At 35.2% G+C, this 72,089-nt stretch overlaps 6 protein-coding genes across 6 annotated transcripts; 4 read left to right on the top strand and 2 right to left on the bottom strand.

The window, feature by feature from the left end:
* Positions 1–2,683: 2,683 nt before the first annotated feature.
* Positions 2,684–4,533, top strand: LOC112422083 (uncharacterized). The gene is made up of 2 exons (XM_024784826.2): positions 2,684–3,517; positions 3,607–4,533. Exons 1-2 carry the CDS (start codon positions 2,773–2,775, stop codon positions 4,434–4,436), a joined length of 1,575 nt encoding a protein of 524 aa, XP_024640594.2. The 5' UTR covers positions 2,684–2,772; the 3' UTR covers positions 4,437–4,533.
* A 5,135-nt stretch (positions 4,534–9,668) lies between these two features.
* LOC11431621 (lysine-specific demethylase JMJ25) lies at positions 9,669–15,396 on the top strand. Its single transcript, XM_039834671.1, has 11 exons — positions 9,669–9,998; positions 10,276–10,414; positions 11,061–11,127; positions 11,223–11,961; positions 12,094–12,411; positions 12,823–13,200; positions 13,356–13,428; positions 13,526–13,611; positions 14,185–14,304; positions 14,895–14,953; positions 15,165–15,396. Exons 1-11 carry the CDS (start codon positions 9,669–9,671, stop codon positions 15,190–15,192), a joined length of 2,337 nt encoding a protein of 778 aa, XP_039690605.1. The 3' UTR covers positions 15,193–15,396.
* An 8,149-nt stretch (positions 15,397–23,545) lies between these two features.
* On the top strand, positions 23,546–24,069 carry LOC11432576 (agamous-like MADS-box protein AGL80). The gene has a single exon (XM_003614238.2). It carries the CDS (start codon positions 23,562–23,564, stop codon positions 24,030–24,032), a length of 471 nt encoding a protein of 156 aa, XP_003614286.1. The 5' UTR covers positions 23,546–23,561; the 3' UTR covers positions 24,033–24,069.
* Positions 24,070–30,616: 6,547 nt separating this feature from the next.
* On the top strand, positions 30,617–31,086 carry LOC11436886 (agamous-like MADS-box protein AGL80). Its single transcript, XM_003614237.1, has 2 exons — positions 30,617–30,695; positions 30,743–31,086. The coding sequence occupies exons 1-2, from the start codon at positions 30,617–30,619 to the stop codon at positions 31,084–31,086; spliced, it is 423 nt and encodes a 140-aa protein (XP_003614285.1).
* Positions 31,087–39,002: 7,916 nt separating this feature from the next.
* On the bottom strand, positions 39,003–44,444 carry LOC11436429 (disease resistance protein RUN1). The gene is made up of 5 exons (XM_003614236.4): positions 43,740–44,444; positions 42,516–43,620; positions 41,687–41,962; positions 40,798–41,574; positions 39,003–40,091 (listed from the first exon to the last, which is right to left on the bottom strand). The coding sequence occupies exons 1-5, from the start codon at positions 44,210–44,212 to the stop codon at positions 39,579–39,581; spliced, it is 3,144 nt and encodes a 1,047-aa protein (XP_003614284.1). The 5' UTR covers positions 44,213–44,444; the 3' UTR covers positions 39,003–39,578.
* A 21,424-nt stretch (positions 44,445–65,868) lies between these two features.
* Positions 65,869–70,681, bottom strand: LOC11426677 (disease resistance protein RUN1). Its single transcript, XM_003614232.4, has 5 exons — positions 70,088–70,681; positions 68,870–69,974; positions 68,041–68,316; positions 67,152–67,928; positions 65,869–66,529 (listed from the first exon to the last, which is right to left on the bottom strand). The coding sequence occupies exons 1-5, from the start codon at positions 70,558–70,560 to the stop codon at positions 66,086–66,088; spliced, it is 3,075 nt and encodes a 1,024-aa protein (XP_003614280.1). The 5' UTR covers positions 70,561–70,681; the 3' UTR covers positions 65,869–66,085.
* Between the last annotated feature and the right edge of the window lie 1,408 nt (positions 70,682–72,089).

The raw sequence follows: 72,089 nt of genomic DNA, 5'->3' as shown, positions 1-72,089 counted from the left end.
TGTTATAATTAGTAAAGTCTGTATAAATTTATGTAAAAATTAATAAAAAAAATAACATTTATTTTACTTACATATTTGCCAACGGAAGTTGTGCATGAGCTTGTGGTGGTATCCTTGGCACGGGAGCTAAGCATGACATTCTTGACCACGCCCATGCTTGCAAGAGAATTGTGCACCCAGGCATTTCGATATTCCCATATATTGCACCGTCACACAAGGATCTATATAGCGTGGCCAAGCAAGCTGAACCCCAACTATACTGTCCAACCTCCTCAGGTGATTTATCCAACAATTGCAAAAACGATAAATGTACAAGATTACCACTATTATTAGGCATTATTCGAGAGCCTATCAAGTATAAGACATAGGCTCTAAACATATGTAGAGTCGTGGGTGGACCTGTCATACCAACACCGTTGATATATTCTTGAAGCCATGATAATCTTATACTCTTCCCGTCATGGCGAGAGTTTAATGGCTTACTTCCTAATATAGGTTCAACAATCTCCCACCCAACTTCTGTTTTACCGGTAATCGGTTCACCGTTAACCTTTAAACCAAGGAGCATATGAACGTCTTCCAACGTTATTGTACACTCGCCCGATGGAAAAAGAAATGTGTGGGTTTCCGGCCTCCATCTTTCACATAATGCGACAATTAAACGATTATCAACATTATATTTGTTTAAATTAGCAAAGTCCCACAATCCGGCTGACCTTAAGCTATCTTCAATGGTTTGGGGCGCCGGGGAAATCTTTCGATGACATCGAACTCGAAGGTAATGTTGGTCTTCGTTCTACAAAATATTAATATTGTTAATAATTAAGTCTTATTAATTATACATACAGAACATAATCTTAATAGAATTGATATACATAAATAATTAAACAAAAATAATTTTAATATAATTAACTTTCAATTAAAATAAAATAATATAAACTTACATTAATAGTTTCTGAAATATGACGAGATCTATGTTTGTTGCCTAAATAAAGGATGTCTCCCATCTTGATATTAGGAGGTAAGAAAAGCTTTACGGTATGCTTCTTTTGACAAGGAAAGAAATGTTAGATTGAGAGGAATTTTAAAACTGGTGTGTAGTAGTGTGAAACTAGAACACTGATTTTATAGAAGAAAAATTGAAGTCTTGAATTAATGTCTACAACTACTACTACTTTCAATTATTAAGTTTGGTCTTTTCAACCAATGCATGCATCAATTGTACCAAGAATCTTGAATTTGTATGCCTGTTCACGTTTGCAGAATTTGCCTTCCGTTACCGCCATTCCAAACGGCGGGAATGACCGTCCGGTCCAATGAAAATTGAACACGTGTCCTCTGGTTCAAGGAAGGACTGTTCACGCGCCTGAAAAGCCTGTACACGCGCCTGCAAAGCCTGCACATGCGCCTGGCAAGGACTGTTCACGCGTCTGGCAACACTGTACACGCGCCTGCAAAGCTGATTTTTACTGTAGCGCGTGCAGGCTTTTCCCTTGGTCCCGCCAGTCCAAATGGCGGGAATGGCTTGGCCCAGTAAAAAATTGACACGTGGCATGGCATTTATCAGTTATTCCTCTATATTATGGGCTCTTCTTAACACTTAGAAACAAGCAAAATTATTCAAGAAAGATAACAACAATGGCACCCACACCAGAGAATGTATTTTTCATTGTCCACTACAATGGAAAAGTTTCAAGAAATCAATTTGGTTCATTTTTTGAAAGTGAGCAAAGAAAATGTTTTTATGTTAGCATCAAAAGCAACATTGATCATTTGAAAAAAAGAATAGAGCAGAAACTACATCTCACTGAATCTCAGGTGATATCTAAAATTATATATCGAGCACCACAAGCCTTCGTTCAAGGTCATATCCAGTATAATGACACCGAAATATACGACAACGATGACATTGCAGATATGTTTGTAACTCACAAATATTTTAATGCGGTTGGTTCCATTGAGTTATCGGTTATTATTGAAAACCGGGAGATTTCACAACCGCGTCAAACACCACAACCGCGTCAAACACCTCAATTGTTTTCACAAACACAATATGAGTTTGAACACCCATCTTCATCACAACAATTACCATACACCGAGCTACTCTCACAAACACAATATGAGTTTGACCCCCCTTCTTCATCACAACAATTACCGTACACCCAACCGTTTTCACAAACACAATATGAATTTGAACCATCATCTTCACAACCACCACCGCAAACGCAACCACAAACACAAACCCGCCTAGAAGATCTTTTCACACGTCAGTTTGAAGACATCCCAGACACCATTCAAGATCAAGAAGAAGAAACTAGTAGTGAAAGTGAAAGTGAAGAAGACGAGGCACTTGAGCATGATGCGGATGAAGAAGACGAACATAAAAACAGAAATGAAGAAGAAAATATTTGGAGGAACATTATGGCTGGCACACAACCACAACCACCGCTACAGGCAGTGCCGATCAGAGCCGCTTACTGTCCCCCGTTGCATATGCGTAACGTTGACGTTGATGCTTATGATGCTCTGACTACCGACGATCACTGGAATACGAATGTTCCTGTCGATGGGGCTATTCAGGAAGGAATGACATTTCACAACAAAGAAGATTGTTTGCATGCAATCAAGTCTTTCCACATTCGACAATCGCTAGATTACGATGTTATACACTCATATCCAACAAGATATGTCATTCAATGTACACTCGAGACTTGTCAATTTAAGTTGAGAGCTTCCTTTAGAAAAAAGACTGGCAAATGGAAGATTGGGACCATGATGGGTCCACACAATTGCACATCGACTTTAATGTCGCAGGATCATCGCAAGCTCAACTACAAGCTTATAAGCCAAAGCATCAAGACACTTGTGCATGCGGATGCCTCGGTAACGCCAAAATTGATCATTACGCACATTAAAGAAAAGTTTAACTACACAACCACGTATCGAAAGGCGTGGTTAGCAAAGAACGCTGCCATCGAATCTATTTACGGGAAATGGGAGGAATCATATAATGATCTTCCGCAATGGTTGAATGTGATGAAGGAGACGATGCCAGGGACCGTCTTCGATTTAAAAACGCAGATTGGCGAGAATGGAGAGACACAATTTCATCGTCTATTTTGGGCCTTCTATCCATGCATCAATGGGTTTAAGTATTGCAAACCAGTTGTCCATGTCGACGGGACGTGGTTGTATGGCAAGTACAAAGGAACATTGTTGCTTGCGGTAGCACAAGATGGAAACAACAAAACGATTCCAATCGCCTTTGCGCTTGTCGAAGGTGAGACAAAGGAGGGCTGGAGTTTTTTTTTGAAAAATCTAAGAAGGCACGTCACAAAGGGAATATCTGTCTGCATGGTCTCCGACAGACATGAATCAATTAAAAGCGCATTCAATGACCCAAGGAATGGTTGGCAAGCAACTGGTTCAGCTCATGTGTACTGCATTCGACACATTAAGCAGAATTTCATGAGGACAATCAAGGATGGAGATCTTAAGGATGTTGTCAATAATATGGGTAAGAATATTATGTTACAGTTTTTTTTTATATCGTGTTATTATTAAATAGGTTCACTATCTAACTAATTGTTTTTTCTTAACATGCAGGATATGCCCTAAACGTACCCTTGTTCAATTACTATCGTGGTGTAATCCAGGAGGCAAATCAGCGTGCATTAGATTGGGTGGACAATATTCCGAAAGAAAAGTGGACTCAAGCATATGATGAGGGTCGACGATGGGGCCAAATGACAAGCAACATCGTTGAGTCGTGGAACTCTGTGTTTAAGGGAACACGCAACCTACCTGTTACACCTATAGTTCAATCAACCTACTATAGGCTGGCATGTCTCTTTGCTGATAGGGCTCAAAAAGCGTTTGCAAGGGTAGGTTCCGGAGATTTGTTCAGTGAATATTGCCAAAATGCGATTCAGGATGACATTGTTAAGTCCAACACCCATCATGTCGAACAGTTTGACCGAGAAAGGTATACCTTCTCAGTCCGTGAGACCGTCAACTACAGGGAAGGAAGGCCAATGGGAACTTTCAAGGTGGACCTACGAGCGGGGTGGTGTGATTGTGGGAAATTTCAAGCTTTACATTTGCCATGTTCTCATGTCATAGCCGCGTGTTCTTCATTTCGCCATGACTACACAACCCTTATTCCACCTGTGTTCAAAAACGAGAGTGTTTACTCCATCTACAACACAGCCTTCAAAGTAGTCCACGACAAGAGTTATTGGCTTCCATACGACGGTCCCGTGCTTTGCCATAATCCAAACATGCGAAGACTAAAGAAAGGTCGACCCAATAGTACCCGCATAAGGACTGAAATGGACGAGGAGGTGGTGGAGAGGACTCCGACACCGAGACGGTGTGGGTTGTGTCGGCATACCGGTCATATTAGGAGAAATTGTCCGAGTTTAAATAATCGGTAGTTAATAATGTTATGTATTATGTGTTCAAATAAATTAATATATTTTTTTCTATCATCATTATTTGTTGTGTTTTATTTTATGTAAAAAAATGCTATTTGTTCACAAAAAAAAAATGTAAAACAATGCTGCCAAAAAAATAAAAAGAAAAAACGAAAAAAAATAAATTATGTGCTACGGGAGGTCATAGTTTACATTGGCGTAATTGGTTTCCGCGGAGAAAGTAGTTTTTTTATTTAATATTTATCATTATTATTATTATTTATCATTATTATTATTATTATTTATTATTATTTATCATTATTTAATTTTAAAAAATAAAATAAAATATTCAGTCCCGCCAGATCAAACGGCGGGAACGAAAAAAAAAATTAAAAAAAAAAGGCACCTGCCGTCATGACGCGACTGCAGTCTGACCGGCGGCCAGTCCCGCCATTTCAGATGGCGGGAACGCGCTAGAAGACAAAAAAAAAAAAATTTCAAAAGTGGGTCATTTCGGTATTTTTTTTTCAAAGGGGGTCATATATGGATTTTTTTTGGCAAAAAGGGTTAGAAAAAAAAAATTCCAAGCTAAACAGTCATTAATTTTTGCGCAACACATGTATATATAATACTAGACTTTCCACCCGTGCTGCCGCACGGGTCATATACATTGTAGATATAGTAGACAAAAACAAATCTCAATGCATATCAAAGAGAATGAAATATGTGGTCCCAAATATATGCAGATGTTGGAATTCGAACCTCAGACACCACGCTTATTCACCAAAAAAATATTAATTTTTATCAATCGTGTGTTACTTCATTCTTTTGTTAAAATTATATGTCAATATTATATTATTGGTATGTTACTTCATATTTTTCTTTTTTTTTTTGAAAAAATGTTACTTCATTCTTTTGTAAAAATTATATGTTAATGTTATATTATGTACCTAAAAATAGTTCATTCTTAACCTCAACATGTAAAATGTTTTATTTAAATAATTTTCCTTTTATCGAATATTTGGCCTTTACCGTAAATGATACCCTTTAACTGTTTGTTGAAATGTTTCTTCCACCTGTTTATATAGATTGCAAAATTCAGGTGCATTTTGTGGTAAATATTTAACAAAGAGAGTTCATTTCTAATTTGGATGAAAAGTGTAATATTAACAAAAAAAAATGTTGCTATAATCTTTCAAAACCCTTTTATTCCAATAGGGCGATTTGTTTTGTTGAAGAAATAGGGCGATTTGTTTTGAAGAAATAGGGGAAATAAAGCGATGCCGATTTGCTTTGTTCATGAAAATAGGAGATTAGGTGTGAGCATTAGCGTTGTTCATGAAAATAGAAGATTAGGTGTGAGCATTAGGGTTAAAACGGTAAAATTATGCAACAGGGTTTAGGTTAAAATTAGGGCTCATGAAAATATGAGATTAGGTGTGAGCATTAGGGTTGTTCATGAAAATATAAGATTAGGTGTGAGCATTAGGGTTAAAACGGTAAAATTATGCAACAGGGTTTAGGTTAAAATTAGGGCTCATGAAAATATGAGATTAGGTGTGAGCATTAGGGTTGTTCATGAAAATATAAGATTAGGTGTGAGCATTAGGGTTAAAACGGTAAAATTATGCAACAGGGTTTAGGTTAAAATTAGGGCTCAAGAAAATATGAGATTAGGTGTGAGCATTAGGGTTGTTCATTAAAATAGAAGATTAGGTGTGAGCATTAGGGTTAAAACGGTAAAATTATGCAATAGGATTTAGGTTAAAATTAGGGCTTACGGGTTACCTTTAATATATAAGAAGATTAGGTGAGAGCAATAGGATTGTTCATGAAAATAGGAGATTAGGTGTGAACATTAGGGTTAAAACAGTAAAATTATGCAATAGGGTTTAGGTTAAAATTAGGGCTTACTTGTTAACTTTAATATATAAGAAGATTAGGAGAGAGCATTAGGATTGTTCATGAAAATAGGAGATTAGGTGTGAACATTAGGGTTAAAACAGTAAAATTATGCAATAGGGTTTAGGTTAAAATTAGGGCTTACTTGTTAACTTTAATATATAAGAAGATTAGGAAAGAGCATTAGGATTGTTCATGAAAATAGGAGATTAGGTGTGAACATTAGAGTTAAAACAGTAAAATTATGCAATAGGGTTTAGGTTAAAATTAGGGCTTACATGTTAACTTTAATATATAAGAAGATTGTTCATGAAAATAGGAGATTAGGTGTGAACATTAGGGTTAAAACAGTAAAATTATGCAATAGGATTTAGGTTAAAATTAGGGCTTACTTGTTATCTTTAATATATAAGAAGATTAGGAGAGAGCATTAGGATTGTTCATGAAAATAGGAGATTAGGTGTGAACATTAGGGTTAAAACAGTAAAATTATGCAATAGGGTTTAGGTTAAAATTAGGGCTTACTTGTTAACTTTAATATATAAGAAGATTAGGAGAGAGCATTAGGATTGTTCATGAAAATAGGAGATTAGGTGTGAACATTAGGGTTAAAACAGTAAAATTATGCAATAGGGTTTAGGTTAAAATTAGGGCTTACATGTTAACTTTAATATATAAGAAGATTGTTCATGAAAATAGGAGATTAGGTGTGAACATTAGGGTTAAAACAGTAAAATTATGCAATAGGGTTTAGGTTAAAATTAGGGCTTACTTGTTAACTTTAATATATAAGAAGATTAGGAGAGAGCATTAGGATTGTTCATGAAAATAGGAGATTAGGTGTGAACATTAGGGTTAAAACAGTAAAATTATGTAATAGGGTTTAGGTTTAAATTAGGGCTTACTTGTTAACTTTAATATATAAGAAGATTAGGAAAGAGCATTAGGATTGTTCATGAAAATAGGAGATTAGGTGTGAACATTAGAGTTAAAACAGTAAAATTATGCAATAGGGTTTAGGTTTAAATTAGGGCTTACTTGTTAACTTTAATATATAAGAAGATTAGGAAAGAGCATTAGGATTGTTCATGAAAATAGGAGATTAGGTGTGAACATTAGAGTTAAAACAGTAAAATTATGCAATAGGGTTTAGGTTAAAATTAGGGCTTACATGTTAACTTTAATATATAAGAAGATTGTTCATGAAAATAGGAGATTAGGTGTGAACATTAGGGTTAAAACAGTAAAATTATGCAATAGGATTTAGGTTAAAATTAGGGCTTACTTGTTATCTTTAATATATAAGAAGATTAGGAGAGAGCATTAGGATTGTTCATGAAAATAGGAGATTAGGTGTGAACATTAGGGTTAAAACAGTAAAATTATGCAATAGGGTTTAGGTTAAAATTAGGGCTTACTTGTTAACATTAATATATAAGAAGATTAGGAGAGAGCATTAGGATTGTTCATGAAAATAGGAGATTAGGTGTGAACATTAGGGTTAAAACAGTAAAATTATGCAATAGGGTTTAGGTTAAAATTAGGGCTTACATGTTAACTTTAATATATAAGAAGATTGTTCATGAAAATAGGAGATTAGGTGTGAACATTAGGGTTAAAACAGTAAAATTATGCAATAGGGTTTAGGTTAAAATTAGGGCTTACTTGTTAACTTTAATATATAAGAAGATTAGGAGAGAGCATTAGGATTGTTCATGAAAATAGGAGATTAGGTGTGAACATTAGGGTTAAAACAGTAAAATTATGTAATAGGGTTTAGGTTTAAATTAGGGCTTACTTGTTAACTTTAATATATAAGAAGATTAGGAAAGAGCATTAGGATTGTTCATGAAAATAGGAGATTAGGTGTGAACATTAGAGTTAAAACAGTAAAATTATGCAATAGGGTTTAGGTTAAAATTAGGGCTTACATGTTAACTTTAATATATAAGAAGATTGTTCATGAAAATAGGAGATTAGGTGTGAACATTAGGGTTAAAACAGTAAAATTATGCAATAGGGTTTAGGTTAAAATTAGGGCTTACTTGTTAACTTTAATATATAAGAAGATTAGGAGAGAGCATTAGGATTGTTCATGAAAATAGGAGATTAGGTGTGAACATTAGGGTTAAAACAGTAAAATTATGCAATAGGGTTTAGGTTTAAATTAGGGCTTACTTGTTAACTTTAATATATAAGAAGATTAGGAAAGAGCATTAGGATTGTTCATGAAAATAGGAGATTAGGTGTGAACATTAGAGTTAAAACAGTAAAATTATGCAATAGGGTTTAGGTTAAAATTAGGGCTTACATGTTAACTTTAATATATAAGAAGATTGTTCATGAAAATAGGAGATTAGGTGTGAACATTAGGGTTAAAACAGTAAAATTATGCAATAGGATTTAGGTTAAAATTAGGGCTTACTTGTTAACTTTAATATATAAGAAGATAACTTCTTAATAAAATAAAATTAATTTTTTAAGAGTTGGGGTGGGTCATGGCCCACCCTGGCCCATGAGTGGCTCCGCCACTGTTTGCCGGCACAATCATTTTTATTAAAACTCAAAGAAAAAAATGAAATAATATTTGTATAATTGTTTTATGATAACTTTGTCTTACATATTTACATTATATTTTTACTTTATCTCTTTATTATTTTGGTAGATTCACATTATATTTTTATTTTATCTCTCTATTATTTTGGTTTTCATATTAATATCTACTTTTTTCTTTGTAAATAAATGTGTTTCAAAAGTTGTTATTGTTCAAATAACACATCGGCTGAAATAAAAAATGAGTTGCCAGGGTCGGTCCTAGAATTTTTAGTGCCCTGGACGAAACAATAAATTGTACCATTTTAATTATTTTAATATTTTTTTCTTGCATTTTTTGTTGCAGAATATTCATTTATAATCAAAGTTATCTAAAAATATATTATCAATAAAATTAATCAAAGGGAATTAAAAAGAAATATATATAGTACTAACTACTAAATAAAAATAATAATTTTGATACTCTTAAAAAAATGGTGCCCTAAGCTGCCGCCTATCAAGCCCGCCCTGAGGGCCACCCCTATGAGTTGCTTTAATATATTGATTGGATAGATAGTTTTCAATCGGTCATATAAAAGATGCATTGCATCATCAAACAAAATCTATGGGTTAGATTTGAAAACCTGCCTTCCTCGAAAACACTAATTATTATTACTACTCAAGTGTCTAGTCTAATCACATTGCATGTTTCTATGTGTTCTTTTTAGATGAATCCTGTTTCTTTGTTAAAATCAGAAGAAACCCAAAGTTACCTTGCTTGTGCTAGCAAATCAAAAAAATAAAAAAAAACTTGAAAGAATGAGTAATGTAGAGAAGAAGGAGGCTTTAAGGAGAATGTTAGAGAATGATGAAGAAACTGATAAAGATCCTTCTTCTGCTGATCTGAGAAAGAAACGTGGCAGAAAGAAAAAAGTGAAGATGGAAACAGAAAATGTTGTGAAGAAGAAAGAAAAACGTGGTAGGAAAAGGAAGACAACAATTTCTGATGAAAATAATGCTGCCAAAGAGAAGAAGAAGAAGAAGAAGAAGAAGAAGAAAGAAAATTGTGGTAGGAAGAGAGAGATAATATTTAGTTCTGAAGCTGTAAAAAAGGAGGAAAATGGTGGTTTTGTGAAGAAGGAGAAGAAGGCATCTGATAATAATAATAATAATAATAAAGGAGGTTATGCTTTAAGGAATGCTGAAAAAATGAAACTTGATTGCATGCATAAGGTAACATCACATTACATGATCTCTTTCTTTGTAGTTATTGCTATATGCATGTTTTTGTTGATGCATGTGCTTTGTTTTGTGGTAATTTGCATTCATGTGATGAACTAGTCAAAATTGGTTATTCATATCATTTACTATTTTTATGTCTTCTACATTTGATTGAAAATATGATTCATCATCTTTTTCACTACAGGAGACTAGGAACAAGAAAGAAAGCAACAATGATCATGACATTGAAGCTTCCAAGTATATGCTGGAATACCTTCTTCCATATTTAAGACAATTAGATCTAGAACAAATGGCTGAGATGGAAATAGAAGCCAGACTACAAGGTGTTCTTTTCCTTCAAGAGTCTCTCTCCTTGCATTCCTTGTTCTTTCTTATTAGGCTTAGGGTCTTGTTAACGAGTGCCCATGAGCCCCATGGGCACTGGTTAAGGAAGCCAAAAGAGAAAATTTTAATTTAAAAATGACACTTTTTAAGCTTTTAATGCATTGATTACACAACTTTCAATGCAAATACTACCATATTTGATTCCTTAACCAGTGCCTGAGGGCACCGGTTAACATTTTCCTTAGAATTAAACACACTTTTGACACCTTAACTTTTAAAAAGATGCGATTTTGGCCCACTAACAAAAAAACAATTTTGGCCTCGCAACTTTTTGTAAAGATAAGGGGTCAGAAGAGTATATTTTCCCTAAACATAGGGGTCACTTTTGCCATTTTTTTTAAAAGGGGGCCAAAATCGCTACTTTTGCAAACTTAGGTGGTCAATAGCGCGTTTAAGCCTTCTTATTAATGCCATTTGCTTTGCTCATGATTCCTAGTTTTGATACTACTACATAATTGATAACCTGCAACACACGTTTTTATTGTATTTTCTTTTTTATTATTACGTGTTAAGTTTGTATTTCATTTCATTCTTAGTTTCATATATATATATTTTTTAATTTGCTTTTTGGAACGATCATTACAGGGCTCTCATCACTCTCTGAGCTAAAGATAAAAGGAGCATATTGCTCTAAAGATGAGTGTGCTTACTGGTCAGGACTTATACTTTAGCATGTTTTGGTTTTCTTAGTTATAATTATAATGCTATATTGTTGTTGTTCTTGCTGACTTAAAAAACTTTTTGTAGTGACAACTGCCAGAGCTCGATATTTGACTACCACCGAAGTTGTGCAAAATGCTCTTTTGACCTTTGTCTTCGCTGTTGCTATGAGCTTCGTCGTGGGGAGCTTCATGGTGATACTGGTCCAATTGAGTTTGAGTTAATCAACCGAGGGCAAGATTATCTGCATGGTGAGATAATAATCGGAGAAAATGAATCTCATACTGCCGCCCAGCCTGAGATTCTGGAACGGTCAAAATCTGAGTGGCATGTAGGCAGTGATGGTAACATTCGCTGTCCAAAAGCCAATAATGAAGATGATCATGGTTTCCTTGAGCTGAGACGAATGTTACCGCCAAATTGCATCTCTGAGTTGGTATGTAAAGCAAAACAACTTAAAGAAGCCGTTAATCTCGAAGATATCGAGGAGTCTCTTGATAATGTTTGCTCTTGTTTGAAACCTGTTAAGAAGGAAGATAATATACTGAATAACACAGGGAAGGCGGCTTTTTGTGAAGATTCCAGTGAAAACTTTTTATACTGTCCTAAGGCTATTGATCTACATAATCACGAGAAGGATTTAAGACATTTTCAATGGCACTGGAGAAAAGGTGAGCCTGTAATTGTCAACAACGTTCTTGAATCAAGTACATCTGGTTTAAGCTGGGAACCGATTCTCGCGTGGCGTGCATTTCATCAGATAAGTGATACCAATGACAATTCACTTTCGAATGTGAAGGCAATTGATTGCTTAAATTGGTGCCAGGTTTGTTCGATTTCTTAATCCTGAACTTCTCAAATTACTGTTTAATTTTACTAATTGTTCTTACTATACTAGTCGTGTCTATATGTTGCTGATAATTTCTAAATTTTTATTTGACTTGTTGATTCAATGCAGGGAGATATTAAAGTGGATGATTTCTTTACTGGGTATACAAATGGTCGCAAGGATAAGCTTGATTGGCCTCAGCTATTGAAATTGAATGATCGGCCTCCTTATTTATTCGAGAAAAATTTGCCTCGCCATTGCACCAAGTTCATATCCTCCTTGCCATATAAAGAATATACAGATCCTTTCAAAGGGGATCTTAACCTTGCTGCGAAGCTGCCTGATAATGTTCACGTGGGACCAAAAACATATATTGCTTATGGATTTCATCAGGAGCTTGGGCGGGGTGATTCTGTGACTAAGCTACATTGTGATATGTCTGATGTAGTATGTTTCAATTCTGTCTTTCCTGGACTGTATATTCTAGAATGTCTTACGAATCTTTTGATACTTATATTGTTATTTTTATTTGCGTAGCATATTGAAAGGTGCATAGTTTGAAGGATGTATACTGATAGTTATGAAATTTGAAGTACATGTCTTGATAATTTGCTTATTGATGTCTTTGAAAACACTCATTTGATTTTATGTTTTATTTTGTGTAATTTACCTTGGTGTTTTGGTAATTGATAATGATAATTTGAAGAAAAATACTCTTTTTATGATAAGTTGTATCATTAGATAAGGTATATTCTGGTCTTGAAGTATGAATGAGGTATATTTTGGTCTTGATGTCTTGAAGTATGAATGAGAATGAAATGTTTCCGTGTTTTTTTCTTTGATAATTTGGCTTTTTAGGTAAATGTGTTGACTCATGTTGCTAAAGTGGAACTGGAAACTGTGAGCATTACTGCAATTAAAAAATTAACAGAAAAGCACCTTGAGCAAGACAAGAGGGAGCTACATGGTGATAATCAAGATGGAGAGACCAATGTTGACAGGCTTGATAATCGGTCTTCTTCCGTAATTGCTTCAGATGAGAAAAATAGCGTTGATGTCGTGGAAAATGGAAGTGGATTGTGTGATGCGAAGGTGGTTGATTCAGTTCATCAAGAAAATAGTTTAGATGGTGCTCACTGGGATATTTTTCGGAGAGAGGATGTGCCGAAATTGAAGGAATATCTGAAGAAGCATTCTGGAGAGTTCAGGCATATCTATTGTTCTCCTTTAAAGCAGGTAAAGTCAGATATGCGAATAAGAGATCTCAATTATCTGCTTACATTTTCCTTCGTTTTCTCTTGTTTTCTCAGCTAGTGATAACTAAAACCTGGTAGGTTCACTAATTATGTTTTTATGCATCTTCTTGAATGACGTATTCATCGGTAATGTAGGTTATTCACCCCATCCATGATCAGACGTTTTATCTTACTAACAATCATAAGAAGAGGCTTAAAGAGGAGTATGGTTAGTAGTGTTCATAATTTTTTTACGCTGTTTGGTTTGTGTAGTGTTGATCCGTAGACTTGTACCATTTTGTTAACAATTTAACATTGATCTGTAGGAATTGAGCCGTGGAGTTTTGTTCAGAAGCTAGGAGATGCTGTTTTCATTCCAGCTGGTTGTCCACATCAAGTCAGAAATCTGAAGGTAAAACTTATGTACACGGTGGATTTGTTTTATCGTCAATGAAGGTGTAAGTTTTCCTTCTATGGTTAATAGTGAGAATTAATATAACTATGGTTAAATATAATTGATCATGACTTGAGAACCAACATCATATAACGAACTATTACGAAAGTTTGAGACCATCGTAATAGTTTTATACTTCCAGATTCCCATTTGAACATTCCCAAGTGAGGTGATCGGGGAAATGGATTCTTGTGAATGTGGGTGTAGAATTTGGATTGAGCTTACTCAAATACACAAAACTAGCTTACCATATCAATACTTAAAGCCTTATCATTTGGACATATAGATCGTGACTCGATTAGCTTGATAACTTAGTATTTCGGTTGGTCCTAACTCAGACGAATGAATAATTTAAGTTAATGATCTGAGTTCCTGTCAATTCTTTTTGGATACTGCATTTGTTTTTTTTACAATAACAGCATGAAGATTTGAACCACTAGCTCATCACTTTTATGTCTTGATCGCAATTCTTTCTAGCTAATGCTTGAAAAGTTTGTATGAATGTCAATGATATGCATCACTGTTTTGCAGTCGTGCACCAAGGTTGCACTTGATTTTGTCTCTCCTGAAAATGTCGGTGAATGCTTCCGTTTGACAGAGGAAATCCGTAAACTTCCAGTAAATCACTATTTCACAGAGGACAAATTGCAGGTATGCCAGACTACTTTTATGGATTTGATTCTGACGAGTATACTCTTATCAATTAATTTGAGATATTGCATCTTTTATTCTCTACTTTAATGTGATTATAGTTTCATAGAAATTTTAGAATCCGGGCCTGACCGACCAAAACAATTGGGCTTGATTGGAAGCTGTCAGTACACTACGCCTATTGTTGGCACTGTCATGCTGCATTTGTCCAAATCCGAACGCTTATATTGGTTGAAATGGTTCAAGCATATTATTCATATTTCCTTGAATTAAATTTATTTTACCATCTAGATTCGATATTCGTTACACTAGACTCTATGAAGTGCTATTTGGTCCACTCTAGTAATTGTAATGCAACGTCAATTACCTAAAGTTTGATGGGAATAGGAAAAATTGAAATTTGTTCTGTATATTTAGTAGACAATTTATAATTTTGATTGATTGTTTCTTTGAAAAGTCGTTAATTGGTTTTATATTTATATTTTTCTATCAAGTGTTCATTTCTGAATCATACCGTCATGTCATGTCAATAGATTTTTATTGGTATTGTGTACTGTTTTTCCGATTGCTGCTTTTTTGGTAACTAACAGGTGAAGAAAATGATTATACATGCTATGCTTGATGTGGTAGAAAAGTTGGAGAAGGCAAGGTTAGTGATTGCATACCTAAGGCCCAAGGTTATGTATTTGTAATACTTTCACGTATTGTGTATGAGCAATGATATTTGAACAACCATACCATGTTCACTTTACTGGTCAAATGCATCAAATGCATCGACAATCATATATTGTATTTGTACTTCATTTTTATTTTCTCTAGGCTCACATTTTTGACGATTTTGCCTATCGTTCAATTTACAGGTCTGAGGAAACCGATGTTCCTTCGTAATGTACCTGTGAGAGATTGGAAACTTTTGTAAGTTGCTTAGTATATAAGGTGTGGTGATCTTCAGTTCTTTGTATTGCAACTGTAGGAAATGTTCTGTAATTTGTTCTATCTGGCACACCTTGATGATATTATGTGGAATTATTGTATAACTTCTCATATCACCATACATAGTGTGCTTATTCTTGTGATGGTTAGATTTATTGAGAGAAGCTAATATTAGTATCATATATTATGATCATAATTCTATAACTGAAGTGAACTATAGTATGAGCAGCGGCGAAGATAGATAAATTTTTACGAGGGGGCCAAATAGAAAGATTTTATTTTAGGCGAAGAAAAATTATCTTTTTTGCTAAATAGACTAACAATTTCTTTTTCTAACGTAGACAAATAAGCTATTTGCATTAAACTGTTGTCCATTATGCTTGACTATTGGTAATTTTTAGTGCTAAAAATGTTTTCTCTATAAGTTGTAGAGACCGAAAAGTTAAAATAAGACAATTAAGTTTATTAATCAAGTAATAATTTTTTAACCTTTTAGTTTATGCTAATTTTTTGCAAATAAATTTGTTTGAGGTAGCTTTTTTTAAAACAAAAAGAAGCTTATAGCTTTTCATTATTAATCAAAGTATGAATAGAATGTGGAATGTAATGAAATTGGAAAATAGCATTATGTAATGCCTCCCTAGCTATGCTATGAGCAACACTGTTGGCTTGTCTTCTAATAAACTTCATATTGGAGTTTGTTAAATTAGTCATCAACAAGTGTTTACAATCATGAATTATAGCCATGAAATCAGAGATACCACCCCCTTTTAGATACTATACTATTTGCCACAACTTTTGAGTCGGTTTCAAAATCCATATTTACTAGATTAAAAAATTTCACCCACTGCATAGCATGTAGGAGGCCTATAGCTTTTCCCATCTCAACATCGAGTAAAGGGGTGAAGCAAGCAGTCCGACCTATAACATAATTTCCTTTGGCATCTTGAATACAAACTCTGAAACCAACTTTATTGAGAGAAGTGGAGAAGGATGCATAACCATTGCACTTGAATCTTTCGACACTTGGCTTTGTCCTCTTTTCTATATCAGTGTGCGAGCTATTAGAAGTGATGCGAGTCCTTGTTTCTTGCGCATTCATCCAGCTACTCAGAAAATCCTTCGCGCGAGCACCAATCTGTTGAGTAGTTTCCACAACATTGTTCCACACTTTGTTTTTTCTTTGTTTCCATATGCTCCATAAGGTGACCGCGAAGATATGCTTTTTGAACAATGTCTAGCTGTTGGAATAAATGAAAAATCATGTCGGCACAAGAGACAGTAGATGACCAAACATGTTGAATTGAAAACCAAATACCCAACCGCTGCCAGCAATCAACACTCTTGCTGCACTAAAAAAACAAATGTTTTCCATCTTCATCATAATTATCGCAAATAACACAAAATGGAGGAGACTAAACTGTTTTCACAAGTAAACGCATACGAGTCGGCAAGAAATTTTGACATAGGTGCCAAAAAAAGTTTTTAATCTTTGTTGGAAGTTTAAGATTCCAAATTGTGTTCCAATGCCCTAGAATCCTAGGTTTTAACATAGAATCATTGTTATTAATAATCTCTCGATATGCAATGTGCACTGAATACAAACCATTCTTCTCATGTCTCCATGTTCCCGTGTCCAAATGAACCGAAGGCAAAAAAGGGGTATGCAGGATCTAACTCGTTGTTTCGGCATTAAACACATACCTGGTAAAATCCTCATTACACTCCTTTGTATTTTGTTTAAACAAGTGGCCAACAGTAAGGTCATCATCCCATATAACCTACACTTTTGTGACAGGCTGAACAAAAATAGGGTCCTTTAGCCAAGGTTAATTCCATACTGAGATGGTTTCCCTAGTTCCTATACTCCATTTTAACCTATGCTTGAGAACCTCTCTTGATTCCATAAGCTTCTCCAAACATAACTTGGATTATGATAGAAGCACTACAATAATCACTGTGTGGAAAATTATTAGCTTTGAGTAGCCTAGTGATCAGAGAGTTAGGGTTAGTTATCAGCTTCCATGCCTGCTTCCCAATCATGGCCAAATAGAAATCCCAAAGGATCTTGAAACCCATTCCTCCAAAAGTCTTTGGAACAGATAGACGTTCCCATGATAACAAATGCATGCCACGTGAAATTGTAGAGTTGTGTCCCCACCAGAACACGTTAAGCATCTTTTAAATTTCACTAATGAAAGTGCCAGGGAATAAAAATATGTTCATCATGTAAGATGGTATGGATTGTAATACATACTTGGTAAGAATCTACCGCCTTTCTTGTGATAGGCATCTGCTACTCTAAGAGTTGATTTTATTCTAAATTTGATCTTTAACAAATTTGAATGTCGTTATTTTGCTTCTCCCAATAATTGATGGACGACCGAGGTACTTTCCTGTACCTATAACCAGCTTAACACCGAGAATTGAGACTATACGATCCTAGAAATTTGTGGAAGTGTTTCTACTGCAGTACATCTATGTTTTTTTTTTGCAGATTAATCGCTTGTCCCGATGCAGGCTCATATGTGGTTAAGATGTTTTTTTATGACCGTTTCTTCCTGTTCACAAGCTTTGGAAAAAGAAAAAAAATCAATCGTCTATAAAGAGTATGTGCGTTATTGAGGGGGCACTTGTACAAATACGAGTCCCTGTAATAACACATCTTCTTTCAGCATCACTAATAAGGGCAGGCAATCCTTCCGCACAAGGAATGAATAGATAAGGTGAAAGCGCGTCACCTTGTCAAATACCTCGCCCTAGAATTAAAGGCTTAACCTGTACGTTGTTAACCAAAACCTTGTAATCAACGATTCCAACACAAAGCATAACCCATTAAACCCACTTCTCAGAGAAGCCCGTCTAAAGCATAATATCTGGGAGATATTCCTAGTCTAATTTGTCGTACGCTTTATTGATATCTAGCTTAAGAGAAACATCACCTTGTGTCCCTTTTGTTTTGGCCTTTATGTAATGAATTAACTAAATAACTACAAGTATGTTATTAAGGATTGATCTTCCTGGTACAAAAGCGGATTAAGATGAAGAAATACTTTTATCAAGAATACATTTGATCCTGTTTGCAAGAACTTAGCCACCATTTTGTTTACTACATTACACAGAGAAATAGGTCGCCAATCTTTCATGGTTTTCTGAGATTTACCGTTTGGAATTAAAGCTATATTTGTTGAATTTAGATGTGGAGGGAAAGCTCCTTTTTCAAGCCATTCAGACCCTACCTTATAGACTCCTTCACCACACACATCCCAGAAATTGTAATAGAAACCCGAATTGAAACCATCATGTCCCGAACATTTGTCTGCTTGCATGGAGAACGTGGTCGTTCGAAATTATTCTAGAGTTGAAGTTGTTGTGAGGGAATAGTTATATTCTTCAGTAATTGTGGTTGGTACTTTAGAGATAACTGTTGCATGGGTGCTTGGGAGCTTAGTGAACAAATGCGAGAAGTAGTATCGCGCAATTACTTGAAGTTCTTCTTCTTTTCGACAAACTGTGCCATTTGAGTTTTCAAGGTGTTTCTTTCTTTTAGAGGTAGTTGTTGCGTGAAAGAATTCAGTATATAAATATCCTTCTCCGTACCAGAAGGTTTTTCCCCTTCTCATTCTCAGTATTTGACTTGTGTACTCATTTCTCCTATAATGCGGATAGTTTGATTGTGTAAGTCTTGTGTGTATGAGAATTGTGACATGTTTTCCCTATGGAAAACTCTTATTTATACTAAGTAACTGCCTATACAGAAACCGTCGGGCATAACTGCTAGAAACTACCCTAGACATTATTTGAATTTCAAATATTATATCTTCAAGAGTAACTGTTTTTGGCTCGTATATCTGGCACCAACTTCTCTTCGATTTTTCTGCTTGTTTGTCTAAGCTTCTTCGTCAAACGGAAAAGTCTCTTTGAGTTCTCGAACCTGGCTCAACGTCTATGTCGACCTTGATCAGACTTTTCCAAAACTTGAGTCGAACTTGATCGATTGTATTTATTGTAGCCTGTCGAAAATGCAGGCTAACACCAGCCCTCTTGGCTTTAGGAGATAAAATCGTTTATCATGGAAAAGAGTATGGTTGTGAACATATGTTACTTTTACCAAGTCAGATCCGGTTGAATGTACAGTGGCAAGTTAGTTGATGCTAAGCTATAAATGCGATGGACGATGTCCTAAGCACAACTCCCGGAAATGTATGTTTTTCCTGAAAAAATACAAAGAATAAAATATGTTTTTCTTTCGTTACTTGAGGACAAGCAACAGTTTAAGTTTGGGGTTGTGATGACAGGTCATCTTACGTTACTGTTAGCATGTTTTTCATTAATTTTCAGTAGGTTTTAGCAGCAAAAAGGAGAAGTATTAGAACAATTGCCTATGATTTTGGGACTTTTGTAATATTTTCTATATTTGAGTCTGTAATTCTAGTTTTCTCGAAACATAGCAATTTTAGGGGGTTTTTGAAGTAATTCACGAATAAATCATGCAAATCGGAAAATCAAGAACAACTGAAGATTGTCAAAACTTTTGGAAGACAAAGAATGAAGATTCAAGAGGCCTCAGGAGACTTTAGATAGGAAGGAATCTTGTTTCCATGTTCTGAGGCAAGTTATTTGAAGACGAAAACCTTAAAACGACGAAGATCGAAGACTTTGGGCCCGAAAGAGCAATCAAATGCACCTAGGGCATGGAAAAGCATTACCATGCGCCTAGGGCATGGAAAAGTGCTACCATGCGCCTAGGGCATATTGCATGCGCCTCGAGCATGCTTAAATGTGGGGGTGCAATCGTCATTTTATTCATTTTCGTGGGTAAAGCCCGTGTTTTAATCCCCAACCCAATTAGAAAATCTCCACTATAAATACCAACTTTTTTCATTCATAATTTCTCGTTCAGAACTGTGGAAGTTCAAGAGGGTACTTTGGAGCTTCGTGAATTGATTTTCTAGGGTATGTTTTTATCTTTAGTAATTTGTTTTTAGTTACCATGTGTAACTAAATTTTTTTAGGTTAGAGTTCTAAGATGAACCTCTGTATATTTCTGTTGGATATTTATTTAATTTATTTTTTCATTTTTTTATTTGATTTATGCTTTTGTCCATTATAGAGTTTTATTAGGAAGTAGTTTTATTTCTGTGAGAGGTGCAACCCTAGATTAGGTACTTAAGTTGTGACAGGACTTAATATTGCTATTACTAACCGGATGTTTATATCTTGATATTTATATCCCTTTACTGATAACTATCTGTCTAGGAAATAAGTGATTATTAACTAGCCAAAGATGCCATAAGAATTGTTGACCCTAGATCTAGGTACCTAGTGGCTAGAACCCATTGGGTCGTGTGGTGCATTACCGAAGCTAGAAATTAAGTGGTTATTAATTAGGGAAACAAGCACCTAGTTGTCCGAATTAAAGCTATAACCTAGTAAGACCATTATCTTGAAACCTTTAGTAAGGTAGACGTAGATTAGGGCTGCCCGTTTGTAGAACTACTAAGTAAGCTTAGAGAGAGTGTGCTATGAGTGTCCTAAGATTCAAAGATGGACAGACCTAAGGGAACCTTAGCCTTCAATTAAAGTTTATGTTTCAATTACCTTTGAATTAGTAAGACCAGACACGTAAGGATCACCGTGCGATCAGTAGGTGCAGTTAGATATCGGAGGGAAAGGACTAATTAGGTACCCAGTGGCTAAAACCCATTGGGTCAGGTGGTGCCCTACCTATTTAGGAAACTCCCAATGGCTGTATCACTTTTATAGTCACCAGAAGATAAATAAACGCGACATTTATATTACGTATTATCCAACAACGAATATACACATGGGATTCGACGAATCCTAACCGCTGCTTACTTTTATGCAACCAAAATAGGTAAATTCGCTTTGTTGCAAACCGATAAAAATTGTAACTTACTTTTATACCGTCAAACTTACAAAAATAAGTAACAAGAATTGTTCGGACAAAAGGACAATCTCCGTGGATACGATACTCTACTTATCATTTTATTACTTGATGAAAACGACTAGTACACTTTCCATAAGCAAACACATCTAACGTTTTAACACGGAAAATGTGGCATCAATGCTTGAAGAAAGGCTTATAAGAATTGTTTGGTATTTTCTATATCAACAAGATGCTTCTTCTTTTCTGTAGCTCATTCCATAAGAACTCCATAGTTAAGGTTGCTTGACTTGGAGCAACTTTGGGATGGTGACCTTCTGGGAAGTTTTCTGAAAAGCATGCTAGTGAGGACAAAACACGCTGAAAATACTCGTGTTGATTTGTTAGGTCAGTCGACAATCCTGAAAGAAGTTTGGGATGTTACAGTTGGAGGTATCATGTGGATTAAGACTGCAAGGGAAGTCATAGTGATGATTGATAATACGTCTCTAAATGTATATCATCCACAAAGTAATGAGGAAGTTATCCCAAAAAGAAAGGTATGATAGACCTCGACACTCATGATGATTTACTTGCAAGTAAAAAACTTCTCAACATCTAACTAGAAACCATATCTAAGAGGTTAGTGATGACTTATTTTCGCAAGTGCACTAAACTGTTTTCAAGTAATAAAGTAGTAAGTAAAATCATCTCCATAAGAATTGTCGTTTTAACTAGGTTACTAGCTATAATTATTAAAGGAGAAAATAAAAAGTAAATAAAATTGAGTAAATTAGGGGGAAGTTTGCATGCTTAGTTTGATTGCATAAATCAATTGAGTTTGATAGAAGAAAAGTAAATGTTTAATTGCAGAACTTTGTGGTGGTTAGGTTTGAATCCTCTCTATTTACTTATTGGATTAAAGATATGTAATTGACAATTATGAGACCATGGTTCTATTTAATTGACGAGCCAGTAGAATTGTTATGTCCCTTCAGCTGTCTAGTATCACTTTATAATCCACTAACCTCCTTCTATGCACAAGATTTACATTTGTCTTTTATTAATTTAAGTTTTCATAAAACTTCATCAATAAATTTTCTCTAATCCATAGATAAATTTTGTAACTTGTTTATGTTTCTAGCATCCTCTGAGTTAACGAAATCTTGTGAATGTTTATATTATCTTTTAGGCTTAAATATGCTTTTCATCCATGTAATTATAGGCCGTTTGATTTTTCATTCCTAAGCTTACTAATCCTCCCATTTTGCCCCTGTAAAAGTTAATCATTTGAAATTTCGTCCCTCTTCCCGGTTAATCACTGCCACCTCATCAAATTAGCAAAAATGGCATGGGAATTGACAAAAATACCCCTAACTTATAATTAAAATAATTTACCGAATTTTTTTATTATATAATTTTAAAAATATATAATCTGAAATTTTTGAAAATAACTTTTTTGAAAAAAAAATGAAATAATTTTTCACATAATTTTAAAAAATATATAATCAGATTTTTTCGAAATTAATATTATGATTTTTAAAAAAATCAGATTTATTAATAATTTTTGAAATTATATATTCAGATTTTAAAAAATTATATAATTTTCTATTTTTTACATATTTCAAAAAATTATATTTTTTTAGAATTTTTTTATTTTTTAAAATTATTTTCAGATTTTTTTTATTTATAAAAACAATTTTCAGAATTTTAAAAATAAGCCAGGGGTATTTTTGTCAATTCCCATGCCATTTTTGCTAATTTGATGACGTGGCAGTGATTAACCGGGAAGAGGGACGAAATTTCAAATGATTAACTTTTACAGGGGCAAAATGGGAGGATTAGTAAGCTCAGGGATGAAAAATCAAACGGCCTATAATTACAGGGATGAAAAGCATATTTAAGCCTATCTTTTAATATGTTTTTGTTTTTTTAGTCAAACATATTTTTTCCTTAAAAAAATCGTCAAACATATTTATATTTTTAGTTATACTTTACCAAACATGTTATAGTCATTAAAATAATCATAAATATAGTAATTAGTCAATATGATCGAATGAATTTAATAAAGAAATTTTTTATATCTTATATATTTAGCAACTAGTCAAAATATATTAATAGATATAGTAACTAGTCAAAGAATAAAAAAAATGATAAAAAAGTTAAGTTTATAGCAATCCTCAAATTTTATTTATAGTTAATTGTTTATTGAAATAATCATCTTTAATATAATTATTTTAGTAAAGTATATTAAACACATAGATTTTGTTTTGACTACTAATAAACACACACGTGCGTGCTCGCGCGCGCACATACACACACCTGTATTTCTTTGACATAGCTCATTATACATTATATAACCCACAGGGTACTGAAGAAATAATGCAAAAAATATTATAATTCCTCATTTCTTTCTTTCCAGTTGCATCACAACGCCATGACTAGGAAGAAGGTAAAACTTGCTTTTATCTCTAATGATTCGGCAAGAAAGGCAACCTACAATAAAAGAAAAAAGGGTATCATCAAGAAGGTTAGAGAACTCACCATTCTTTGTGGTATTCCAGCATGTGCTATAATTTCCAATCCTTTTAGTTCCAAAACAGAGGTGTGGCCAGATCTAGAGGGGGCCAGACAGGTGATTGAAAGGTACCAGAACTCATCAGTGAAAGATGAAACAAAGAATATGAACCAAGAGAGTTTCCTATTACAAAGGATTACTAAAGCCAGAGAGCAACTTCAAAAGCAAAGCCATGACAGTCGTGAGAAGGAGCTGAACAATCTTATGATTGGGTGCATGAAAAATAGAAAGCTACCAGATGAATTGTCTGTTTCTGAATTGAAAGACTTTGATAAGCTTATTGAGAAAATTCTGAAGGATATGGATAACAAGATTGATGCACTCGGTTGATCAAATTAATTTTTCTTAAACTTAAGAGACTTTATGTTGTGATTTTGATCAATGTTATTTTAATTAAAGTATGATTGTTGTTTAGAGAGGCATTACCTTTGTTGTTAAGTGCATCTGAATAAAGCTCATGGATTTTGAATAAAAAAAAAATTGTTAGATAAAATAAGTAGTAATATTCACACACAAACATAGAGATATATATGATATATCTAGTGAGAATGTGTTTGTTAAGTAAGAATGTGAGAATGATTTATCAACCATTAGATCAAAATAGATTTTTCAGATCAAAAGTCTCAATTAAAATAACACATGTGCCTTTCCATACTCTCTATCTTAAACTTGTTTACCTTCACTCCTTCTTCAACCCACCTTCTTCCCTCCCCCAACCCACTATCACATGAATCCTTGAGCTCTATATTATTCAATTAAAAACACCATCACATCTTTTTTTAATGTATGAAATTCGATTTGGTTTTTATTTTTTGTATTGTTGTTTTAGTTGCCTGAGATTTTAATATTTATGCGGTGACAAATAAAAGTGTTTTCCTTTTGCTTATCCATCATCTCAACAACCATTTCCATTGCTACTAGAATTCAAAACAAAAGTTACGGCGGATTTGCGGTCATTTTGGTTTAGGGTTAGGATTAAGAATTATTAAGGTTTGGGAATTTTTTTTTTTTTTTTGAAAGGAGGGTTTCGAAATTCTGACAATTGGAACATAGTGGTTTACTGATTGATGAATTAAAACCAATTAGAACATAGTGTTGTGTATTGATGAATTAAAACCAGTTAGACATACAATGTTGCAGTACGGTGGATTGGAGAAGATGAGAAAGTGAAAGGTTCTGTATTGATTGAGTGTGGAAAGACATATGTGTTAATTAAAATTGAGTTTTTAATCTTGACCATTTATTACAATCTAATGGTTGATAAACCATTCTCATGTAACAAACTCAGTCTCACTATATATGAGATATGATCCGTTGACACCAGGTGTTAATGGATTCGTTGACACCAAATCTGAACCGTCTATCTATTCATTCCAAAGTCACAAATTATTGGTGTAGTGAACTAGCGTGAGTTTTTCCTCTACCTAACGTTCTGTCATTGAGTGTGTTATGAGAAACAAGGGAAACAAAGTAGCAAACGGTGGAAGCATGTGTCATGTTCATGGATTTCAATTACACAATAATCAAGTTCTGCCATAGCATGTGTTGTCCTTTGTAAATTCAGTTTTAGATCTATGCTAAGAAAAAAGTGCATCGTGTATAAGGATTATAGCTATGTAAATTCATCAAGGGATGAATGATGTTGCAATGAAGCCATGTTGTGAATCTAGGAAAGCTTCTGTTTTACTGTCATCCTCTTCCATGATTTTTCCATTTTATGATTCTCCATATTCAGAAGAACACTAACGAATTTCAAAATCACGTTTCCATAAAATTGCTCATAGAGATTTTCCATATTGATTGGCGAACAAGAGGTTATTGATAAAATTGATCTCCAATCTATAAATTAATGATTTTAAAACGATAAAATTGATACCCATAAAATTAATATCCAGTCGATTGGAGAAAGAATGAGAGGTTATTGCTCAATGAGATTTCCAATATGTAAAATAATGGTTATGGTGAGAGAAAGGATGAGAAAAAATAATACAAGAGAAACTAAGGTGTATAAAATAAATTTGATGTCACCTTGCACTATTAAGTGAATAATTAATAGCCTAAATTAAACTAATTTAATGGTTGAGATTTGGTGTCAACGGATCCCGATTATATATATATATATATATATATATATATATATATATGGTTTTGCTAATATACACCTATTCATTTTTATGAAGGTGTGCATTAGCAAGGTGCGCCTTTTTTAGTTGGATAAAAAAACTAACATTTTCTTTCTAAAAGCAACTAAAGTAACGGGTATATTGCTAATTTAAAATTTCTTATTATTTTTAAAATCAAAATCCTTTTCACTATTTTCCTTCCTCATTTCCTTTCTCTCTCAAGCTTTTCCTCCACCTCCTCTTTGAATCATGTTTCCTGTACGTTCCCTCTACATAGTCAATTCCATGAAGACATCACAACTTCTTCTATTTAGTTCTATATTCGTTTTCATATTGAACTCAAGAGGTCCTTTCATTTAAATTGATATTGTTCTCCTATGTTTTACATTAATACTAAAAATGAGTTGGTAATTTGGTATAATCTACTATGTGTCCTTTTGTTTTTCAAATTTTACCATCGCCTTCTTTCATAAATTCACTATAACTAATTTAACCAATATGAGTAATCTGCAAATAATATAGAAAGAAGATGAGGCATGCTCCCAAAGAAGAAATAAAATGGCAACACGATTTTTGCTCCTTTTCAAAGTAATAATGAATGTGTAGATAAAGAAGGAGGAAGAGCGAAAATCCACACGCAAGAGAACGAAAAATGAAAAGAATTCCGATTTAAAAAAATATATAAAATTTTAAATTACCAGCATACTCATTACTTTAATTGCTTTTAGAAAGAAAATGTTGGTTTCTTTGTCCAACTCAAAAAGGTGCAACTTGCTAATGCACACCTTCATAAAAATTAATGGGTGTGTATTAGCAAAACCCATATATATATATATATATATATATATATATATATATAAAGCAGCGAAATAATTTATCAACATCAATTAAAGTACTTTAAGGTCTCAAACCAAAGTTTACTAGTCAAGACTAAAATAAAGATGGAAGCAACTTCCAGCATCATCGTCCCACTACCTTGCAGCTGAAGCTTCTCAACATGAGTATCTATACTCCCCCCCCCCCCCCCCCCCCCCCCCCCCACCCCACCCACAAGTACAGACACCATTAATGGACAACAGGAAAGAGTAAACCAGCATACCATGCACTATTGACTTCACTAATTGAACCCTACCCATGATGGATAGAAGAACTCCTTTCCAAGTGGCAAGCTTCACCTTAATGCGATCAACAATAGGTTGGAAGTGGATACATTTAGGCTTACCTTGAAAAATAGGGCAACCTAAATACTCAAAAGGGATAGAGCCAACCGCAAACCCGGACAAATGAGAGAGCATATTTCTTCGAGAAGCAGTCATAGCCCCGGTAAACAATTTACTTTTATCAAAATTTACCAGTTGACCGGAGGTGTCCGAATAAATTTTGAAAATATTGAGCAAACATTTGATATTCTTCCTTGAGCCAACACAACAAATAAAAACATCATCGGCATAAAGAATATGAGTCGGGAGGGATAAACCTCGACAATAAGACATAGGCTGCAAACAATTATTAACCCGCTCCAATTCAAGATAGCGACTTAAACATTCTTCTGCAATACAGAATAATAACGGGGAGAGAGGGTCTCCTTGGCGCACGCCTCTAGTACAAGAGAAGTAACCCACGACTTTGCCATTCACCAAAATAGAGAGGTGTGCTGATCGCAAAATAGATAAAATCCAGTCACAGAATATACGGTTGAAACCGAATTGCTTTAGGACCGCCAATAAAAAATCCCAGTCAAGGGTGTCGAAAGCTTTGCGGATATCCACCTTAATGGCAATATTACCACCAAATTGCTTCTTTGTCAACAAATTGATCACCTCAAAAGCAAGAATAACACAATCCGAGATATTGCGGTCTCGAACAAAACCCCGTTGTTGAGGAGAAATGATTCGCATACAGATCAGTGCCAGTCTGTCAGCCAAAATTTTTGTAATGACTTTGAATTGAAAGTTGGCTAAAGCAATAGGTCTAAAGTCCCCCATGGAGGCAGCACTCGGGACCTTCGGAATAAGCACCAAAATATTAGCATTAAGATTCGGAATCAAAGCCCCCGTGTAAAAAAACTCTTGGACCGAGCCAACAACATCCACACCAACAATGTCCCAAAAATGCTGAAAAAAATGACCCCCAAAGCCGTCAGGACCCGGAGCGCCGTCTACATTCATATCAAACACCGCATTTTTAATTTCCTCAAGAAGAGGCATAGCAATTAACATTGCATTCTCCTCCCTCGAGACCAAATTCGGTATCACTTTTGCAACCAAGCCATTATCAACACAATTGTTCACGCCTCCAAAAATATTTTGAAAGTATGAAAGCACATGATTCTCAATCTCTGTAGGTTCCGTAAGTCGTACATTACCATCATGAAGTAAAGTAATCGGCTTGGAGGAAGATTTAATGCGGGCAATACGGTGAAAATAAGCTGTATTCCTATCCCCATAAATAAAACTTTGATTTCGTGCTTTTTCTCTCCAAAATTGATCCTGAAAATTCATAGCTTTTGCCAAAGTTAATTGAGCTTGCAACTCTAATGTGTGAAGATCGGAATCCAAGCCAGAAACATCAATCAAGTTCTGAATTCTATTAACCTCATCAGCCGCCAACTTGACCTGTCTCTGAACATTACCAAAAACCGTTGTATTCCAAACCCGGAAGGCATTCTTAACATTGAGCAATTTTGAGTGAAGCTTGTGCATACCTGATCCAATCACTGGTTTTTGCCAAGAAGACAGAACCAATGGTCGACATTCATCATGGGATGTCCAAGTTTTGAAGAATTTAAAAGAGCCAGTCCGACGAACCACTAAAGAATCCATATGGAGCAGCAAAGGGTGGTGGTCAGATTGTGTTCTCAGTAGGGCCGTACAGGAAGTGCCACCCCAACAATCCAGCCAAGCTTCATTACAAATGGCACGGTCGAGACGCAAAAAAACTGAATCTGTATCTAAGCGGCCGTTGTTCCAAGTATATTGTACACCGTTTGTATTCAGATGAAGTAACAGATTGGCATTAGACCAAGAAAGAAAGTCATTACAAGATAAAGATTGAGGCAGACGTCGACCCCTCTTCTCATGAGCCCCTAGAACCGCATTAAAATCCCCAACAAAGATCCAAGGAGCTATAAAATTATTTTGCAACATAGTTAGATCAGCCCATAATTGTCTGCGTAAAAGATATGATGTACTCGCATAAACTCCAGCAATATAGGTAGTAGTGCCATTGTAAACATGTTCCAGCACCAGGCACTGAGATGAAGAAAAAATGACAGTAAAAACCACATCCGGACCCCAAATCGCCCAAAGGTTAGGAATAAGAGGGTCCCTTGTATTGACACAGTAATTAGTAACTCGAATATTATTCCAAAACAAGCTTGGGATTGAATCATACAACACCATAGGTTCAGCAATAAATACTAAAGAAGGAGTATTTAAATGACACAAGTCTGAAAATGCTATCCGGGAATCATTGTTACCGATCCCCCTAATGTTCCAAAAAATAATCTTCATTGACAATTACACATCACTGACAATATGCACCATGTTCAAACATCACCATTATGACAAATGTTATTCATTAATTTTATCAGTATGCATGTGGTACCAATTCTACTCATCAATTTTTGTATGTCAGAGTTGTGTTACTGAACATACACTCATCAATCTCATCAATTTCGTAATAATACATGATGCATGTGGAAAATTCATTAACAAAAATACACAAGAAAAAATTACCAATAAATCAACATCATAATTAGATTTATGTCATCAAAATTCATCATCATAAATAAGGACTATCTCATCGAAGCTCATCATCGTAGAAGGATTATCTCATCAAAACATCATCATCATCATAAACAACGTTTGACTAATATAAACATCGTCATAAATAAAGATTATCTCATCAAACAACACATCATAAACAATGTTTAACTCATCAAAACATCATCATAAATAAAGATTATTTTATCAAACACCATCATCATAAACAAGGTATAACTCATCAAAAATGAATATTATCTCATCAAAATTCAACATCAACCCAATATTTAACTTACCTGTTAACGACACATTATCACAGTTTATTCATCTCCTTTAACTCATCATTTTACCACATTATTTGATCTCTTCAATGATAAATTTTTAATACATTAACTCGTCTCACCTTTAACAACTTACTCGCAATCATGACTTTAATAAAACCTAAAACTTCGTCTCACATTTATCATCTCCTAGAACCTCAACCATACCCATAATCATAGCATGATTTTAACTTAAGATCTTTATCTCGCCATATTATTATTCTTCCCATTTTCAATTATCTTAAATGACCACACCCTATTTTTCGTTTATTTTAATCTTATACTCTTTTATATGACAATTATCATTGACACATTACTACTTTAAGAACATCACCCTCATCCTCATCCATCATCTTAAAACACTATCACATACTTTCAATTATAATCGTCTTAAACTTCTTTAGCTGAATTTCATCTTCAACTCACAATTTCTCTAAGGAAATCACTTCTAAAACACTTAAACACACTTCCTTCAGTTAGGAAAAATAATATTATATGACGAAGTATCAATTAATAATAAACATATGGCATATATTTGTCATGATAAATATAAAAAATCGTACAAATATTAGTCATTGATATGTAAAAAAATAAAAGTGAAATATTTGTTTGACATAGCTCATTATAAAACCCACAAGGTACTAAAGAAATAATGCAAAAAATATTATAATTCCTCATTTCTTTTTTTCGAGTTGAATCACAACGCCATGACTAGGAAGAAGGTAAAACTTGCTTTTATCTCTAATGATTCGGCAAGAAAGGCAACCTACAATAAAAGAGAAAAGGGTATCATCAAGAAAGTTAGAAACTCACCATTCTTTGTGGTATTCCAGCATGTGCTATAATTTCCAATCCTTTTAGTTCCAAAACAGAAGTGTGGCCAGATCTAGAGAGGGCCAGACAGGTGATTGAGAGGTACCAGAACTCATCAGTGAAAGATGAAACAAAGAATGTGAACCAAGAGAGTTTCCTATTGCAGAGGATTACTAAAGCCAGAGAGCAACTTCAAAAGCAAAGTCATGACAGTCGTGAGAAGGAGATGAACAATCTTATGATTGGGTACATGAAAAATAGAAAGCTACCAGATGAATTGTGTGTTTCTGAATTGAAAGAATTTAATAAGCTTATTGAGAAAATTCCGAAGAACATGGATAATAAGATTGATGCACTCGGTTGATCAAATTAATTCGTCTTAAACTTTAGAGACTTTATGTTGTGATTTTGATCAATGTTATTTTAATTGAAAATATGATTGTTGTTTAGAGAGGCATTACCTTTGTTTTTTAGTGCATCTGAATAAAGCTCATGAATTTTGAATAAAAAAAAATTGTTAGATAAAATAAGTAGTGATATTCACACACAAACACATAGATATATATGACATATCTAGTGAGAATGTGTTTGTTATGTAAGAATGTGAGAATGATTTATCAACCATTAGATCAAAATAGATTTTTCAGATCAAAAGTCTCAATTAAAATAACACATTTTCCTTTCTATACTCTCTATCTTAAACTTGTTTACCTTCGGTCCTCCTTCAACCCACCTTCTTCGCCCAACCCACCATCAAATGAATCCTTGAACCCTATATTATTCTGCCGTGACACCTTCAATTCAATTAAAAACTCAATCACATCTTTTTTTAATGTATGTAATCTGATTTGGTTTTATTTTTTGTATTGTTGTTTTAGTTGCCTGAGATTTTAAATTTATGTGGTGACAAATAAAAGTGTTTTCCTTTTGCTTATCCATCATCTCAACAACCATTTCCATCGCTACTAGAATTCAAAACAGAAGTTACAGCGGATTTGCGGTCATTTTGGTTTAGGGTTACGATTAAGAATTACTCCCTCCGGTCCTATTTATAAGAGAATTTTGGGCAACAAAAATTGATGTATCTAGTTAAAAATTCAGTCCAAATACATTCACTTTTATTGACCTAAATTTCTCTTATAAATAGGACCGGAGGTAGTATTAAGGTTAGGGAATTTTTTTATTTTTTTTGAAAGGAGGGTTTCGAAATTCTGACAATTAGAACATAGGGGTTTACTGATTGATGAATTAAAACCAATTAGAACATGGTGTGGTGTATTGATGAATTAAAATCAGTTAGACATACAATGTTGCAGAACGGTGGATTGGAGAAGATGAGAAAGTGAAAGGTTCTGTATTGATTGACTGTGGAAAGACATATGTGTTAATTAAAATTGAGTTTTTAATCTTGACCATTTATTACAATCTAATGGTTGATAAATCATTCTCACATTCTTACGTAACAAACTCAGTCTCAATATATATATATGGTTTTGCTAATACACACCTATTTATTTTTATGAAGGTGTGCATTAGCAAGGTGCACCTTTTTGAGTTGGACAAAAAAACTAACATTCTCTTTCTAAAAGCAATTAAAGTAACGGGTATATTGGTAATTTAAAATTTCTTATTATTTTTAAAATCAAAATCGTTTTCATCATTTTCCTTCCTCATTTCATTTCTCTCTCAAGCTTTTCCTCCACCTCCTCTTTGAATCATGTTTCCTGTGCGTTTCCTCTGCAAAGTCAATTCCATGAAGACATCACAACTTCTTCTATTTAGTTCTATATTCGTTTTCATATTGAACTCAGGAGGTCCTTGCATTTAAATCAGTATTGTTCTCCTATGTCTCACATTAATTTTAAAATTGAGTTGGTAATTTGGTAATTTACTAGGTGTCCTTTTGTTCTTCAAATTTTACCATCACCTTATTTAAACAAAAATCACCATAACTAATTTAACATATATGAGTAATCTGCAAATAATATAGAAAGAAGATGAGGGCAAGCTCCCAAAGAAATAAAAATGGCAACAAGATTCTTTTCCCTTTTCAAAGTAATAATGAATGGGAAGATAAAGAAGGAGGAAGGGCGAAAATCCACACGTAAAAAAGAGAGAGAAATGAAAAGAATTATGATTTAAAAAAGATATGAAATTTTAAATTACCAATACCCATTACTTTAATTGCTTTTAGAAAGAAAATGTTAGTTTCTTTGTCCAACTCAAAAAGGTTCAACTTGCTAATGTACACCTTCATAAAAATGAAAGGGTGTGTATTAGCAAAACTCATATATATATATATATATGTGCTACTTCTTCTATAAGTCCAAAAAACATCGCAGCGGAATAATATCATAACATCTCATTGACAGATAAATAAATCTTCAAAGTAGCCATGCCATAGATATCACAATACATCACCAAAAATAAATATCTAATCTCAACATACTGAGTGATAAAATTTCATACAGACATAAAATATAAGCAACGACGGACATATATCCTAATCAGAGCCCTAAACTAAGACTCCCAAAGAAAAAGACAAGGTAGCTCCAAATCTAGCCTCAAGCATACTCACAAGCAAAGCAAAGAAAATTAATCATGCACGCCGTCTACCCATCCATACGAATAAGGTATGCGATCAACCAAACGACCACTGGGGTTAGATAACATTCAACAATTAAAGTATAATCAAATAAGTATTCAAGGATTCCATGCATAACACATATACATATACATATTCATGTTATCATATTTCTATCATAGCATATCAAGCATATTCATTCATTAACAAAGTACATCACTTAACAACATTAAATCAATTCGAGGATTTCTCACCTCATTCATTGTTTAGCTTAATCTTTAAACTACACCAACTTCGTCATTTAGAAAGTATAATCATACATGCAGTTTCACTCATGTTTACATAAGCACATGTTTCACACAATGTATATAATTCCTCTAATTCACATCAAACATATGGATCACATGAACTCTTGCCTAATCAACTCGACGAATACAATTCATCATTTCAAAGTATAGGCAAGGAAATCATCATCATCAAAGAAGTCACCAAAATCAAACACATATGATTCATACTTCATCACTATCACCAAAATAAACATCATCAATTAAAATCACCAAGTGTATACGTACCGTAAAAAATAACCAACATCAACATGTACATATCTTCACACAATTCACAATTACATAACGTAAACAAAAATAAAAACAAGAAAATAAATGACAGGAAAGTAAAAGGCACACAGAGTTTGTTAACCCAGTTCGGTGCAACGTCACCTACTATGGGGGCTACCAAGTCAGGAAGGAAATCCACTAGTGTAGTCCTTATTCAAAATCTCTCAGCAAACTCCTCGTTTACACTTTATGACCTAGGACCTACCCGTCTAGACTTCAACCTAGGAACTCCTAGATCTGAGATCTTATCTCACTATCCTATGGTGAGTCACAACCCCCTGTGATCTATCAGACCTATACTATGGTAAGTCACGAATCGCTTTCCATCCCTTTGTGAGAAAAAATGCTCCGTTTACTTTGTCGACCAATACTTCAAACTTGTTGGACTTAGGATCAGTTAAGATTTCATAGCGCCCAATTTGATCTCCGAAATCACCGCCAAAACATGTTTGGCAAGCACACTACACCCTAAAAAAATAACAAACAAAAACATCCCAAACGTTGATAAAATAGAAACAGTACAAACATTGATAAAATAGAATGCAAATAATTAAGAATAGGTATATTTCGCAGCAAACACATGCAACATCAATGTCATATTCAACGATATATGATCTGTATTTCAGTCTCAGCTTGTTGATTACTTTGTCAAGACCGGAAACAGGGTTTTTCACCAACGGACATACAAAAGATTGAAAGGAATTTAAATAATTATTTATACTTTAAACCAGTGAGGAATAAGTGCAAAAGTTTCGATAATTTATATAAGTGCAAAATTTTCAAGTTGATTACCAGTGAGGGAGTGGTATGACAGCAACGTCTCAATGTTTCTGGAAATCAATTAGGTAGGTTTTATGAGGAGGGAAATTACGAAATCATGGTTAGGGTTTGAAGGAGGAGAATTAGGAAATATAGTTAGGTTTTGAAGGAGGGAAAAGTGGCCACAATTTTTTAGGTAGAAAATATGGCAAAAGAAAATATGGAAATCAATTAGGTAGGTTTTAGGAGGAGGTAAATTAGGAAATCATAGTTAGGGTTTGGAGGAAGGGAATTAGGAAATATTGTTAGGTTTTGAAGGAGGAAAAAGTGGCTACAATTTTTTAGGTTAAATATTAGGTGGAATTAGGGCAACAGTGTTAGGTTTATAAATAAAAGATGGTTAGGTTTTCAAGGAGGGAAAAATGACTACAATTTTTTAGGTAAAAAATATGGCATAAGAAAATATGGAAATCAATTAGGTAGGTTTTAGGAGGAGGAAAATTAGGAAATCATGGTTAGGGTTTGGAGGAGGGGAATTAGGAAATATCGTTAGGTTTTGAATGAGGGAAAAATGACCACAATTTTTTAGGTTAAATATTAGGTGGAATTAGGGCAACAGTGTTAGGTTTATAAATAAAAGATAAGTAAAAGATAATATATATTAGGGTAAATGAGTTGAGGAAGTGACAAAAAAATATTGCAAAAGAAAATATGGAAATCAATTAGGTAGGTTTTAGGAGGAGGGAAATTAGGAAATCATGGTTAGGGTTTGGAGGAGGGGAATTATGAAATATGGTTAGGTTTTGAAGGAGGGAAAAATGGCTACAATTTTTTAGGTAAAAAATATGGCAAAAGAAAATATGGATATTGTAACGCTTTAGTCGTTGTTTTATTTATTTTTGATTTATTTAGAGTCTTTTTATGATTTTAAATTATATTTGTTGATTATGTGGTGTGTTATATTTTATTATATGATTTATTTTAATATTATTTAGAATAATGTGAGAATTAATATTATTTTGGAGGTTGGGGAGTTAATTAGGAATTAATAGAATTAAGGGGAGTAAATGAAATAAAAGGGAGTTATATTTTGGGGAGTTAGGAAAAGAAAGGTTAGAAACGTTTTTACGTGAAAACAGAGCTTTTGGGAGAAAAGGGAGAAGAGCAAGTAGAGCCAAGTGAACCTGAATTGATGTGCATTTTTCTTCTGAATTAAGGTAAGAGTGAGGTTTGCTTCAATAATGTAGTTATTAAATTCTGATTTTGGTTTAACAAGCTTTTGGTAGAAATTGGAGATTTTAGGTTAATGATGAATTCTTGAGTTTTGGTTGTAGAGATTGCTGTTCTGATGTTAGAATTAGGTTCTGGTTGCATACAACACTTAGTTTTGCATCTGTAAATTAATTTGGGGAGTGAATTGGAGGAAAATGGGATTTTTAGGGAAAAACCTGCATTCTGCCCGTACTGATGTTCATCGCTCGCCCCGGCGAATAGCTTGCCTCGCCTCGCGAGTGAACAACTTCATAGCCCGTCTCGCGAGCAGAACCAATCGCCATGGCGAGCAAGTGCCTGTGAGATCATGATTTTTAGATTGTTGTTATAAGGTGTACTTTGGTTAGTTTTGAGTGCCTAAATGATTTTAGAGAGGACTGGGACAAATTTTAGATTAAAAAGATGAATAGCGAGCTTAAAAATGATGATTTAGTGAGAAAAATGTCAAAACTCCCGAGAGCATCCTATTTCAGTTCGCCACGACGAGCAACCCAATCCTTAAGTTCGCCATAGCGAGTAGATGACCTCGCGAGGCGAGTTGCCCAGATTTTGAGTTGTTTATTCTGTTTTGAATGTTGTTGAATGATTTTGATGTCTAAGCATTTGTTGAGTTGTGGGTTGTGAGTCATATACATATATATGCATTTGTTGAGTTGTATGTAGATATACACAAGTGGAGTCAATTGCATAAGCATATAAAGCGGGAGGGCTCTTGCCTTGGAACGCCTTGTCGTTCAAAGCGGGAGGACTCATGTCCTGGAACACCTTGTTGTTCAAAGCGGTGAGGGCCTATGCCCTGATGAATGCTTTAACCATTCAATATCCGGTGAGGGCTCCTGCCCTGTAAATTGGTACCACATGCATGTGCATTGTCGAGGAGTCGTAGCGGTGTTGTCGAGTTGTTGCATGAGTCGTTGTCTTGGTTGTAAATACCATTGTTGATGATGTGTTGATTATGAAATATACATTTATATTTGAATAATTATTATTATGTTAGGGTGTCAGATTCAATTGATGAATTTATTATCTATATTTATTGTTGTGAATCTCACCCCTTCTGCTTGAAAACGTTGCTCTTCCTATGGGTAACTTGCAGGTGATCCTGAGTAGTAGGTGGTGGCCCAATGTCTAGGGCTCTGGTACGTACGGGATGTGATTACTTTATTTATTTTTCATTTCTATGTATCAATTTTGGAACTTGCTGATGTAGCCCTTTATTGTTAATTTTATGTTGTGGCCTTTGTGCCAGGATTTAATGTTGATGTTGAAGCTTAATGTTGAGAAATATTTCCGCTGCAAACTATTGTTGTTTATGAAGGATGTTTATTAAATAGTTTTATATTCTATTTAAGAAAATTTTGAAAAGTTGTGTGACATGCCCGTTTGGAATATACTCTGATGTATTTATTTAATAATTAATTGCTTTGGGATAACGGGGTGTTAAGAAATCAATTAGGTAGGTTTTAGGAGGAGGGAAATTAGAAAATCATGGTTAGGGTTTGGAGGAGGGGAATTATGAAATATGGTTATGTTTTGAATGAGGGAAAAATGGCTACAATTTTTTAGGTAAAAAATATGGCAAAAGAAAATATGGAAATCAATTAGGTAGGTTTTAGGAGAAGGGAAATTAGGAAATCATGGTTAGGGTTTGGAGGAGGGGAATTAGGAAATATTGTTAGGTTTTGAAGGAGGGAAAAATGGCTACAATTTTTTAAGTTAAATATTAGGTGGAATTAGAGCAGCAGTGTTACGTTTATAAATAAAAGATTTTTTTTTTATTTACTTTTTATTGATGTGTATGTCCAAATATATTTTCATTTGAAGTTGTGACAAAACAAGACTTTTTTTTAGATTTTTAACAAACCCCATCACACAACAGTTCTTTTTGGCTTGAATCATGGACAATACACAAAAAAAACAATTATGCACAAAGTTGTTGAGATTTTTATTAAACTCCCTACAATGAATAACTCATGGGAGAGAAGTTGTGTCTGTACAAAGTAATAGAATTTAATGATTAACACACAAAAAATAGGATTAATTATTTTTTTTTCCCTTAACTTATTTTTTGGTTTCGTTTTAGTCCCTTAACTATTAAAAGTTTCGTTTTGGTCCCTTAACTTATTTTTTGGTTTCATTTTGGTCCCTTAACTATTAAAAGTTTCGTTTTGGTCCTTTAACTTACTTTTTGGTTTCGTTTTGGTCCCTTAACTCTTCCTCCGTCAACCACTTTGGTCCTTTATGTTAGGATTAATGTATTAGAGTTAAGGACCAAAATAATACCAAAAAATAAGTTAGGGACTAAAACTAAACTTTAAATAGTTAAGGGACCAAAAGAAAACTTAAAAATAAGTTATGGGACCGAAACGAAACTTTTAATAGTTAAGGAACCACAACGAAGCCAAAAAATAAATTAAGGGACCAAAAGAGTAATCAAGCTCAAAAAATAATAGAAAAACACACCTGATCTTAAGTCGATTTTACTTTCTTTTTTTAATAACTTAAGTCGATTTTACTTGTTATATCATATCATATATATAAGTTTATTTTTATTATTTAATCAATAAGTCCCACGAATAAATCAAATGAAAATAGAGATTTATGGATCTAATAGGAAAAAACAAACTTTTGCTTGTTATAAAACTATATGTTACTTGCTCGCCATAGATTTAACCTAATTAAACAACAAATTTTCCGATATGCAAAATCCGTATAATATTTCTCCTTAAAAAAAAAAAAGTTTGTATAACATTTGTCAGTTATTTTTCATTTTGCCACTTCTCTAAATTCAGTTTTGCTGATATAAATTTAAGATACCGCCCAAATGTTCTAAATTCAGTTTTGCTGGCTTTCACAAGACAATAAATTATATATGATTCACAAATGCAGCCATAAATATACCAACCAATAGAGGAGCTACCCCTAACTAGTGATGAGTTAGAATGTATGTATACACCAAATATAATCGCAACAGTTGTATCACCTTGTCTAGTTAAGGAATTGCGAGGTCCAGAATAATGAGAAATTAACTCAACACCCAACAAGATCTCATTGCCACATTAATTTCTAAATTTGAAACAAACAATAACCACATAATTCATATACAACACGCCACTATTTTTCCTCGTTCATAATAAATAGGCTTAAATATGTATTTCATCCTTACAATTAGGGGTCGTTTAAAAATTGGTAACTGTAATCGCTAATCCTAGCAAACTAGTCTTGCAATCATTAATCATTTAAAATGACCAACTTAATCACTGCCACGTCACTAATTCGATCGTCACATTGAAATTTCATGTGTGGTAGTGATCGTCACGTGATCGAATTAGTGACGTGGCAGTGATTAAGTGGGGAGAGGGACAAAATTTTAAATCATTAAACAATGCAAGGGTAAATTGCTAGGATTAACGATTACAGGTACCAATTTTTAAACGACCCCTAATTGCAAGGATGAAATACATATTTAAGCCTAGAAAATATAGAAAAACACATAGACAAAGGTATGCCCAACCGAAAATTGTTGGAACGTCTATTATTATAATTCATACATAAACATTTCAGCAAAAGGCTTAACTTCCAGAGTTGTTAATGTCTCTATTTCTATTGCAGTTGACTGGCCATATACTAGATAGACAGTCGTCTCCTTTTCGCATAAGGTGATGAATGCGCTTCCACTTCAGGTGATGGCTCCGTTTTCGCATCAGGTGATGGTTGCGCGTCCACTTCAGGTATTGGTTCAATTTCCACAGCAGTTGGCTGACCATATATAAGATACGCAGCCGTCTCCTTAACAGTAAATCCATGCCCAATAGCTACAAAAATCTCCACATTGTCACCAACTTTTAAATTTGACAATACACCTTCCCAATCTTCATCATTAAAAGACATTATTGTGTCATCCTTGTAAATCTGGATTGTGAGCTTTGTGTAATTAATGATCAAGACACTAGTGATACATTCAATTGGCAGGTTTTGAGGTGTTGACGAATAAACAACACACAAAGCTATTCCCTTCATGCAGGAACCACTATCCTCAGGCACTTGAAAAAGTACAGAAGATCCTTCGCATTTATAGGCTAACCAAGAAGGATAATTGTCACCCGGAAGGAAAGAATCACTAGAATTGGTTGCCAAACCCTGTATCATGATAATATGCTAAGTTATTTATGAAATATTTAATATATTAAACTATGCAAATGGACATTTTGTGCCATTTACAGTGTCAAAATAGTGTTCTAAACAGAAAAATGTATTCCAGGCAATACAGTTCCTTTCGGCTTTCCATTAAGGAAGCTTTCACAATAAAACTGTAACAGATACATGTCTGTCTACAAATTCTCTCTCTGCACTATGATCTTATCATTCTATGCAAAGCATTAGCAGTACTGTTGTCGATTCTTTATGAATAGACGTATGCAACAACTCGAACTTTTTTTTTCTAATAAAGGGTTACATTATGGAAACATTTAGCTTACCGTTATGGATTCCTACTAATGTAGAGAGAAAAGAAACAACATAAACTAAAGATTTTAAAGCTTGGTATCTGTAAAAATAATTATCTAGTTACTTGATTCTTGTAAGACTGTAGCTTTATTAGCTTGTTAGATTGTAGGTATATACTATAAATATTTTTAAAATAACTTTTGAGCTAATGCTTTTCTGTTTTGTAATATGAAGATCCTAGCATTGATATTGATTAATCTGAAGGATACCTTCATAAATTTCTTGTCACTTTCAGCAAATTCTATACTACGATTTAATGAAATAAAGAAAAAAGAAAACCATTCCATATTCTCTTAATTAATAATAAATATCAGTAAAGGTGAAAGGATAAAGAAGAAACCTGTGCTAAGCTCTTGCCAAGAGTATCTGTGACTATTTGGGAACTTCCCATTCCAATCACAAGTGATTTCAAGAAAAGATTTTTGATTTGGTGTCCATGTGATGTTGTTTCCAACTCAGTAAAATTCACATCATATAGATCATCAATAAATCTTCTTAATTCTTGAGTAAGTTGATTCTCTGAGTGGCATTGAAACCAAACACATCGAAGCTTTGATAGGACGGTAACCATCGGTGATTGATAGTCCATATTATTACTCTCTACATCCAAAGAAACTAGAGACAATGAATTGCCTGCAAATGGAAAAACATGGGACAGGGAATTTCTGGTTGGTGACATCCAAGACCAAATGAGAGAAGGAAAAACATCATGTGATAATCCTTCATATCCACATAGTGATATATATCCAATGCTTTTTGATCTTGCTATTGAATAGGGCACTTGTTTGATACCAGTATTTGCTGCAATTAGAGCTGTCAAGGATTCCATTTGCATTATATCTTCTTCCAATTTCTCAATCTTTGAACAACCAGAAAGAATAAGAGTTTTCACCGATATCAATTGATAGATCTCTCTTGGGAGATTGGCAAGACTTTTACAGTCCCTCAAATTTATCAGAACGATATTCTTGAGGTCCCCAATGGACTGGTGTACCTCAATCAAGCTCGGACATTCCATCATAATGAGCTTTTCTAGATTCGGTAATTTTGAAAAGTCTGGGGTGATTTTCAAGTACTTATTATGACTGACATTGAGAATTTTCAGCTTGTCTAACAGCTGCAAGAAAATGATTGTTTAAGAGAAAAATAACAAGAAAATAGCACATGTAAAGGTGGTAAAATATTATAATGTCTTCAACCTTTGAGTTTAAAAGAAAATGTTATTATACCTTGGGCTCCTGCCAAACTTGTCCAATATTGCTATGTTTTAATTCAAAAACAACTAGATTTCCTAGATCAGAGTCATCTGGTATACATTTGAAGGTAGGTCGTTGCCAATCAACCCATCTCAGTTGTTTGGAAATTAAACCATAATCTCCGATGAGGTCAACACCATCAAGTTTTAAAAGCCTCAGTTTTTTCATGTCCTGGAAAGCATTAGTACCGAATCTAGTTCTATGTGTTATTGGCAACTCAAAAATCAATCCCTCAACAATTTCTGTACCCTGCATTTGAAGTAAAAAAAGCAGAGAAAGTCAGGGAAATTGTTTATCATTTGTCTTTCTTGCTTGAAAGCTAGGTAAATAACACCAAAACTCATCATTACAAAACCGGCTTGTAAGGTGTGGAGTGCCTCCTCTTTATAAAATCTTCTCAAGAGTGTTATCTATCCGAAGTGGGACTAAATCCACCCCCTCAAAGCCAACACAATGAAGGTGTTGGATGCTGCAATTAAGGCTAACCAAAGGTCGCAATTTAGGCGACTAGGGGCGGACCGCTATTAAGGCGGAATTTTATATCCATCACACGTCGGTGTTAGACAACATTGCAATTGTGATTATATTCAATTACTTCACATTGAGTGCTTCATAACTAGAAAGTAATACATATAAGTATATCAGAGATGCAGCAGCCTAAGTAATTTTTAATAAACATGAGAATGAAAATCATGCATCCAAATAATTTCAGCCAGAAGTTATGGAGAACAAAATTAACCCAGAAAGAAACAAAGATTCTTATAATCTTGATAAATTTTAGAGGATGCTCAAAAGTTCTTACATTTTTTTTTAACAAGACATCGTTCACATCGTCATGAAACCACAATCGACTATGCTTTGCAGGCTCTTTGATTGAACTTTCACCAGCAATTGATCTTCCCATGTCTCTGAGCAAATCGTGCATTCCAAGCGTGTTATTCTTTTCGACTTTTACGAGGCTGCGCTCTATGAGAATAGATATTCCAATATCAGCATGAAGTCCACACCCATTAAGTATCTCTGTAACATCAGCTCTGTTCTTTCCAATGAAGAAACAACATATGTCAAGAAATATGTCCTGTTTCGTATAATCTTCTAAACCATCATAGCTGATTCTCAATATCTGTTGCACATCATTGTTGGGAATTTTCTCTAATATTTGTAGTGCATCTCTCCATTCTTTTTCCGTCCTCTCAGATAAGTAACATCCAAGGACTTCAAGAGCCAGGGGTAATCCTTTGCAATAAGCAACTACATTTCTAGAGAGTTCGCTAAATTTGTCTCTAGGGTTTGGTTGTTGAAAAGCATGACAACTGAAAAGTTCAAGGGATTGGTGTTTGTCCATTTCAGTCATGGTGTAGACATGGTCAACTTTAAATGACTTGAGAAGGCGTAAATCTCTAGTGGTAATAATCAATACACTCCCCGAACCTAACAACTTAGGATTTGCACACAGTGCTTTTAATTGCTCAGACTTGGTCACATCATCGAGTACGACCAAAACCTTTTGTCGCTGGAGTCTTGTCATGATTTTAGTTTTCCCCAATGCAATACTGTGAATCTTCTGTTTTATTTCAAGGAGATCTAAAAGAAGTTGTTCTTGTAAAGTAATAACCCCTCCACTATTATTATCACAAACTTCTCTAATACTTTCAAGGAAACTTGTTCTACCCTGGAATCTACGATGGATTTGATTGTAGAGAGCTTTGGCCGTGGTTGTTTTGCCTAATCCACCCATTCCCCATATCCCTATGATACAGACTTTGCATGATTGATCATCAATAATCTTGGTAATTTGTTGCACATGGGATTCCAATCCAATCGGAAATTCAGTAATAGACAACAATGAGATATCTAGTTTTCTCAAAATGTCCTCAACAATTAGCTCCACTAGTTCACCTTCATTCCTAGGGTAATAATAATAATAAACAGTTACAAAGACAAAGAATGAGCATTAATCAATCATGACATAATCTCAAAAAAGTTAAGCTTTAATGCTTTACTATCGAATATAAGTATTGATTACCTGAAAATGTTGTAATCCCAGCCGGCTAGATTTCCTACTTTTGTGAGTGCGGTCTTCCACATGGACAGTAGTTGATCTTCTCTTTTTGTTGCAGTCAGCTTCAAGGCTTTTCCAAAATCACCCGACTGCTTACGGACCTCCGATGGTTCAACACCGTAAAATACAGGTAAAACGATCCGGCCATAACTTTCGTGGCAATCCATGATATGTACAAGTTCGCGAAGACACCAGCTAGATCCTGCATAGTCCGGTGAGAGAACAACAATAAATATCTTAGACTCTTCTATTGCCTTCCTTAGTGCTGGTCCAAGCACTTCTCCCTTTGTAAGCTTCTGATCATCAAGAAAAGTGTAGACTCCTGAGTTTTGGAGTGCAGCATAGAGATGAGAAACAATAGTGTTGCGAGTATCCTCCCCTCTAAAACTTATGAACACGTCATAGGTCCATGGATGATCATCAGAGGAGGAAGACATTATTGTTTTGATGAATTACAATCAAGACAAACACAAATGCAGAACGAAGAGAAACTGTAGTAATAATGAGATACTATGTTGTGTTTTGATGTAATGTTGTGATAGATGTTGCTCAATTTAACACTGGATCTAAGTTGACTATAGGAAAATAAACATAAAAATTATGCATTTAATTCCTTCCTCTCTATTAGAGAGATGACTCCTAGATTATATAGCTAGCTGCTAGGTTAAGAGTTGGGCTTTGTGTCTTACAGACAAGTGTAACAACCCAATATTTTAGATATGTTCTTTTTAATAATTCTATTCATTTTAATATTTTTATATATAATGCTTTAAATTATTTTAAGATGTTTCTTGTGCATTAGTTATTAAATGATTTATTTAAGTGACCTTTTAGGATAGGAGCGTGAAATATTTTATGCTTTTGCGCTACATATTATTTTAACCTCCTTGATTTAATTAATATGAGTATTAGCCAAATAATTAGTCTTTGAAATTTGACTATGACCAAGGCACTACCCATAGCAGCAGCAATGCACTACTTTATGTTCTCCCTTTATTTAATTAAAAATATTTTATAAGTAATGGAGTAGGGAATGATCTTGTCATAATTCTCCTTAATTTTTATGATTACTCTCCTTGTCCTTCTCGGTCATTAAATTTCCTTGATGTGCTTTTCTTCAAAATAATTCTCCCATATTTGTTCTCCCATTAACCAAATTGAAAAGCTAATTAAGATGGTTAAATATTTTGTTGGTCTTACGCGTCTCCGTCTACCAGTACCTTTGACCCGAGTGATTTGTTTTTATTACTAATTCATTTTCACCATAAATTATCTTTATTTTGTAACCTGTCTTGCTTTGCATCTATTTGTCTTTTAATATTTGAAACCACTATCACCTTCCTAAGTGCTACACATTCAGATAGTTAGTAAAAGAGAGAAATATATGGAGTCTATCATTCACTAAAAATATATCCCACACAACAATCACCTTGTGTATATCAAAAAATATTTCTTAGTTATTCTCCTCCATTTTGAATGATTCTAACGTTGAGCACACTCTCATCTTTCGTGCGATGGTAAATTTTCCTGTTGTTAGAATAGGAAGCGCCTCAGGTAAGGGTTATCCACACAGGAGAGTTATCCTGGTTCACCAAACCCGGCTACTTCCAGTCCCCACACTCCGTGTGAGATTATCCACTATAGTATGCAGTTGGTAGAAACTTCTAACCAACACTATAAGGTCTTGATCATACCAGATCAGTTCGTAACCACTGTATAATCAACCTCAGCAGGCTTCTCCAATTCTTTGCTTTCGCACAAGAAAGGTTGGAACTCTTCCTATGTCAAACTATTAAGCCCAATAGACTTGAGATCTAGTTATCTCTTTGTAAGGTGATTTGTTTGGATCGAATGTCTCAAACAAAAGTAATAAAGATGTTGTTTGGATCTGGCGTCTCAAACAAAAGATGTGTAGGATGCTGTTTGGAACTTTATATGTCAAACAAACTATCCTTGTACAAACTTAGAAATATGTTCTCAATGAGAAAAGATGATTGTCGAGAGATGTTGAAGAGATTGATAGCTTTTGCTTTGAGAGAGATAAATGCTTTGTATTTCAAACTCTTGCATTTCTCCTTCAATGTCCTCTTCTATTTATAGAGCTGAATCCCTTGGAGAGCAAGCCAATAAAGAGTTGTTGTGCTTCCAATTTGAATTTGAATTTTAGTTCCAAAGAGACTTGGGGAGAAAGTATGTAGAGAATGTTTCTTCAGTTTCGCCCAGAACATTCTCTCAGTCCCAACCAAAACTTGAACGAAATTGTAGAGCATGTGCTTGCTTAGTTGGTGATGAGCTGTGATCAAGCCTTTGTAACTTGCTGCCCACTTGATGATGTTTGCTAAGGTCATCTTGATGATGTCATGTAGCTTGGAGATAAATATTGATCATTTGAATATTCCTTTTCCTCAAAATTCCTTAATGGATCGAAAAAGCCACATGAGGGTCCAAAGATGATTTTATTCTTTTTGCTTCCAACACATGTGCAAGAATATAATTTATTTCCTTTGTTTCTTTGTCCTTTAATGCATTTCCAAGAACCTTGAGTTCTTTCCTCTTTAAGTGAGACAAAAGAGAATATTTGCTTTGGTCTTGATCTTAATTATGCATATCTTGACAATTGCCCAAAAAGCTCATATTTGTTCATATCCACTTTCAATAAAGATTTTGTTATCCCTTGTGAGTGCCAGAACGTTCTCTTGCTTTTACTAACATTCTCATGAAACATTTCTCACAAAATTCATTAGTAGATAACAATATCAAATAAAGTAAATATGTTTGTTATCTTTAAAACATTAATAAAAGATTTTGCTTTCAACACCATCACCACATCATCATCAATCATTTAGCATATATGCAATCACCAACACATCACCATCACTTAACATATATGCATTATTCAACATCAACTATATCATATAGTTCAACAACTCCATATTATTTCTCACAATACAAGTAAAGAGAAAATACATCATCTTATGATAAATATCATATCCAACATTTAACAATTCATCACACATCTTCATTTAGACACATAAGGCTAGTCACGAATGATCATAAGACAATTGGCTTAAAAGAACATTTTCCGATAAAGTCCGTCTTTCCTTTTACAACTTTAAAACAATGAGACAATTGAACCAAAACTAAGTATATAAACCCTAGGACCTCCATCATGTATATACACAAGTCACATATGAGTGCAGTAGTGTATACGTCAACGTCTCATAGGCCACCTCACTTAATTTCAAGTTTTGCAAAGCTTCGTATCACTAGATTTAATTTTATTTTATATTAGTATTATTTTCTTTTTGAGATAGTTTACTACAAATTGCATTTTATTATATTTCAGGAACGAATATTGGATGGATTGAGTCTTGGAGTAAAAGAAAGGGATTTGGAGCTGATTCGGTATGAAAATAGGAAGATTTGGAGACAAAATATGTTTCCCCAAAGTCAAAAGCTTGGCACCGCCCGTGCTAGCATTGGCACGGCCGTGCCACCCTCTAGAATCGCTTTTGCTGCTTTTGCTTAGATTTTAAGCTACTATGTTTTAGTTTACTTGTGGAACATTCTAGTGATTGCTTAGATTTTAAGTTGAATGTAAACTATAAATAGAGTAGCTAGCAATCACAAATATTCATCTTTTCTTGGAATACAATATGTGACAATTGTCTTTCTAATAAAAGTTCTTTTACTTTCTTGTTATTTACTTTTATGTTTTCTCTCTTCTTCTCTATGTCTACAATGAACGTTAGTGAGTAGACTTCCCTTGTCTTGGGATTGTTGGATAAGTCTAATGACATAATCCTAATCAAACCAAGCTTTAAACCTTAATCTTATGTAACCCTAATTTCTTATCTAAATTCACCGCTTTAACATGGATCAACCATTATCAAACTATGGAAACGAAAGTGGAGGGTTTGATATAATTGTTTATCCATCATCTCAAATATCAATTCATAAAACGAAAGTGGAACTTTGATATTCGAACAAGTGAATTTAGACAAGGATTGCAAAGGCAGCGAAATAGTCTTTGCAATCTTTTAGACATATGGTTTCGATCTTCAAGGGAACTAATAACGATCAAGTCAGCGAAATAGGCTTGGTTGTTAGAGGAACCAAAATCTAATAGTAATCAAGTCAGTGAAATAGGTTTGGTTGCTAGAGGATTAAAAGAGAAACTGTCTTGAGAAATTAGGTCTAACATAAGGTTATAAGTTTAATAGTTTGGTTTGTGAAGGACTTGTCATTAGGATGAACCAATAATTCCAAGGCTTTTATCTTATTTATTTTATTGTAATTAAAAATCCAAACTTTTATCTAAAACTCTTTCGTCTAATCATCATTAAAAGTTAATTGAATTCATAACTCCTTGTCGGAACGATACTCTTTTATTACTTCGATAGAACCGTGCACTTGCGGTTTTATGTCATCATTGTCTTAGCGGTGTTGTCATGTCATTTGCATGAGTCGGTGTTGTTGGATGTAATTGCCATATTGACGATGATGATGTTGTTTGATGAAGTATATATTTATACATATATCATGATGATTTGATTTGATTTGATGATGATGATATTTATACATGTTGATGAATTAATATTATGATAGGGTGTTAGATTCAAATTGGTGAATTTATTATCTATATTTATTGTTGTGAATCTCACCCCTTCTGCTTGAAAATGTTGCGCTTCTTATGGGTAACTTGCAGGTGATCCTGAGTAGTAGGTGGTGGCTCAAAGTGTCTAGGGCTCTAATACGTGGGATGAGATTTTTAATGCTTACCTTCTTTCTTGTGTATCAAATTTTGGATATTGCTGATGTAGTGCTATGATTGTTTGAATTTCCTTGATGAGGCTTTTATGCTAAGACTATTTGTTGGAGAATAATTATGTTGGATGTTGTTATTATTTAAATTGAAAAATAATCCGCTGCAAGATTTTGATGAAATGATTAAAGTTGGTTGTTATTAAATAGTTTTATATGCTATTTAAGAAATTTTAAAAGTGTAGTGTGACATGTCCGTTGGGAATTACTCTAATGCATGATTTATTTACTATTTAATTGATTTTAGGTAACAGGGTGTTACATGAAGTTTGTTGATAAACAAAAGGTGTGGCTAACATTTTGCATGGGTAAGGAGTTAGGATAATGAAAATAAAATGGAAGAGTTCCCTCAACTTTTTCACCCGATAAAATTTGTTTTTCATAAAAAATTACCTTTTGCTATAATAATTACTAGAATTTATTATTATTTTTCAGAAGAAAAAATGACTTGCATAAATATCAAAATGAAATTTAATATAATTATTTAATTTTGATCTAATTTAATGGGGGAATATGTTGGATATCTTATTTTGGGTCACATGGGAAGTTTGAGGTATCATTCACATTACAAAAATAAATTGAATATTAAATCCTCCTTTAATATAATTTTTGTTCACCATCATCTTGGTCTCTTTCTTAACTCTCTTATCATTTCTTGAGTTTCTACATTTTTACATCTTGATCGATCTTTAAAACATTCTTTTTTTATTCTAACTTTGCTTTGAACATGCTTTGAACATCTTTGTTCCACCACCAAGATTCTTTAACCCTATGTCTAAAACCTATTGATTCTCTCACGTCTCTTTTGTCATTTGTCCAATGTCATGTGTCATTTGTCTCACATATCATTTAATTTTCATTTCCTTGTTGTTAGTTTGTTTTGCTAATTCAAGTTTGTTAGTGCTATAATCATGTTTAGTTGGTTAATCACATTTAGTTTCAGTTTGTTATGAAGTTTGTTACAAGTTTGTTAGAGATTAGCAAATAAGATCAAGTGTTTGTTACATTGCTTGTGCTTCAAGCAACTTAACTAGACATTGTATATAAGCTACCTACTTATATATTTTCATCAGTATCAATAACAATTCTCACTTTTCAATTCTATCATCTCTTATAATTCTTCTCATTCTCTCTAATTCTCCATGGAAACACAAAATCAGTTGCTTAGGCAACAAGTTTTCATAGTTGCGCTAACACTTGTAACTATCTAAATCCTCCCTCTAAAATCTTGTGTTGAATTTCACCCCTTTAAATGCCACCACTTACCCTAAAATCCTCGTAGCCACATTGTGGCCTTTTCTCTTCGCTCTCAGCATCCATAACTAATACTTGTAAGACAAAAAAAAATGCTACTTAGAGTGAAAAAGAAGCTCACAATGATATCATGACTGTTCAACCGACTTGCAATTAAGCCCTTTATTTCTATCCAGTGGCTCATGCATTCAACCAAAGAAAAGATATGATGGTTGCTGTAATTTCGCGATCAATTTGTGATAGTGTTGTTCCCTATAAACAACAACATTAGACAACAAAAATGCTGCTTAGAGCGAAAGTGAGGTGCACTAGTTTCATAAATAAATTGTAGTATTAGACAGAGGGGTAACTTGTGAGACCTCTATTTTAGGCTAACATTTGGAGGCTTAAAGCGAGATTTGATTTGGACCGTTTTATCTTTGTGTCAACAATGAATATCATTAGACTATTACTTTTCCCAACATATGGCCTTCTCGCACGCCCTATGAAAATTACCAAAATACCCTTCAGATTTTATAATCCGGAACATCTATGCGTCTTCCGGAATATAAATTCCGGACAACTGCGAAGTATAAAAGGGACTTCACCCCCCATTTTTACAGTTTTACAGTTTCACATCCACCATTCACTCTCTCTCTCTCTCTCTACATTATGCCAAATTCCGAACACCATAAATCTTGTCCAAATTTGGAGTTTTGTTGCACAAAAGCACCACATTTCAACCCTTGTCAACCATCATGGAAGGTAAGTTCGATTTCTGTACATTTGCATGGTTAATTTGTTAGTTTTTTTTTTTGGAATTCTGGTCGGGTGCAATCCGGATTTTTGTTTCCAGACTAGATTGTTGATGTTTGGAATTTGAAATCCGGACGAACCCAGAATGTTTTTTTGTTTCCGTTTTGTGCAGTTTGATTGTGATGATTGATTACCCTAATTTGAATGTCACAGAAGGTTCAACATCTAATACTCGGCACATAGCCAACGGATGGAAGATGAAGGTGGTGTTCCTCCGAGGCGTCGGGGTGCTAGAGGACGTCGTGCTGATGTCGAGCCTGGTGTCGAGCATCAGCTGGAGCAGCTAGAGTATATGGACTTGTAGCAAGAGCAGCCTGATGTGGGCTTGCAGCACATGAAGGAGCAGGAGCTTGAGAAGGAGTTGCATGCTATGGACGAGGAAATGGAAGATGCCGAGCCACGACAAAGGTGAAAGAAGAAGGAGAAGGTGGTGGACCCTGAGCCAGTAGATGACTATCCCGGTGGCCCACACACGACTGACCTGTTGTGGAAGTACCATGTGCACGTGGTCAGGAAGGCGGTTGATGGCAAGGTATTTATTAATGTTAAAGTCACTTTAAACTCACTTTATTAATGTTAATCTGTGTGAAAATGATGTTGATATTTGTGAAATTGTCCGTTTATGTAATGTTAAATCTGTTTGTGAAGCCATAAATTTAAACTCACTATATTAATTTTAGTTATTTGCAGTGGCGTGGAAAATTAAAATGCATCAACAACAGAAAGAAGATAGAAGAGATGCATGATGATGACACCAGACCTATCATGGCTGCACGGTGGTGGGAGAACAGATTGCATGGCACCGGCCTTGGTTGGGTCCAAGATACCAGCTACAGTATGATTGACCATGGTCTGATCTGTGCCTTTGTGGAGAGGTGGCACGAGGAGACTTCCAGGTTCCACCTTCCGTTCGGGGAGGTGACAGTCACACTTGATGACGTGACCTCTTTGCTGGATATCCCCATTGACGGCACGCTCCTGTCCCACGGGACGAGGCGGTGGAATTGATGGAGGAGTACTTGGGGTCTGATACGGGTGATGCTCTTATTGAGGTCGACAAGACCAAAGGTGAACATTGCCGATTTAGCTACTTGGAGAAGATCTTCAAGGAGCGTTTGAAGAAGCAGAGGTATTTGGCGGCTGAGTATGTGTGACTGAGGAGGTGGAGAGGTTGCGAGACCAGGCTGTCCGCATATATTTGCTCCGCATATATTTGCTATACTTGGTGGGGATCACGATATTCACTGACAAGAGCCAGTAGGCTGTTTATGTGGTCTACCTGAAGTTCTTCAGAGACCTTGATCTTGTTTCTAGTTATTCATGGGGAGTTACGACACTAGCTCACTTGTATAAGGAGCTAAACAATGTTGCACGTTGGAACTGCAGTGAGGTGGTAGGATACCTGACTTTGTTGCAGGTATAAATTAAAAACTATGTTTTATTTTTAAATGTAAGTATATGGTTTGTATATTTATATGTGGTTGTCTTTGGTGCAGGCTTGGGTGTTTCATCACTGCCCAACTATGGGAAGCAAAGATGTCTGGGAAGGATATGTAGAGAATCAGTATCCACGTGCGATGTGTAACGCCCTAGTCGTTATTTATTTATTTTTAGAGTTATTTAGAGTCTTTTATGCATTTTCTGAAATTATGTGTGACTTATTTGGGGTGTATTTTATTTATATGATTTAATTTAATATAAATAGGATAAAATGAATAATAGAGTTATTTAGGAGGATAGGGATTAATTAGAAATTAATAGTAATAAGGGGAGGTTTAATGTAATAAGAGGAGTTACACTTTAGTAAAGAAAAGGAAAGAAAAAGTGAGAAAACTGTTTTAACGTAAAAACAAGTGGGAGAAGAAAAAGCTAGGCAAAGGAGAAGACCAAGAGAGAAGAGCTTAGAGATTGTTTTGCTGCACCTTATCTTGCAATTCTAAGGTAAGGGTGGGATCATCTTTCAATAGTGTTAATATATAATTTCTGATGATTAAGTAATTCAACCGTTCTTAAGGTAAAATTGGAAAATTAGGGTTAATGATGATTTTGAAGAGAATGCATAAGATTCAGGTTTATAATGTTGTATTTGATGATGAGTATGATCCCTAATTAGTATTGTTGTAGTTGATCATAATTGGATGCAAATAGCATGTTATGTATGAATTTGGAATTTTCTGTATGAATGCTTGATTGGGCTAAATTGTTGTTGTTTATGTTTAGTTGCTGTTCCTGTTGATGTCTGATTTCATATAGGACTCGTAAACATTTCTGGGAAACGTTTTGGGTGAATTGGGGATTAATATTGGGTTTTTGAAGTGAAGAGAAGTCTGAAAATCGTAAAAATACCCTGCCCAGATGAGTGGTCGCTTAAGCGAACTTCCCATCGCTTAAGCGAGCTATCATAATCGATGCCCAGAATTTGCCTTTACCCGTTCGCTTAAGCGAACTGTGAGCGAACTGGTAAGCGAAAATTAAGTTTGATTCTGCCAAGAATTCGCTTAAGCGAATGGTAAGCGACCCTGTGAGCGAAAAACCATTTTGATTCTGTCCAAATTTCGCTCAAGCGAACTTGTGAGCGAACCGTGAGCGAACCTGAACCTAGATTTTCCTGTAGCTGGTCGCTTAAGCGAGCTGCCCTTCGCTTAAGCGAACTGGGTCTTAGTTAACCTTTTCTGAATGTTGTTTCGTGCACTAGGGGTTCCCTTTTAGTACTTCTAAGTGTTTCCTTTAGCTTGTATAACCCTTGTATAGGCATTAAATCTTGATTATACTGCAACGTTAAATTGATTGATTAATCTTGTGAATTTTGGAGAGTTTGTAATTGCATTAAAGGGTGGTGAGTCATATAAGTACATATGCATTGTTGTCGAGTTGTATGCAGATATACACAAGTGGAGTCAGTTGCATAAGCATAAAAACGATGAGAACTTCGGTTCTGGAACGCTTTGTCGTTCAAAACGATGGAACACGATGTTGTTCAAAACGATGTTAACGATGAGGACTCATGTCCTGATAAAAGAATGCTTTAACCATTCTATAACGATGAGAGCTTCGGCTCTGAAATGGTACCACATGCATAATTGCATTTGTTGAGGAGTCTTGTAGAGTTGTCATGTCTTGCATGAGTCGTAGAAGTGAAGTCGAGCAGTTGCATGAGTCAAAGTTACTGTTGACATTATTGATGAATGAATGAAGTTGTTGATGAATGCTATATTATGATTGTTGAATGATTATGATGGTAGGGTGTTAGATTCATTTATGTTATTATATATTATTATTATTGTTTGAGAATCTCACCCCTTCTGTTTGAATGTTGCCTCGACCGTGGGTAACGTGCAGGTGATTCCGAGTAGTAGGTGTGGTGGCTCACAAAGTCTAGGGCTCTGATACGTGGGATGGGGTTTTATTATTTGAATTCTTTCCTATGTATCAATTTTGAATTATAACTGATGTAGTTATCTGATGATTGACTTTTATGTTGAAATGGCCTTTATGCCAAGAATAATTATGGTAGACTGAATGAAGATGAAATAAATCCGCTGCGAGTTTAATGTCAATTTTATGAATGATGTTTGATTAAATAGATTTTTATATACCTTCTATTTAATAATTTTAATCGAGGAAAATGTAGCATGCCCGTTTTGATTACTCTGATTTTTGTTGTATTATTACTATTTAAGTAATTTTGGGAATCGGGGTGTTACAATTGGTATCAGAGCAGGTTGGTCCGTCCGACCGTATAGAAGAGTCGTGTTGAGCCACCTAGGATAGAGTGTTAACTCTTACGTTGTCTTTGCTGTTTTCTGATTTCTATTTCTTATGTAGAATCTCGAAATGGCTGGTCGTAACGATGCTGCTATTGCTGCTGCACTTGAGGCTGTGGCTCAAGCTGTAGGACAGCAACCTGTTGCTGCTGGTAATGGAGAAGTGAGGATGCTGGAGAATTTTCTGAGGAACCATCCACCAGCATTCAAGGGAAGGTATGACCCCGATGGAGCTCAGACCTGGTTGAAGGAAGTAGAGAGGATCTTCAGAGTCATGCAATGCTCTGAGGTGCAAAAGGTGCGGTTCGGGACGCACATGCTGGCTGAAGAAGCAGATGATTGGTGGGTAGGTCTTTTACCCGTGTTGGAACAAGACGGTGCGGTGGTGACATGGGCTGTGTTCAGGAGGGAATTCTTGAATAGATACTTTCCAGAAGATGTCCGAGGGAAGAAAGAAATAGAATTCCTGGAGTTGAAACAGGGTGATATGTCGGTCACGGAGTATGTAGCCAAGTTCACGGAACTTGCAAAGTTTTACCCTCACTACACTGCGGAGACAGCTGAGTTCTCCAAATGCATCAAGTTTGAGAATGGTTTAAGGGCTGATATTAAGAGAGCCATTGGGTATCAGAAGATCAGAATTTTCTCAGAATTGGTGAGTAGCTGCAGAATTTACGAGGAGGATACGAAGACTCATTACAAGGTGATGAGCGAGAAGAGGAATAAGGGTCAGAGTAGCCGCCCGAAGCCCTACAGTGCTCCTGCTAATAAAGGAAAACAGAGATTGAATGATGAGAGACCACAAAAAGGGAAAAATGCTCCTGTTGATGTTGTTTGTTACAAATGTGGTGTGAAGGGCCACAAGAGTAATGCTTGCACTCAAGATGAGAAGAAATGTTTCAGATGCGGTCAGAAAGGTCATGTGTTGGTGGACTGCAAGCGTGGAGATATTGTTTGTTTTAACTGTGGTGATGAAGGTCACATTAGTTCGCAGTGCACGCAACCTAAGAAGGTCAGGACTGGAGGAAAAGTATTTGCTTTGACTGGTACGCAGACTACCAATGAGGATCGACTTATCAGAGGTACTTGTTTCTTTAATAGTACTCCTTTAATTGCTATTATAGACACTGGTGCTACACATTGTTTCATTGCTTTAGAGTGTGCATATAAGTTGGGTCTGATTATATCTGATATGAAAGGAGAAATGGTTGTTGAAACTCCAGCCAAGGGTTCAGTAACTACTTCTCTGGTGTGTTTAAGGTGTCCGTTGTCTATGTTTGGTAGAGATTTCGAGGTCGATTTAGTGTGTCTACCGTTGTTGGGGATGGATGTTATTTTCGGGATGAATTGGTTAGAGTATAACCGAGTCTGTATTAATTGTTTTAACAAGACGGTGCACTTTTCTTCTGTGGAAGAAGAGAGTGGAGCAGAGTTTCTAACTACTAAACAGTTGAAGCAGTTGGAGCGAGATGGAATTCTTATGTTTTCTTTGATGGCATCTTTGTCGTTAGAGAATCAAGCTGTGATCGACAGACTACCAGTGGTGAATGAATTTCCCGAAGTTTTTCCAGATGAGATTCCTGATGTGCCACCAGAAAGAGAAGTTGAATTCTCAATTGATCTTGTTCCAGGAACGAAACCAATATCAATGGCGCCGTACCGCATGTCAGCTTCTGAATTGGCTGAGTTAAAGAAACAGTTGGAGGACTTGCTTGATAAGAAGTTTGTGAGACCTAGTGTTTCGCCGTGGGGAGCACCCGTGTTGTTGGTGAAAAAGAAAGATGGGAGTATGAGGTTGTGCATTGACTATCGTCAGTTGAACAAAGTTACAATAAAGAATAGATATCCACTTCCGCGGATTGATGATTTGATGGACCAGTTGGTAGGTGCTAAAGTTTTTAGTAAGATTGACTTGAGGTCGGGTTACCATCAAATTAAAGTGAAAGACGAAGATATGCAGAAGACGGCTTTTAGGACACGATATGGTCATTACGAATACAAAGTGATGCCTTTCGGTGTTACTAACGCGCCTGGTGTGTTCATGGAGTATATGAACCGAATTTTCCATGCTTTTCTGGATAAATTTGTGGTGGTGTTTATAGATGATATATTGATCTATTCAAAAACTGAAGAGGAACACGCCGAACACCTGAAGATTGTGTTGCAGATTTTGAAAGAGAGAAAGTTGTATGCCAAGTTGTCGAAGTGCGAGTTCTGGTTAAGTGAAGTGAGTTTCCTCGGCCACGTTATTTCTGGTAACGGTATCGCGGTTGATCCTTCGAAAATTGATGCAGTATCTCAGTGGGAAACTCCGAAGTCGGTGACCGAAATCAGAAGTTTCTTGGGTTTAGCTGGTTATTACCGTAGATTCATAGAAGGATTTTCAAAATTGGCACTTCCATTGACTCAGTTGACTTGTAAAGGGAAATCTTTCGTATGGGATGCTCAGTGTGAGAGTAGTTTCAATGGGTTGAAGCAAAGATTGACAACTGCTCCTATTCTAATTTTGCCGAAGCCGGAGGAACCTTTTGTAGTTTATTGTGATGCTTCCAAGTTTGGTTTGGGAGGTGTGTTGATGCAAGATGGCAAGGTAGTAGCTTATGCTTCTAGGCAGCTGAGAGTTCATGAAAAGAATTATCCTACACATGATTTGGAGTTGGCTGCAGTGGTATTTGTTTTGAAGATTTGGAGGCACTATTTGTATGGTTCAAGATTTGAAGTGTTTAGTGACCACAAAAGTTTGAAATATTTGTTTGACCAAAAAGAATTGAACATGAGGCAGAGGAGATGGCTTGAGTTATTAAAAGATTATGATTTTGGCTTGAATTACCATCCGGGTAAAGCTAATGTAGTTGCAGATGCGTTGAGTAGGAAGACATTGCACATGTCGGCCTTGATGGTAAAGGAATTCGAATTGCTTGAACAGTTTAGAGACTTAAGTCTAGTGTGTGAGTTATCATCTCAAAGTGTGCAGTTGGGTATGTTGAAGATCAATAGCGATTTCTTGAATAGTATCAGAGAAGCACAACAAGTTGATGTTAAGTTTGTAGATTTGATAGTCGCTAGTAATCAAGCTGAAGATGGTGATTTCAAAGTTGATGAACAAGGTGTATTGAGATTTAGAGGCAGAATTTGTGTTCCCGACAATGAAGAATTGAAGAAGTTGATTTTAGAAGAAAGTCATAAGAGTAATTTGAGTATTCATCCGGGAGCTACGAAAATGTATCATGACTTGAAGAAGTTGTTTTGGTGGTCCGGATTGAAGAAGGATGTCGCACGGTTTGTGTATGCGTGTTTGACTTGTCAAAAGTCTAAGGTTGAACATCAGAGGCCTGCGGGATTGTTGACACCGTTGGATGTACCGGAGTGGAAATGGGATAGTATTTCTATGGATTTCGTGACAAGTTTACCTAATACTCCGAGAGGACATGATTCTATATGGGTTGTAGTTGACAGGTTGACGAAGTCGGCGCACTTCATTCCGATTAATATAAGTTATCCAGTAGCTCAGTTGGCGGAAATCTACATTCAGAATATTGTGAAGTTGCATGGTGTTCCGTCGAGTATAGTGTCAGATAGAGACCCGAGGTTTACTTCAAGATTTTGGAGGAGTTTACAGGACGCGTTGGGTTCAAAATTGAGGTTGAGTTCGGCTTATCATCCGCAGACTGATGGTCAGTCGGAGAGGACAATCCAATCTTTAGAGGATTTGCTAAGGGTATGTGTACTTGAGCAGGGTGGAGCTTGGGATAGTCATCTACCATTGATAGAACTCACATACAACAACAGTTATCATTCAAGTATTGGTATGGCACCATTTGAAGCTTTATATGGTCGGAAGTGTAGGACTCCTCTATGTTGGTTTGAGTCGGGAGAAAGTGTTGTGTTGGGGCCGGATTTGGTTCATGAGACTACAGAGAAAGTTAGGATGATCAGAGAGAAGATGAAAGCGTCGCAGAGTCGACAAAAGAGCTACCATGACAAGCGTAAGAAAGACCTTGAATTTCAGGAAGGTGATCATGTTTTTCTGAGGGTTACTCCTATGACGGGTGTAGGACGTGCATTGAAGTCGAGGAAGTTGACTCCAAAGTTCATTGGTCCTTATCAGATTTCAGAAAGGGTTGGAACTGTGGCGTATAGAATTGGTTTGCCACCTCATCTTTCGAATTTGCATGACGTGTTTCATGTGTCACAGTTGCGGAAGTATGTACCTGATCCTTCGCATGTTATTCCAAGAGATGATGTGCAAGTTAGAGATAACCTGACGGTGGAGACCTTACCTTTGAGGATTGACGATCGAAAGGTGAAGTCTTTGAGGGGTAAAGAGATACCTCTTGTAAGAGTTGTTTGGGGTGGAACATTGCCGATTTAGGTGAACATTATTGAGGTCGACAAGACCAAAGGTGAACATTGCCGATTTAGCTACTTGGAGAAGATCTTCAAGGAGCGTTTGAAGAAGCAGAGGTATTTGGCGGCTGAGTATGTGTGACTGAGGAGGTGGAGAGGTTGCGAGACCAGGCTGTCCGCATATATTTGCTCCGCATATATTTGCTATACTTGGTGGGGATCACGATATTCACTGACAAGAGCCAGTAGGCTGTTTATGTGGTCTACCTGAAGTTCTTCAGAGACCTTGATCTTGTTTCTAGTTATTCATGGGGAGTTACGACACTAGCTCACTTGTATAAGGAGCTAAACAATGTTGCACGTTGGAACTGCAGTGAGGTGGTAGGATACCTGACTTTGTTGCAGGTATAAATTAAAAACTATGTTTTATTTTTTAAATGTAAGTATATGGTTTGTATATTTATATGTGGTTGTCTTTGGTGCAGGCTTGGGTGTTTCATCACTGCCCAACTATGGGAAGCAAAGATGTCTGGGAAGGATATGTAGAGAATCAGTATCCACGTGCGATGTGTAACGCCCTAGTCGTTATTTATTTATTTTTAGAGTTATTTAGAGTCTTTTATGCATTTTCTGAAATTATGTGTGACTTATTTGGGGTGTATTTTATTTATATGATTTAATTTAATATAAATAGGATAAAATGAATAATAGAGTTATTTAGGAGGATAGGGATTAATTAGAAATTAATAGTAATAAGGGGAGGTTTAATGTAATAAGAGGAGTTACACTTTAGTAAAGAAAAGGAAAGAAAAAGTGAGAAAACTGTTTTAACGTAAAAACAAGTGGGAGAAGAAAAAGCTAGGCAAAGGAGAAGACCAAGAGAGAAGAGCTTAGAGATTGTTTTGCTGCACCTTATCTTGCAATTCTAAGGTAAGGGTGGGATCATCTTTCAATAGTGTTAATATATAATTTCTGATGATTAAGTAATTCAACCGTTCTTAAGGTAAAATTGGAAAATTAGGGTTAATGATGATTTTGAAGAGAATGCATAAGATTCAGGTTTATAATGTTGTATTTGATGATGAGTATGATCCCTAATTAGTATTGTTGTAGTTGATCATAATTGGATGCAAATAGCATGTTATGTATGAATTTGGAATTTTCTGTATGAATGCTTGATTGGGCTAAATTGTTGTTGTTTATGTTTAGTTGCTGTTCCTGTTGATGTCTGATTTCATATAGGACTCGTAAACATTTCTGGGAAACGTTTTGGGTGAATTGGGGATTAAAATTGGGTTTTTGAAGTGAAGAGAAGTCTGAAAATCGTAAAAATACCCTGCCCAGATGAGTGGTCGCTTAAGCGAACTTCCCATCGCTTAAGCGAGCTATCATAATCGATGCCCAGAATTTGCCTTTACCCGTTCGCTTAAGCGAACTGTGAGCGAACTGGTAAGCGAAAATTAAGTTTGATTCTGCCAAGAATTCGCTTAAGCGAATGGTAAGCGACCCTGTGAGCGAAAAACCATTTTGATTCTGTCCAAATTTCGCTCAAGCGAACTTGTGAGCGAACCGTGAGCGAACCTGAACCTAGATTTTCCTGTAGCTGGTCGCTTAAGCGAGCTGCCCTTCGCTTAAGCGAACTGGGTCTTAGTTAACCTTTTCTGAATGTTGTTTCGTGCACTAGGGGTTCCCTTTTAGTACTTCTAAGTGTTTCCTTTAGCTTGTATAACCCTTGTATAGGCATTAAATCTTGATTATACTGCAACGTTAAATTGATTGATTAATCTTGTGAATTTTGGAGAGTTTGTAATTGCATTAAAGGGTGGTGAGTCATATAAGTACATATGCATTGTTGTCGAGTTGTATGCAGATATACACAAGTGGAGTCAGTTGCATAAGCATAAAAACGATGAGAACTTCGGTTCTGGAACGCTTTGTCGTTCAAAACGATGGAACACGATGTTGTTCAAAACGATGTTAACGATGAGGACTCATGTCCTGATAAAAGAATGCTTTAACCATTCTATAACGATGAGAGCTTCGGCTCTGAAATGGTACCACATGCATAATTGCATTTGTTGAGGAGTCTTGTAGAGTTGTCATGTCTTGCATGAGTCGTAGAAGTGAAGTCGAGCAGTTGCATGAGTCAAAGTTACTGTTGACATTATTGATGAATGAATGAAGTTGTTGATGAATGCTATATTATGATTGTTGAATGATTATGATGGTAGGGTGTTAGATTCATTTATGTTATTATATATTATTATTATTGTTTGAGAATCTCACCCCTTCTGTTTGAATGTTGCCTCGACCGTGGGTAACGTGCAGGTGATTCCGAGTAGTAGGTGTGGTGGCTCACAAAGTCTAGGGCTCTGATACGTGGGATGGGGTTTTATTATTTGAATTCTTTCCTATGTATCAATTTTGAATTATAACTGATGTAGTTATCTGATGATTGACTTTTATGTTGAAATGGCCTTTATGCCAAGAATAATTATGGTAGACTGAATGAAGATGAAATAAATCCGCTGCGAGTTTAATGTCAATTTTATGAATGATGTTTGATTAAATAGATTTTTATATACCTTCTATTTAATAATTTTAATCGAGGAAAATGTAGCATGCCCGTTTTGATTACTCTGATTTTTGTTGTATTATTACTATTTAAGTAATTTTGGGAATCGGGGTGTTACACGATGCTCTTTTTTTTACCACTGTTTGGTTTAGGCACAGTGGACAACTACATAAACTATTTGGATGCGCTGGATTTGACAAGGGTTGTCATGGCCCCTTATGGAGTGCACCGCCAGACACGTCAGTTTGAGCGGGTCAGCCTTTACTCTAGATGGCTGAGATTCGGCGAGCGCATGGTGAGATATCTGCCGAAGAGGGTGCTTCGTCAGTTTGAGTGGGTTCAGACCATACCGAGACATCTCGTTGAGAGTGCAGCAGTTGATGTTAATTTGGCGGAGATCAAAAACCGCTTTCTCCGTGCACTTGATTATGCGCTGACACCTTAGCAGTTGGGAGAGCCTGTAGTTCGTGGTGTGGAGGCAGAAGATGGATATATCGATTCGTTTTATTGACATTCCTATCCACGCATGATTCTTCCCGACATGCCGGTACCGGTGCCGAGGCCACCGGAGCGTTGTGTCTGAATAGTAATTCAAAGTACAACAAAATAACATAGATATGAAAAAAATAAGACCGTCCTTTGGCGGTGTTGTGATCGGAGGATTCAGTAGGATTCGGTCATCGTGGCGATAAGGTAATGGACGAGAAAGAGGTTTCTGAATCGTGATGAAGGATGTGATTTAGGATGTTTATGTGGTTTGGTTAGGGTTTCCAAATCGCAGGCAGAGGCTACGATTCAGAATTTAGGTTTAGGGTTTCCAAATCGTGATTTACGATTCAGAAACGTGGTCAAGGTTACTTTTACATTTTCCCACAGACGGCGCCAACTGTACTTGCTAAAAGTACAATAATCGTATTAGGGTTTGTATTGTATTGGTCATGCCTTGAGAATGCTCTCAAGGGTTGTATTTATAGCCCTCTATGGGCTTGATTTATGGTTACTTAGGCAGCAAGTAACATGGGTAATTTATGGTGGTCTTTGACACCTCTTTCCATACGACTCTTCCTTTCTTAGGATAGATCTGATTTTTCTTTTCACAGGTTTTATACATTTTGAATCTGATGTATTGAATCAGGCCTCTCCTATCTTTTATTTTAATGCTTTGATAAAAAAAAAAAAAATAACTGGGGTAATTTAGATATTTAGGAGGCTTCTAGAAGCAGCTTGAGGCGGCGCCCTAAGGAGGGCGCACCTTAGGCTTCAGGGCCCATCTGAAGGGCTCTGAGGCCTCCGAGAGAGTCTAAAAGCCCTTCTGGAGATCTTTCAGGTCCTTAGGAATATATTGACGGTCCAGTTTGCATGTATAGTAACTTGTAACTGTGGTATATCCTGCACCATTTTATTTTTGGTGTTTAATTATTCTGTTATAAAATCATGGGTTGTTCAGTTTGGTCCAGTGTTATAAAACTTGACTTGACTTAGCACAGCCGGCCTGCAAACCAGAGATGTGGCCGGTCTGAGCAGCTTCCGTCAATCGGATATGCGCTAAAACTGGAAAATATTGTGAAATATTTTTTGTCAAACTGGTGAATTGGCTGTGTAGGGGCAGAACTATATCCATCAAAACATAAGCGCACTTGCACTTTGTTTCCGGCTTAAGTAAATTTAATAGCTTATATAGGGAGAATGAAAAAATTAATGGCCAGCACATGCAACCTTTAAAGAAGGTGTAGAAATGTGTTTGGAATTTTGGGAGTGTTGAGATGAATAATTACATTAGGAAGAGAATTGGCAGATGGTTGGGCAGCTGCACAAAATATGGAGTGAATGGGTGACGAAAAATTTCAAATAATATTAATCAGAAGATCAAAGTAAGATTTGAACCAAGGATTTAGTGCGTGAAAAAACTAGTCATTTGCAGTACAACATATTCGTTTGATTAGTTATCATCTTTGTTGCACCGACACTTGTGATTACGTTGAATTATGTATTTTTTTTTTTTAAATTTATCGGTGTCAATGTATCTGTATCAGTGTAGTGACTGGTACCATATTTATGTCAGTGCTTCAAATTTCTTCTGACCAGTCCACAACACTTATGTAACACAACTCTAACAATTATGGGCATCTTTAGGAGTTCGGGGACTTTGGTAGTTGTCTAAAGATTCAAATGATGTGATAAAAGCAACGACTCAAACTTCAAATTTAAGTCTTTTCTGCCATGATTTGGTCCAATTTATGTGAAATGTTATTGGAAACTTTGAAAAGTAACAACCATCCAATTACATCACACTAGACTTTAAGCTAGTAATTTTGTTTTTATTTGAATGACTTTGAAATGTTCAAGTCATCTTGGGTGTAAAAAGAAATATACGTGGCAAACTATTGTGAATGGAAAATACTCAAACATCGCATCACATAAAAGCATCCCACAATAAATGTTTTCTAATTCATTTTTAAATATAATATATTCTTAACCCTGGTTGGCATGATAGTGAATGTTAGGGATTTTAAAATGTGCTCCCTTCAAATTTTGGGTTCGAATTCTCATATAATCAGTTTAAACATTTTTTTACTCTAACTTCAACTGGATTTCTATTAGTAAATGATGAGATTGACCCTCTAAATTAATCGGTCTTTTAGTCGGATATTGAGTTTTCAAAAAATTATACAATATTACCTTCCTTTCTTTGATAATTGTCGAAAAACAAAAATCTCAAAAATTATCACTTTTAAAACATGTTTGAAACACTTCCCAAAAACTCATTCTTAGTTTTTAAAAATTTGAAAATTAAAATTATTTTTGCTAAACTATTTTTAAAATTACAGATTTGGAAACTGTTTTAAATTTTTTTAGTTTTGGGGATTGAAACAAAAACATATAAAATGATAACTATTGTGAGAAAAGGACTTGTATATTTTAAAAACTGAAAACAAAAACTATTTTAAATAGGCAAACGTAAGTAAAGTTAGACCATTCTCTGTTTTAATGATAAGATTAATTTAAAAATATTATTATTTATATTAATCGTTCCAAAAATGTAACCATCCCTTTAATTGGTATGTAGTACTAGAGATACATCAAAAAAACAATAGAATTGGTACCATAAATACTGCCGTGAAGTTCTGATATGTGGAAATACAATGGTTATTACATTTAAATATTCATATCAGTAAAACAATAAAATGGGAAATTATATTCTCAAACTATGTTATGCTTTGTTTTTCATTTTCTTGCATTCTGCACGTTCAATCCATGGACATTTCAACTCAACAAGTAGTACTAAAGAAGTAAAATGCAAAGAGAGGGAGAAAGAAGCACTCTTAAGGTTCAAACAAGGCCTCCAAGATGATAATGGCATGCTTTCCACATGGAGGGATGATGAAAAAAATAGAGATTGTTGCAAGTGGAAAGGAATTGGTTGCAGCAATGAAACAGGTCATGTCCACATGCTTGATCTTCATGGTTCTGGTACACATCCTTTGATCGGTGCAATCAATCTTAGTTTATTGATTGAGTTGAAAAATATCAAATATTTGGACTTAAGCTGCAATTATTTTCTTGGTAGTTACATACCAGAACTTATTGATTCCTTTGAAGTTGTGACAAAACAAGACTTTTTTTTTAGATTTTTAACAAACCCCCATCACACAAGAGTTCTTTTTGGCTTGAATCATGGACAATACACAAAAACAATTATGCACAAAGTTGTTGAGATTTTTATTAAACTCCCTGCAATGAATAACTCATGGGAGAGAAGTTGTGTCTGTACAAAGTAATAGAATTTAATGATTAACATACAAAAAATAATAGAAAAACCCAAACCAGTGATGAGTTAGAATGTATGTATACACCAAATATAATCGCAACAGTTGTATCACCTTGTCTAGTTAAGCAATTGCGAGGTCCAGAATAATGAGAAATTAACTCAACACCCAACAAGATCTCATTGCCACATTAATTTTTAAATTTGAAACAAACAATAACCACATAATTCATATATAAGCTATTCTGTGTATATACAACACGCCACTATTTTTCCTCGTTCATAACACATAGGCTTAAATATGTATTTCATCCTTGCAATTAGGGGTCGTTTAAAAATTGGTCACTGTAATCGCTAATCCTAGCAATTTACACTTGCATTGTTTAATCATTTAAAATTTTGTCCCTCTCCCTACTTAATCACTGCCATGTCACTAATTTGATGACATGACAATCACTGTCATACATGAAATTCCAATTTTACCCCTGGATTTTAAATTCTTTTTTCAATATTTTGTCCTCTTCTTAAGGGCAAAATTGAAATTTCATGTGTGGTAGTGATCGTCACGTGATCGAATTAGTGACGTGGCAGTGATTAAGTTGGTTAAAGGACGAAATTTTAAATGATTAATGATTGCAATACTAGTTTGCAAGGATTAGCGAATACAAGACCAATTTTTAAACGACCTCTAATTGTAAGGATGAAATACATATTTAAGCCTAAAAAATATAGAAAAACACATAGGACAAAGGTACGCCCAACCGAAAATTGTTGGAACGTCTAGTCTAATTCATACATAAACATTTCAGCAAAACTCTCTTTACAAGTCATGTGAAGATTTCATATGGCTTCGGCAATGGCTTAACTTCCACAGTTGTTAATGTCTCTATTTCCATTGCAGTTGACTGGCCATATACCAGATAGACAGTCGTCTCCTTTTCGCATAAGGTGATGAATGCGCTTCCACTTCAGGTGATGGCTCCGTTTACGCATCAGGTGATGATTGCGCGTCCACTTCAGGTATTGGTTCAATTTCCACAGCAGTTGGCTGACCATATATAAGATACGCAGCCGTCTCCTTAACAGTAAATCCATGCCCAATAGCTACAAAAATCTCCACATTGTCACCAACTTTTAAATTTGACACTACACCTTCCCAATCTTCATCATTAAAAGACATTATTGTGTCATGCTTGTAAATCTGGATTGTGAGCTTTGTGTAATTAATGATCACGACACTAATGATACATTCAATTAGCAGGTTTTGAGGTGTTGACGAATAAACAACACACAAAGCTATTCCCTTCATGCAAGAACCACTATCCTCAGGCACTTGAAGAAGTACAGAAGATCCTTCGCATTTATAGGCTAACCAAGAAGGATAATTGTCACCCGGAAGGAAAGAATCACTTGAATTGGTTGCCAAACCCTGTATCATGATAATATGCTAAGTTATTTATGAAATATTTAATATATTACACTATGCAGATGGACATTTTGTGCCATTTACAGTGTCAAAATAGTGTTCTAAACAGAAAAATGTATTCCAGGCAATACAGTTCCTTTCGGCTTTCCATTATGGAAGCTTTCACAATAAAACTGTAACAGATACATGTCTGTCTACAAATTCTCTCTCTGCACTATGATCTTATCATTCTATGCAAAAGATTTTTGTAAACTTAATCTGCTGGCCTATTATAAACATTTTAGAAAATACCTGACATTTTATTCCAATCAGTTACTTTCTCTTCAAAGCATTAGCAGTACTGTTGTCGATTCTTTATGAATAAAACTAATGGAGATAAAATAAGAGAAAAAAGATATGAAGAAAACGGGAAAAGGATTTTGTTATCTCAAAATTAACTTCACTATGTTACACGTATGACCCCTAGCATTGATATTAGTTTATCTGAAGGATACCTGCATAAATTTCTTGTCACTTTCAGCAAATTCTATACTACCATTTAATGAAATAAAGAAAAAAGAAAACCATTCCGTATTCTCTTAATTAATAATAAATATCAGTAAAGGTGAAAGGATAAAGAAGGAACCTGTGCTAAGCTCTTGCCAAGAGTATCTGTGACTATTTGGGAACTTCCCATTCCAATCACAAGTAATTTCAAGGAAAGATTTTCGATTTGGTGTGCATGTGATGTTGTTTCCAACTCAGTAAAATTCACATCATATAGATCATCAATATATCTTCTTAATTCTTGAGTAAGTTGATTCTCTGAGTGGCATTGAAACCAAACACATCGAAGCTTTGATAGGACGGTAAGCATCGGTGATTGATATTCCATATTATTACTCTCTACATCCAAAGAAACTAGAGACAATGAATTTCCTGCAAATGGAAAAATATGGGACTGGGAATTTCTGGTTGGTGACATCCAAGACCAAATGAGAGAAGGAAAAACATCACGTGATAATCCTTCGTATCCACATAGTGATATATATGCAATGCTTTTTGATCTTGCTATTGAATAGGGCACTTGTTTGATACCAGTATTTGCTGCAATTAGAGCTGTCAAGGATTCCATTTGCATTATATCTTCTTCCAACTTCTCAATCTTTGAACAACCAGAAAGAATAAGAGTTTTCACCGATATCAATTTATAGATCTCTCTTGGGAGATTGGCAAGACTTTTACAGTCCCTCAAATTTATCAGAACGATATTCTTGAGGTCCCCAATGGACTGGTGTACCTCAATCAAGCTCGGACAGTCCTTCATAATGAGCTTTTCTAGATTCGGTAATTTTGAAAAGTCTGGGGTGATTTTCAAGTACTTATTATGACTGACATTGAGAATTTTCAGCTTGCCTAACAGCTGCAAGAAAATGATTGTTTAAGAGAAAAATAACAAGAAAATAGCACATGTAAAGGTGGTAAAATATTATAATGTCTTCAACCTTTGAGTTTAAAAGAAAATGTTATTATACCTTGGGCTCCTGCCAAACTTGTCCAATATTGCTATGTTTTAATTCAAAAACAACTAGATTTCCCAGATCAGAGTCATCTGGTATACATTTGAAGGTAGGTCGTTGCCAATCAACCCATCTCAGTTGTTTGGAAATTAAACCATAATCTCCGATGAGGTCAACACCATCAAGTTTTAAAAGCCTCAGTTTTTTCATCTCCTGGAAAGCATTAGTACCGAATCTAGTTCTATGTGTTCTTGGCAACTCAAAAATCAATCCCTCAACAATTTCTGTACCCTGCATTTGAATTAAAAAAAGCAGAGAAAGTCAGGGAAATTGTTTATCATTTGTCTTTCTTGCTTGAAAGCTAGGTAAATAACACCAAAACTCATCATTACAAAACCGGCTTGTAAGGTGTGGAGTGCCTCCTCTTTATAAAATCTTCTCAAGAGTGTTATCTATCCGAAGTGGGACTAAATCCACCCCCTCAAAGCCAACACAATGAAGGTGTTGGAGGCTGCAATTAAGGCTAACCAAAGGTCGGAATTTAGGCGACTAGGGGCGGACCGCTATTAAGGCGGAATTTTATATCCATCACACGTCGGTGTTAGACAACATTGCATTTGTGATTATATTCAATTACTTCACATTGAGTGCTTCATAACTAGAAAGTAATACATATAAGTATATCAGAGATGCAACAGCCTAAGTAATTTCTAATAAACATGAGAATGAAAATCATGCATCCAAATAATTTCAGCCAGAAGTTATGGAGAACAAAATTAACCCAGAAAGAAACAATGATTCTTATAATCTTGATAAATTTTAGAGGATGCTCAAAAGTTCTTACATTTTTTTTTAACAAGACATCGTTCACATCGTCATGAAACCACAATCGACTATGCTTTGCAGGCTCTTTGATTGAACTTTCACCAGCAATTGATCTTCCCATGTCTCTGAGCAAATCGTGCATTCCAAGCGTGTTATTCTTTTCGACTTTTACGAGGCTGCGCTCTATGAGAATAGATATTCCACTATAAGCATGAAGTCCACACCCATTAAGTATCTCTGTAACATCAGCTCTGTTCTTTCCAATGAAGAAACAACATATGTCAAGAAATATGTCCTTTTGCGTATAATCTTCTAAACCATCATAGCTGATTCTCAATATCTGTTGCACATCATTGTTGGGAATTTTCTCTAATTTTGATAGTGCACATCTCCATTCTTGTTCCGTCCTCTCAGATAAGTAACGTCCAAGGACTTCAAGAGCCAGGGGTAATCCTTTGCAATAAGCAACTACATTTCTAGAGAGTTCGCTAAATTTGTCTCTAGGGTTTGGTTGTTGAAAAGCATGACAACTGAAAAGTTCAAGGGATTGGTGTTTGTCCATTTCAGTCATGGTGTAGACATGGTCAACTTTAAATGACTTGAGAAGGCGTAAATCTCTAGTGGTAATAATCAATACACTCCCCGAACCTAACAACTTAGGATTTTCACACAGAGCTTTTAATTGCTCAGACTTGGTCACATCATCGAGTACGACCAAAACCTTTTGTCCCTGAAGTCTTGTCATGATTTTATTTTTCCCCAATGCAACACCATGAATCTTCTGCTTTATTTCAAAGAGATCTAAAAGAAGTTGTTTTTGTAAAGTAATAGCCCCTCTACTATTATTATCACAAACTTCTCTAATACTTTCAACGAAACTTGTTCTACCCTGGAATCTACGATGGATTTGATTGTAGAGAGCTTTGGCCGTGGTTGTTTTGCCTGATCCACCCATTCCCCATATCCCTATGATACAGACTTTCCATGATTGATCATCAATAATCTTGGTAATTTGTTGCACACGGGATTCCAATCCAATTGGATATTCAGTAATAGACAACAATGAGATATTTAGTTTTGTCAAAATGTACTCAACAATACCCTTCACTAGTTCACCTTCATTCCTACGGTAATAATAATAATAAACAGTTACAAAGACAAAAAATGAGCATTAATCAATCATGACATAAAAAAGTTAAGCTTTAATGCTTTACTATCGAATATAAGTATTGATTACCTCGAAATGTTGTAACGCCAGCCGCTTATATTTGAAACTTCTGTGAGTGCTCTCTTCCACTTGGACAGTTGTTGATCTTCTTTTTTTGTTGCAGTCAGCTCCAAGGCTTTTCCAAAATCACCCGTCTGATGACGGACTTGCGTTGGGTTAACACGGTAAAATACAGGTACAACGGTCCGGCCATAACTTTCGCGGCAATCCATGATATGTACAAGTTCGTCAAGACACCAGCTAGATCCTGCATAGTTCGGTGAGAGAACAACAATAGATATCTTCGACTGTTCTATTGCCATCCTTAGTGCTGGTTCAAGCTCTTCTCCCTTTTTAAGCTTCTGATCATCAAGAAAAGTGTTGACTCCTGAATTTTGGAGTGCAGCATGGAGATGAGAAACAATAGTGTTGCGAGTATCCTCCCCTCTAAAACTTATGAACACGTCATAGATCCGTGGATGATCATCAGAGGAGGAAGACATTATTGTTTTGATGAATTACAATCAAGACAAACACAAGAACGAAGAGAAACTGTAGTAATAATGAGATACTATGTTGTGTTTTGATGTAATGTTGTCCCGACGACTCACGTTGACCAACTGGAGTCTGTTGAGATACAAATGTGTGGCTAACATTTTGCATGGGTAAGGAATTAGGATAATGAAAATAAATGACTTGTCAAAATGAAATTTAATATAATTATTTAATTTTGATCTAATTTAATGGGGGAATATGTTGGATATCTTATTTTAGGTCACATGGGAAGTTTGAGGTATCATTCACATTACAAAAATAAATTGAATATTAAATCCTCCTTTAATATAATTTTTGCTCACCATCATCTTGGTCTCTTTCTTAACTCTCTTATCATTTCTTGAGTTTCTACATTTTTACATCTTGATCGATCTTTAAAACATTCTTTTTTAATTCTAACTTTGCTTTGTACATTTTTGTTCCACCACCAAGATTCTTTAACCCTATGTCTAAAACCTATTGATTCTCTCACGTCTCTTTTGTCATTTGTCCAATGTCATGTGTCATTTGTCTCACATATCATTTAATTTTCATTTCCTTGTTGTTAGTTTGTTTTGCTAATTCAAGTTTGTTAGTGATATAATCATGTTTAGTTGGTTAATCACATTTAGTTTCAGTTTGTTATGAAGTTAGTTACAAGTTTGTTAGAGGTTAACAAATAAGATCTAGTGTTATAAAGAATCAATTTTATAGATAATTACCTCTTCCTCATCATCCGATTGTGCCATCATCCCATGTCAGCATCTGCATCCTCTTGAGATTCTAATTCTTCAATGTCATCCCAGGTGATCATTGCCTTCTTGAAAGGAGGTTTTCTTTGTACCTTCTTGATGTCTGGCCATTCACTTTTGTAGTGTCCAGTTTTGTTGCATCCAAAGCAAGTGACTTTGGTTTTGTCAGCTTCAGTTCTGGTGTTGTTGTTAGTGTTTGGAAACTTCTTCCTGATTTGATTTCTTCTCATCATCATTCTTTGTATTCTTTTGGAGATTAGTGCAAGTTCATCTTCAGCTTCTTCTTCATGAACTTCTTCTAACTCTTGTGACCCTTTAAAAATTATCCTGTAACTTAAAAAGTAATTCTCAAGTTGAAACTTGGAGTGGTTAAGTTAATAATAGACTTCAGAACGTTTTGATGTCTGACTGCAAAAACAGTTTAACAAAGTAAATGTGTTTGTGTGTGTTTGTGTTTGCAGTAAGTAATGAGTATAGGGAAGAGAGAATGAACACACATAAATTTTATAGTGGTTCCTCGAATGTGGGTTAGTCCACTCCTCACACTCTTGTGAGAGTTTCCACCATGATGCTTGAGATAACCTCTCAAATCCTGCACCTTAGAATCTGTATTCACCTGAACACTTACAATTCTATATTCTCTAAGCCTCAGCAGGCTTGCACCTTGTTGCTAAGTTAACCACTTAGACTTTTACAATCTTTGTTCAAGCTAACACTTTAGTACCCCTAAAGCTAGATGAGACTTG

The sequence above is a fragment of the Medicago truncatula genome, chromosome 5, assembly GCF_003473485.1.
Source record: "Medicago truncatula cultivar Jemalong A17 chromosome 5, MtrunA17r5.0-ANR, whole genome shotgun sequence".
Lineage (NCBI taxonomy): Eukaryota > Viridiplantae > Streptophyta > Magnoliopsida > Fabales > Fabaceae > Medicago > Medicago truncatula.
This window is presented reverse-complemented; position numbering and strand designations above follow the sequence as displayed.

Coding starts and splice junctions, on each gene's coding strand:
- LOC112422083 (XM_024784826.2), top strand. CDS start 2,773: ATGATGGGTCCACACAATTGCACATCGACTTTAATGTCGCAGGATCAT. Junction 3,518..3,606: donor GGATGTTGTCAATAATATGG/GTAAGAATATTA, acceptor CTTAACATGCAG/GATATGCCCTAAACGTACCC.
- LOC11431621 (XM_039834671.1), top strand. CDS start 9,669: ATGAGTAATGTAGAGAAGAAGGAGGCTTTAAGGAGAATGTTAGAGAAT. Junction 12,412..12,822: donor ATTGTGATATGTCTGATGTA/GTATGTTTCAAT, acceptor TTGGCTTTTTAG/GTAAATGTGTTGACTCATGT. Junction 13,201..13,355: donor ATTGTTCTCCTTTAAAGCAG/GTAAAGTCAGAT, acceptor TCGGTAATGTAG/GTTATTCACCCCATCCATGA.
- LOC11432576 (XM_003614238.2), top strand. CDS start 23,562: ATGACTAGGAAGAAGGTAAAACTTGCTTTTATCTCTAATGATTCGGCA.
- LOC11436886 (XM_003614237.1), top strand. CDS start 30,617: ATGACTAGGAAGAAGGTAAAACTTGCTTTTATCTCTAATGATTCGGCA. Junction 30,696..30,742: donor CTACAATAAAAGAGAAAAGG/GTATCATCAAGA, acceptor GTGGTATTCCAG/CATGTGCTATAATTTCCAAT.
- LOC11436429 (XM_003614236.4), bottom strand. CDS start 44,212: ATGTCTTCCTCCTCTGATGATCATCCATGGACCTATGACGTGTTCATA. Junction 41,963..42,515: donor ATGTCTTGTTAAAAAAAAAT/GTAAGAACTTTT, acceptor CTTCAAATGCAG/GGTACAGAAATTGTTGAGGG. Junction 40,092..40,797: donor TTGGCAAGAGCTTAGCACAG/GTTTCTTCTTTA, acceptor ATCATGATACAG/GGTTTGGCAACCAATTCTAG.
- LOC11426677 (XM_003614232.4), bottom strand. CDS start 70,560: ATGTCTTCCTCCTCTGATGATCATCCACGGATCTATGACGTGTTCATA. Junction 68,317..68,869: donor ATGTCTTGTTAAAAAAAAAT/GTAAGAACTTTT, acceptor ATTCAAATGCAG/GGTACAGAAATTGTTGAGGG. Junction 66,530..67,151: donor TTGGCAAGAGCTTAGCACAG/GTTCCTTCTTTA, acceptor ATCATGATACAG/GGTTTGGCAACCAATTCAAG.